The sequence below is a fragment of the Hyaena hyaena genome, unplaced genomic scaffold (assembly GCF_003009895.1).
Source record: "Hyaena hyaena isolate Hyena2069 unplaced genomic scaffold, ASM300989v1 scaffold_896, whole genome shotgun sequence".
NCBI classification, from domain to species: Eukaryota; Metazoa; Chordata; class Mammalia; order Carnivora; family Hyaenidae; genus Hyaena; species Hyaena hyaena.
The window spans coordinates 495,790-567,878 of record NW_024081528.1 but is presented as its reverse complement, the minus strand read 5'-3'; the positions used below and the strand labels follow the sequence as shown (position 1 = coordinate 567,878).

General features: G+C 38.1%; 3 protein-coding genes across 12 annotated transcripts in view; 2 read left to right on the top strand and 1 right to left on the bottom strand.

Annotated features, from left to right (window-relative positions):
• Positions 1–7,929, top strand: part of MASTL (microtubule associated serine/threonine kinase like) — a 29,447-nt gene extending 21,518 nt beyond the window's left edge. For all 4 annotated transcript variants that reach the window (XM_039220502.1, XM_039220501.1, XM_039220504.1 and 1 more), the window contains exons 10-12: positions 4,039–4,152; positions 4,235–4,336; positions 6,964–7,929. In XM_039220502.1, the coding sequence (XP_039076433.1) occupies positions 4,039–4,152; positions 4,235–4,336; positions 6,964–7,121 (374 nt within the window). In that variant the 3' untranslated portion in view covers positions 7,122–7,929. The remainder of the gene's footprint in view (positions 1–4,038; positions 4,153–4,234; positions 4,337–6,963) is intronic.
• A 16,029-nt stretch (positions 7,930–23,958) lies between these two features.
• Positions 23,959–70,426, bottom strand: ACBD5 (acyl-CoA binding domain containing 5). Of its 7 annotated transcripts, none has more exons than XM_039220528.1 (14): positions 70,409–70,426; positions 68,733–68,904; positions 64,885–65,005; positions 63,354–63,426; positions 54,745–54,859; positions 54,616–54,648; positions 50,746–50,880; positions 49,090–49,293; positions 48,002–48,108; positions 44,805–45,072; positions 39,166–39,365; positions 30,164–30,208; positions 29,725–29,834; positions 23,959–24,006 (listed from the first exon to the last, which is right to left on the bottom strand). In XM_039220528.1, exons 2-14 carry the CDS (start codon positions 68,806–68,808, stop codon positions 23,994–23,996), a joined length of 1,500 nt encoding a protein of 499 aa, XP_039076459.1. In that variant the 5' UTR covers positions 68,809–68,904; positions 70,409–70,426; the 3' UTR covers positions 23,959–23,993. The 7 variants fall into 7 exon arrangements, with proteins under 7 accessions (XP_039076459.1, XP_039076457.1, XP_039076454.1 ...); XM_039220526.1 differs by lacking the exon at positions 70,409–70,426 and adding an exon at positions 70,259–70,351; XM_039220523.1 differs by lacking the exon at positions 70,409–70,426 and adding an exon at positions 69,089–69,248 and having other exon boundaries at positions 49,090–49,290.
• LOC120222619 (spindle and kinetochore-associated protein 2-like) lies at positions 35,248–35,607 on the top strand. The gene has a single exon (XM_039220508.1). The coding sequence runs from the start codon at positions 35,248–35,250 to the stop codon at positions 35,605–35,607; it is 360 nt and encodes a 119-aa protein (XP_039076439.1).
• Positions 70,427–72,089: the final 1,663 nt, after the last annotated feature.

Here is a 72,089-nt window from a genome sequence, read left to right as displayed (position 1 = left end):
ATGTTGCCTTTTCTCCTTACCCTGAAAATAATTTCCATCCTTTTTTCCCCCTCACCATGTCCCTTCTCAAAGGTTGCCTCTTTTCTTTGCTTGATATTTTTTTTTTGCTCAAGCAATCTGACTGTTCTCCCTACCATTTAACTGACACTATTTCTTTTTTTTAAGATTTTTATTTTTAAGTAATCTGTGCACCCAACATGGGGCTTGGACTTACAACCACGAGGTCAGAAGTCACATACTCTACGGACTGATCCAGCCAGGCACCTGTCACTGACATTTTGTTATTAACAGGCCTCAGTGATGTCGTTCTTGTCAGATATACCGGCTCCTTCTCAGTCTCATTCCTCTGTTGCTACTCCTCCACTCTTCAGCTCTTCAAAACACGGAGATTCCTCTTCCCAATCCTGCCCTTTACTTTACCCTTTTTTCTCTACACCTACTTCCTGTTAACCTCATGTCTCCCGTGACTTCAGTTCTCACATCCTAGCCGATGCTTCCCAAATATCCAGCTCTAATCCTGGCTTTTTCTGGGCAGCAGACACATGGACAAGGTACCTGCTCAGCTTTCCACTTGCCATGCTGTGTCAAAATGGGATTTGTCCAGTTTGCTCGTCCTCCGTTCCCTCTCTCAATACTACCACCTTCGCGGTAGCACGGATCTTATCCCTACATTCAGGCATGTAGACCCAGTCAATACTGTTCCTGCAGAATTTCTTCTCACGTTTTCATCTCTGCCACTATCCTCTGTAAGAAACTCGTCTTTCCCTTTCATTCATTTACTAACTCTCTTCCTGGACCATCATCTTCCTTCTATTGTCTGTAATCACTGCCACCAGATTTTCCCTCGTAAGACATAAAGTGGTTAGCTCTCCTCCAGAAACCATGATGGCTCCTTCCCACCTGCAAAATAAAATCCAGATTATCAGTCATGGCATTGGAGGCTCTAAGCTCTGGTACTAGCCTCATCTAAAAGAATCTGTTTCTTTTTCTTCTGTAAACAACAAAAATGCATTCCTCACACACAGTTCCAGAATGTGGGAAGTCCAAGATCGAGGTGCCAGCAGATTCAAAGAATCTCATTATAAGCCTTATGTTCCCATTCTGCTTCTTAGACACATTTTTCTTCAGGTTTTCCCTACTTTTCGCAAGTATTTTCCCTTAGTTGAGAAAAGCCAGAACCCCGTCATCTTCCCATCAAATTTCATCTCATCACCTGTTCAAATGTTACCTCTTCCACAAAGCATCCTTGGTCAGTTACGGAGAAGTAGCTGTTTATTTTTATATCATTTTATTATAAACTGTTTAACATCAGCTTATGTCATTTTACCTATGTTATTATATTTGCCTCCACTGCAAAAGCTTATGAAGATTTCTTGAGACTTGGGTCTGTTTTCCTTCTCCATAGCATCCCAGAAGGATTCATTGGTTAGCACTCAGCTAACACTGTTAACAATCTCTATGATGTTGAAAAGAGACATAATCCGTATTCCCCATTACTAGCCAAAGCAACTAAGTTCCTCTGGGTGCTTACTTGACTTTTGTTTTGTACAGTGCCTGTATTGCTAAGTCACAGGTTTGCCAGCTCATTTCCTATAATCTACATTTTCTCTATTTAGGATACAGTATTACAGTAAGCTTCAAATTTAAAGATTTGGTTTTTAGGATCCTGCCATTATTTTAGTGGGACATGTAGTTACCTCAGCTATCTAGTGATAGGTTTTTAAGATTTTCATTTTCATAAAAGTAATTTGATACACAGTTTTTAAAATAACAAATAATACAAAGTAACTTAACAGTCTTTAAAAAATGACTACTTTGTATCTCTTTCCCCAAATCCCAGACCCCAAGGTCAGCCACTACAGCAATTCTGTTTCTTATATTGACCACTCTGTTTCTAAACATCATGTTGAGGACAGCCAAGACTTCTCTGACGCCCTTCATGGTCTTCCCCCTCCACCAAGGACTTTGGAACTCCTGCCTGAGTTTCCCATAGCTTCTGGTGCATGTTTTTGTTTAATCTCTCTTAACATTGTGTCAAATTCATCTATTTTTGTCTCTCCCAGAGTAGGTTGTTTTCTTCTTGGGAAAAGTGATCTTTCTTATTCATCTTGGTATCATTGTGTATGGCACAATATGTAGTATCTAGTCCAGTGAATGATGTGAAAATGAACTCAGTTTTCATACAGTATACCTAATTACTCTTTTCTTGTATGCAGGGTTTCTGACTTCTGGTGAGTGAACATCTCAGACTGTAAAGTAATATGGCAAAGCAAATTAAACTGAACAGTCAAAGTATAACTAGATCACATTGCATAGAAAATTTGTTTTCCTTCCTTTCACCTCACTTAGGAAATATAAAAATATACTGCATTCTGTTTTCAGAGCAGTAAGACATCCAGAGAGACTGATTTTCTCTTTGAAAGCAAATGTAAGCATGTAGCATTTTTAAAATAACTTTAAAAGGAGCAGAGAGTAAAGATATAGCCTTTCTTATTGCACCTAGGACATAGGCTTCATAAAAAATGTTAAAAATTAGCACCCACAAAAGGGCATGAATTTTCTTAACTATTTAATTCCATTATTATTAGAAAACATAAAGGTATAACCATATCAAATGTACAAATTACAGATGTGGGTTTCAAATTAGAAAATCAATTGTGTAAAAACAAGTTTGTTCTATTTCTCTGGCTAGCAGTATATAATTGCTACACTCTACCATAATATGTGATCTTATTAGACTTTGACTCAAATATATGGGTATGTGTGGCATATCCATGGAGAAATCATGTATGTTTTTGACATGAGTACATTTTGGCTGAGCTGGAGAAAGCGTTCTAATTTCTAACCTAAGTAAAATAATGAAATGTATGGTTTTTTTCCTGATTTCTCCCCTTCTTTTCTGTTATTTGGTTCTACTGTCTATCTGTTGGAATAATTCTTTTTCAGTGGTGCTTAAAAGAGCTACTAACTGAGGTGGTTTGTATTTTGTATAGTAATTATTATAGAAATGGAAGCCTATGGACTGTTCTCATCATTTTTTCCTTAGGGAAGAGGGGATTATGTGGCTCTCTAAATGCATGTGATTATTTTCCTAATGGCAGATTCCCCAGTGCTTTTCTTCTTGTTTGAAAATGGAATGGTGGCAGTTGCTTAACCATAATAATGAATTTTGTGAAATTGATTTTAAAGAGTAATTTCCAAGCAAATTTAGTACTAGATTAGAATTCCTATTTTAAATTTATATTAAAGTTAGTCATTTCTTGACTGAAATTAACCTTTGCTTAGGAAACACTTTTTCATAGACAAGACTAAATAAAAGTATAAATCATATTATAAAGTATTGTTTAAAATTATCATTTAAAACATCTTTTGTACATGAATGATGCTTCCAGTAAAGATCTCATTTAGAAATCAGTTTTACCTATTTATTAAACCTTATCTCCTAATTACCTCTGCAAGCCAAGCCATAGTTTAAGTGAACACTTTTTGTTAAACTACTTTGTCCCTCTGTGTTCTTGAAAGGAGTAAGGGGTACATTAAAACACTAAGGTTTTCCCTTGTTAACCAGTTTGTTTTCCAATTAGTATAAATGTTGCTACTTCATTTCATACCCATGTGAAGTAAATGGAATACAGAATTATCTAAATGTTATTGTTCTCTAATTTGAAATTGGCAAGTACTCTATTTTAGAGAGTAATCTTTAGATTAAACACATTCCTGGGTTATGCTTTAGGATTTAGAACATGTTTAGCATTCATAATATCAGAAGTTACTGGGAGTGACAAAAAATAGCTTAAACTCTTCTTTAATGAGCTAGGTTAATTGCTAATCTAAACTTCCTGGAAAACAGAGAAGTAAAGTCATTGCCATGTTACCGAAATGAAAGTAATTTGAGTTTTTGCACCTTATGAAGCTAGAAGAAAGCCTTAGGGAAATGAATACCTTGATTTTGCCCAAATATCCATGTATTGATGTTTTAGTTGATGAAACATTTGTACAAAATGCTTGCAAGTTCAACTAATCCCTCTTAAATTCCAGGTCCTGCAGTAGACTGGTGGGCACTTGGAGTTTGCTTGTTTGAGTTTCTAACAGGAATTCCTCCTTTCAATGATGAAACACCACAGCAAGTATTCCAGAATATTCTGAAAAGAGGTGATTCTTTTTCTATTAAGTTAGATGCATTTATCTCTCTGTATTATTTGAACAATGATCAATAAGCTCTTTGTATTTGTAGATATCCCTTGGCCTGAAGGTGAAGAAAAGTTATCTGATAATGCTCAAAATGCAGTAGAAATACTTTTAACTATTGATAATACAAAGAGAGCCGGAATGAAAGGTAAGGTTTTGTGTTAAACTCTTACCCTTGATTTGTTTCAGGTGAATGGTAATAATGATATCAAGTTCTAGTACAACACTACAAATAATCTGACTACTAAATGGGTTAAAAATTTCTTCAGGTTGTTTTTGCCTGATAGATATATATTGATATATTGATCCTTATTCTACATTAAAATTCAATGCATCAGGTTAGGATGTTCACTCACTGAATTTTATTAATCTCAAATAATAACCTTAAAATAATCTTGTCAATGTCTTAGGATTTTTTTAAAGCCTGATAAAGTTGATCATCAACAAATACAGCAAATATTTTTCTATCAAAATTATCTTATGTAATTTCTTACTGCTTCATTTCTGATATCATTATTGACTGGAAAACGTATTAGATGCCAGGTTGTCTACAATAAGAAAAATTGGTATATTTGTGACCCATTCAATGGTTTTTTCCAGTGCGGGAGTTATTAACTCCAATTTTGAAACCAAAAAAACCCATTAGCTTCCATTTAGATTGAAGTTAAATTTAATGTCACCTGCCTTAAAATCTTTCTTATAACGAAGTAGATATAAGCAACAAATAAGCAGTTACATCCCCAGATGCATTTCCATGTGATATAAGGTATTTAGAAAAACAAGCTTTGGTAATATGTCACTTGCAACAACTTCTAGGTGTTCCCTCAAGTAAGATCAACAGTTTATTTACTTATTTATCAAATCCTACAGAGTGACTTCTAGGTGCCACGCAATGCTACTGTGCGCACTGGAGGTATCCCAGGGATAAACAAGACTAAAACCCACGTGCTTCTAGAGCTTCTCTCTAGTGGAAGGACAAAAAGTAAACAGATACAGCCATGACATAATACCATCTAGCAGTGAGTCCTGGGAAGAAAAAATAAAGCAAGTGAGTGGATACAAAATGTTGACAAGAGATTTTCTAGAGTAGTCAGAAAGACCTCTGTGAAGAGTGAGCTTCACAGGAAGAGAAAAATCCTATGTAAACTGTGGGTGCAGACCTTTGAAAGCTCAGCTCTAAAAATTACTTTAGAACAGGAGTTCTCAACTGGGATAATTTTGTTTCCCAAAGTACAAAATAAATGAAAGTAACTGGAGACTGAAGAACAGCATCCTCACCAATGACCTCTGATTTTTTGTTCATTTGTTTAATGAACAATTTACATAGTGAAGCAGATGACAGGAATAGTCTTCAGTTAAAAACAGTTGTTTCAACAACTGTTTGTAGGGTTCATCTTAAACTGGCTTAGAATGCCATAGAGAGTTCAGTTTAAATAAATAGTTATGAGAGAGCCATAAAGTATCATATCATATCCAGATATCATAGTTTAAGATTTACTGCTAAGTAACTAAAGTAATCCATGCTCAAGCATTTATTTTGAACAATTAAGAGACAATTTCTCTAAATGTGAGTTATTACTTGTAGACATATCGATTTCCCAACTCCTCACTCCCAATATAGACACGTAATTCTTTCTTGTCTGTGTAGTCTTCTCCCATTATTTTCCTAAAACTGGTTGCTGGGTTTTTTGTTTTTTTTTTAAGTAATTAATCTCTTAATTGTCACTTAATTTTCAAAGAATTTTTTAATGTTTATACATTTTTGAGAGAGACAGACAGCACAGCTGGGGAGGGGCAGAGAGAGAGGGAGACACAGAATCCAAAGCAGGCGTCAGGCTCTGAGCTGTCAGCACAGATCCCAACACAGGGCTCAAACCCATGAAACGTGAGATCGTGACCTGAGCTAAAGTTGGACACTTAACCGACTGAGCCACTCAGGTGCCCTATCATGTAATTTTTTGCCAACATCTTTATTGTCTTACAAAGTGAAGGATTGAGGAGAGGGGAGGTTGTGTCTAGCAACTAAGTATCGTTAAGTGTGATCAAAAGAGCATATTTTCATTTTAGTAGGTAGAAGGAAATCGCAAAGAAGACAGGTACTGAAAATGTAGTTCAAGAGAGGAACAAAGTTGAGATCTTGTAAGTGAGGCAGTAAAGATTCCGGAGGTAGCCATACTGCTAAGTGCTGTGCAATGGAGATACAAGTCAATGAAATCAAAGTCAAAGGACTGTGAAGAGAATGTTTACAAGTGTCATCAATGTATGTGTTAAAATCACCATGAAGGATAAGGATGAAGCATATGGAAGAAAATAAAGTAGTGGAGGATGAGGTTCTTACCAAAGTTATATAGGGCAATAGGTGGTGCTAAGGATCGCAGAGATAGAAAACGGCAGCAAAGACTTGGAATGAGCAGTGGGCATTAATCATGAAGATCAGTGGTGTGGAAACTGTATCCTGGAATAGGAAGTAGGCCAAGCTCTTCTCTGATTAAGTCAGGGATTATGTAAGAAGTTGGAGACTTGAGTAAGACAGGCTTCTGTTAAGGCAAATCATTCACTCATTTGACAAATACAGGCCAAGCTCCTGTCATATGTCGGATGTTATACAAAAATGACACACTACACACAGTGAAGTATCTGGTTGCACAGAGATTAAACACATCTGTGAGTAGCAAAACAAGGACAAGATATATGTGAGACCTTCTCTTAATTCCTGTAAAACAGTACTTACTTAGGCAATGATGTAATACTGTTTTGTTTTATATTTTTCCTAAGAGCTAAAATGTCATCCTCTCTTCAGTGATGTGGACTGGGAAAATCTGCAGCATCAAACTATGCCTTTCATACCCCAACCAGATGATGAAACAGATACATCCTATTTTGAAGCCAGGAATAATGCTCAGCACCTGACTGTATCCGGATTTAGTCTATAGCATATAAATTTTCTCGTTAATCTAATCTTGTTTTATAGAATAAGCTAGCATAATTATATATTTCTCCACAGTAGACTGAACTAAGGGGGGAAAGAATCATTATTTTACTTGGACCAATGAACTTTTCATGTATATTTCAGCTTCCACAGAGTTAAAAGGTTATCAAGCACATAATCAGTAACGTATCTCAATCCCAGAGTTGTATATAGAGCTTCAGAACCTTCTTCACATTATTTATTTTGTTACCGCACTTTATGAAAACTAATGCATCAATAAAATTAGAATAACACTATTCCTTTAAAAGAGGAGCAAACCTCAAGCCTAGCTTTTCTTTCACGTGTTGATTTCAGTCCACCATTCAGTTTGTTAAAATAACAAAATCCTATGGTTTTATTGTAATGTAATTTAGCTGGACATGCCTGCCTGCAGAAACTGCAGTCTCAAGCACAGTCATTTAAGGTTGCACTTGTGGCCTCAAAACTCTAGCTGAGAGATTCCTTCACTTGGTCGTGTAACTCCTTCAGGGAACGAGGAATAAAAAAGGCAGAGATTTTAGTTTACCTTACTAGGAATACAGTCTTGCTTCCTCGACTGCTTCTGGTGCTTTCTCAACAATACATATTTGCTTACAGTTGTACTGGAGGGCTTAGGTGTGATATGCTGTAGCAGTTTTAACAGCAAAACGTGATGGTTTGCATCTTAAAAGAATTTGTGTAAATAAAACATATGCAACATTACGAGAAACAACCTATCCTTAAAAATAAATAATAATTTATTTTTCCTTAATAAATATAACATTTCAAGTATACTATCTGTCAACATCCTTCTGTTAAGTATATATACACGCTAAGATTCAATTTCACTATAATAATTTGTTACCCAGTGGTAAGTAAATGGGTGAGTAGTCAAGACAGAGAGGAAGATGGTGTCAGCAGACCCTGTGCTCATCTCGTCCCAACTAGACAACTATCAGATCATCCTGAATACCCCAGAAATAGACCTGAAGACTGACAGAACAAGCTCCACAACTAAAGAGAAGAGGCTACATTGAAGAAGGTAGGAAGTACGGTGACAAGCTTTAGGAGAAAAACGGATCCTGGTTGCTGCAGAAATGGTCACAGAGAAGGGCAAGTGAGAGAAGCACACAGGGGAACACACAAGGAGAAAGTTTCCCCATAGCCATTGGCTTGGGAAACAAGAAGGGCTGAATTTTGTGAATTCTTGCAACTAGGGAAGCTTACACCCTCAAGTTTTAAAGGTCAGTAGGGTTGACAGAGCCCAGAGGGCACTACACTGCTCCTAGAAAGAAAGCAGGCAAAAAACCCAGGGACAGACAACAGGGAAACAGCAACCTGAATTAGTGCCTGGGACACAGATTACTTGCTTTTCTCAGAGAGTGTCCCTGCCAGGCAGCATTCACAGAGACACCTCTCTGGGGATAAAGGAACTAGTTGGTGCTATTCCCTCCCCTCCCCCAATCATCAGCATAAAGACAGAACCACCTATAAGCAGTAGCACTGAGCCTATACTAGCTACTACCTCATACCAAGACCCATCCTCCTGTGTCCCAGTGGAGCTGCCATTTTCAGTCACATTTGCCTCAGTGTCAGTGCAGCAGGCCCTTCTCCAAGATGAGAACAAACACCACATGTCCTAATCAGAGTTTTACAGGGCCTTATTTCCAGTGGAGGTAGTGACAGGACTTGTTTCACAAGCAGATCAAAGCACACCTACTTAAAACTTGCCACATTCAGGCTAGGTACCAAACACTGCCCACAGTGGGCAAGGAGAGCCTCTGCAGATGACTGCCCTGAAGGATAGAGCAGCCAGAACACAACAGCAGAGTACATGCTACACACCAAAGGCACTCCCTGAAGTGCCAGCCCTGGACGCTACAGTACAGGACTTCTTTATAAGGCTATTACTGTCAAGAGCAAGAGACATAACTGGCTTTTCTAACACACACACACACACACACACGGCAGAGACTTAGACAAAATGAGAAGACAGGAATTTATCCCAAATGAAAGAACAAGATAAGGCCACAGCCAGAGATCTAAGTGAAATAGCTATAAGTAACATGCCTGATAGAATTTAAAGCAACAATCATAAGGATACTCCCTGGGCTTGAGAAAAGAATAGACGACATCAGTGAGATCCTTACCACAGAGATAAGAGTTAAAAAGAATCAGGGATGAAGAGTGCAATAAACAAGATTAGAAACACACTCCATGCAATGAACAGCAGGCTAGAAGAAGCAAAGGAATGAATTAATGACTTAGAAGACAAAGTAACAAAGCAATGAAGCTAAACAAAAAGAATTACACAAAATGAGAATACACCTAGGGAGCTCAGGGACTCCATCAAACATAATAACATTTGTATTATAGGAGCCCAGAAGAGAGAGAAAGGGGGCAGAAATTTTATTTGAAGAAATAATATCTGAAAAATCCCCTAATCTGGAGAAGGAAACAGACATACAGATCTAGGAGGCAGAGAGCTCCCATCAAAATCAACAAAAGCAGGCCTATACCAGGACATACTGTAATTAAATTTGCAAAATATAGTGATGAAAAATCTTAAAGCCAACAAGACAGAAGAAATAATTAACTTACAAGGGAAAACCCATAAGGCTAGCAGGAGATTTTTCAACAGAAACTTGGCACGTCAGAAGGGAGTGGCATGATATATTCAAAGTGCTGACTAGAAAAAATCTCCAACCAAGACTACTCTATTCAGCAAGGCTAACAAACAAAAACTAAGGGAGTATGTGACCACTAAAGTAGCCCCTGCAAGAAATAGTAAAGGGATTTTTTTGAGTGGAAAGGAGAGACCAAAAGTGACAGTATAAAGGTAGAAAACATAAAAGCAGTAAAAAAAAATATTTCTGTAAAAGAATATATGTCAAGAATTCATTTTAAAAAGGATATAAAATATAGCATATACTTAAAACATGGGGAGGAGAACAGAAAAGAATGGATTCAAATTTAAATGACCACCAACTTAATATAGACTACTGTTTGTAGAAGAAGTTATATACAAACCCAATGGTAATGATATATCAAACACCACTAATAAACATGCAAAGAATAAAGAGAAAGAAATCCAAATTTATCACTAAAGAATATCATAAAAACATCAAAGACAGATAAGAAAGGATCTGAGAAAATCTGAAACAACAACAAAACAAGTGACAAAATGACAATAAATACAAATCTATCAATACTTATTCTGAATATAAATGGACTAAATGGTCCAATAAAAAAAAATAAGGGTGTCAGAATGGGTCAAAAAACAACATTTGGGGCAACTCTGTTGGTTAAGCAGCCAACTTTGAATCAGGTCATGATTTCACGGTTCGTGGGTTCGAGCCACACATTGGGCTCTGTGCTGACAGCTCAGAGCCAGGAGTCTCCTTCAGATTCTGTGTCTTTCTCTCTCTCTGCCCCACCCCCTCTCATGCTCTGTCTCTCAAAAATAAATAAAAAACATTTAAAAAATATTCTGCCTACAAGGGACACATTTTTAGACCTCTGCAAATTGAAAGTGAGAGGAATGGAGAAACATTTATCATGCAAATAGATGTCAAAAGAAGGCCAAACTTTAAAGCAAAGACTGTATCAAGACAAAAAGGGCAGTATATCATAACAAAGGGGAGAATCCAACAAGAAGATATAACAATTGTAAATATTTATGCACCCAACATGGAAGCACCTGAATATAGGAAACAATAACAAAAAATAAACTGATAATAATACAATAATAGTAGGGTACTTTAACAGTACACTTACAATGGACAGATCATCTAAAGATAAAATCAGCAAGGAAACAATGGCTTTGAATGACAAACTGGACTGGATGGGATGAACTTGACATACTGGACTGGATGAAATGAACAGATATATTCAGAACATTCCATCCTAAAACAGCAGAATCCACATTCTTTTCAAGTGCACGTGGAACATTCTCCAGAATAGATCACACATTAGGCCACAAAACAGGCCTTAACAAACACAAGAAGATACAAGTTATCCTACACCTTTTTCTCTCCACAGTGCTATGAAACTAGAAGCCAACCACACACACACACACACACAAAAGAAAATTGGAAAGACCACATACATGGAAGTTAAATAACATGCTACTAAACAATCAATGGGCCAACTAGGAAATAAAAGAAGAAACTAAAAGGTACATGACAAGAAATGAAAATGAAAACACAACATCTAAAACCTTTGGGACGTAACATAAGCAGTCCTAAGAGGGAAATGTATAAGCAGTACAATCCTACTACAAGAAGCAAGAAAAATCTCAAACATGGGGCACCCGGGTGGCTCAGTCGGTTAAGTGGCCGACTTCTGCTCAGGTCATGATCTCATGGTTCATGGGTTCGAGCCCCGTGTCGGGCTCTGTGCTGACAGCTCAGAGCCTGGAACCTGCTTCAGATTCTGTGTCTCCCTCTCCCTCTGCCCCTTTCTCACTCGCACTCTCTCTCTCTCTCTCTCAAAAATAAACAAACATTAAAAAAATTAAAAATATGTACATGATAGTAGAAATGAAAATTAAGTAGAAAGGTTCAAAGTGGAAGAAATTTACAAAGTAAAACGACAAATATGAAAAATAGAGAAAAGATAAATTTCAAGGATATGTTTAGGTGGTTCAATGTCCAAATAATAGGAGCTCCAGACAGAATGAACAGAGAAATGGAAAAGAAATTATTGACCCAGTAATAGCACTGCTAGGAATTTACCCAAGGGATACAGAAATGCTGAGGCATAGGAGCACATGGACCCCAATGTTCATAGCAGCACTCTCCACAATAGCCAAACCATGGAAAGAGCCTAAGTGTCCATCCACGGACGAATGGATCAAGAAGATGTGGTTTATCTATACCATGGAATACTACATGGCAATGAGAAACAATGAAATCTGGCCACGTGTAGCAACATGGATGGACCTTGAGGGTGTTATGCTGAGCGAAATAAGTCAGGCAGAGAAGGACAAATATCATATGTTTGCACATATAGGAGGATTAGGAGGAACTTGACGGAGGAACAAGGGGGAGAAGAAGGGGGGAAATGGTGGGGGAAAGGGAGAGGGACAAACCATGAGAGACTCTTGAATGCTGACAAAAACTGAGGACTGATGGAGGGGGGGGATGGGCATGGAGGAGGACACTTGTGGGGATGAGCACTGGGTGTTATGTGGAAACTAATTTGACAATAAACTATTTGTAAAAAAAAAAATAAAAATAAAAAGATATGTCCTTACAATCAAAAAAAAATTAAGTGATACTAAAAAAAAAGAAATTATTAATAAAATCAATCAAGAACATGTTCAGCACCGATGGACATAAATTTGCAGATAGGAAGAGTCAAATGTTCAGCACGAAGAAAGAACAGTCCTGAAGTACACTGGATTATTGTTCCCAATCCACTTCACACCCTTTGTCATGTGCATTGTTCTCATTAGGGTGGTTAGAATAAATTTCCTCCAGATTTGGGCATGGTCATATGATTTGCCTTGGTCAATGGAAGGTTAGTAGACATTATGCATGCTGGCCCAAACAGGAAGAGAAGGTACAAGGAACAGAACTGAACTCTAACCAAAGCCCCACTCTGCCAACCTGACTGAACCCAGGGTAGGCACAGCCTATCCAGAGACCCACTAACAAGGGGACAATGCTTGTAGATTATTGAGCGTTGAGGTCATTTGTTATGTAGCATCATTGCAACACATATCTTCCTTATATATACCACCTTATAACAGTGAAATTTCAGACACTGGGGCAATAGAAATATCCTATACATATCCAAAGAGGAAGAAATTACTGGTGTGAGATAATAGAAAATATACACAATGACTTCTGTTCATGGTTCCTGGCACAGAGCTCCTAAAATCCCTATAGCTTCCTAACTGATAAGAGCGGCAGGAGCATCTTTGTTCTCACATTTGGTCTTTGACTCCAGTTTTTTGCTCCTAAATCCCTTGGAATTACCTGGGTGGCAGGAGTGTCTTTTGCTCTGATGAGAAGACTCCTGGATGGGGACTAGTCATCAGAAAGACCAAACCATAAATAGAAGCTTGAAATGTTCAGCCCTACCCCCACTTTCCAGAGGGGAAGAGGGGCTGGAAATGGAGTTAATAATCAATCATGGCTACGTGGTGAAGCCTCCATAAAAATCCCAAAAGTACAAGGTTCAGAGAGCTTCTGGGTTGAACATGTGGACACTGCTGGGAAAGCAGTGTGCCTAGAGACGATGTGGAATGTCTGTGCCCCTTCCCACACACCTTGCTCTATGCACCTCTTTCATCTCTATCATTTACCGTACCTTTCGTAATAAACTGGTAAACATAAGTAAACTGTTTTTCTGAGTTCTGTGAGCTAGGCAAGCGAATTAATAAAACCCGAGGAGGTGGCTACAGGAACCTCAGATTTATGGCCAAATGCTCAGAAGCACAGGTGACAATTTGGACTTGTGACTGGCATATGAAGTGAAGGGTAGGGGCAGTCTTTGCGGGGCTGAGCCCTCACCCTGTGGGATCTGACCCTGTCTCCAGGTAGATAAATGTCAGAATTGAGTTAAATTGTAGGACACCCAGCTTCCATCGCAGACTTGCTCCATGTGGGAAAAACCACACATCTGGTGTCAGAAGTGTTTTGAATGTTGGGGCGCCTGGGTGGCTTAGTCGGTTAAGCGTCCGACTTTCGCTTAGGTCATGATCTCGCGGTTCGTGGGTTCGGGCCCCGCGTCGGGCTCTGTGCTGACTGACAGCTCAGAGCCTGGAGCCTGTTTCAGTCTGTGACTCCCTCTCTCTCTGACCCTCCCCTGCTCACGCTGTCTCTCTCTCCTGGAAATAAATAAAACATTTAAAAAAAAAAAAAAAGAAGTGTTTTGAATGTCGTAATGGTATGAGAGTCAAGGAACAATGCAGGAGGAAAAGGGAGGTTTTTCTAAACAACTGGTTAAAAAAAGAAGCCTCTGGGGCACCTGGGTGGCTCAGGTGGTTAAGTGTGCGACTTTGGCTCAGGTCATGATGTCACCATTCGTTCAAGCCCCATATTGGACTCTATGCTGACAACTCAAAGATAAATAATAACATTTTAGAGGAGCCTGGGTGGTTCAGTCAGTTGAGCATCCGACTTCAGCTCAGTCTATGAATTCGAGCCCCACATTGGGCTGACAGCTCAGAGCCTGGAGCTGCTTTGGATTCTGTGTCTCCCTCTCTGCCCCTCCCCCATTCATGCTCTCTCTAGCTCTCAAAAACAAATAAGCTTTAAAAAATTTTTTAATTAAAAAATAAAATATAGGGGCGTCTGGGTGGCTCAGTCAGTTAACCGTCCAACTTCAGCTCAGGTCATGATCTCACGGTTCATAGGTTCCAGCCCCGTGTCGGGCCCTGTGCTGACAGCCAGCTCAGAGCCTGGAGCCTGTCTTCGGATTCTGTGTCTCCCTCTCTCTGACCCTCCCCTGTTCATGCTGTCTCAATCTCTCTCTCATAAATAAATCAAACATTTTTAAAAATTAAAATTAAAATAAATAACATTTAAAAAATAAATTAACACAAATTAATAAACATTAAAAATGTTTAAGCTTAAAATTTTTTTAATTTTTAAATTTCTGCACAGAGCCAGATGCAGAAATAAACAATATAGAATCCAAACAAAACAGTAAAACAGATCAATGAATCTAAGAGCTGGGTTTTTGAAAGCATAAACAAAACTGATAAACCCCTAACCAGATTTCTCCAAAAAGAAAAGAGAGAACCGAAATAGATAAAATCATAAATGAAAGAGGAGAGATCACAACCAACACCACAGAAATACAAGAAATTATTAGAGAATACTATGGAAAAATATATGCCAACAAACTGAAAAACCTGGATGAAATGGACAAATTCCTAGACACTCACACACTACCAAAACTCAAACGGGAAGAAATGAAAATTTGAACAGACACATATCCAGCAAAGAAAGCCAATCAGCTATCAAAAATCTCCCAACAAATAAAAGTCCTGGGCCAGATGGCCAGATAGGGAATCCTAGCAGACATTTAAAGCAGAGTTAATACCTATCCTTCTCAAGCTTTTTTAATAAATAGAAACAGAAGGAAAGCTCTGGACTCATTCTATGAAGCCAGCCAATCATTACCTTGATTCCCATACCAGACAGAGACTCCACTAAAAAGGAGAATTACAGGCCAATATCCCTGATGAATATGGATGCAAAGATTCTCAACAGGATACTAGCAAATGAAATTCAACAGTATATTAAAAGAACTATTGATCGTGATCAAGTAGAATTCATTCCTGGGCTGCAGGGCTGGTTCAATACTTGCAAATCAATCAATGTGATACATCACATTTATAGAAGAAAGAATAAGAACCATATGATCGTCAATAGATTTAGAAAAAGCATTTGACAAAATACAGCAAGAAAAACCCTTTCTTGATAAAAACCCTCAAGAAAGTCGAGATAGAAGGAACATACCATAACATCATATAAAACCATATATGAAAAGCCCACAATGAATATCATCCTTAATGGGGAAAACTGAGAGCTTTCCCCCTGATATCAGGAATATGACAGGGATGTCCACTCTCACCACAGTTGTTTAACATAGTGTTGGAAGTCCTAGCTTCAGCAATCACACAACAAAATGAAATAAAGGGCATCCAAATTGGCTAAGCGGAAGTCAAACTTTCACTTTTCGCAGATGAGATGATACTCTACATGGAAAACCTGAAAGATTTCACCAGAAAGGTGCTAGAACTGAAACATGAATTCAGCAAAGTCGCAGATTACAAAATCAATGTACAGAAATTGGTTGCATTTCTATACACCAATAATGAAGCAACAGAAAGATAAATTAAAAAATTGGTCCCATTTGCAATGCACCAAGAACCATAAAATACCTAGGATTAAACCTAACCAAAGATGTAAAAGATCTATATGCTGGAAACTCTAGAAAACCTATGAACGAAATTGAAGAAGACACAAAGAAATGGACAAATACTCCATGCTCACGGATTGGAAGAACAAATATTGTTAAAATGTCAATACTACCCAAAGCAATCTACACATTCAATGAAATCCCAATCAAAATTGCACCAGCATTCTTTTCAGAGCTAGGACAAACAACCCTTAAAATTTATATGGAACCACAATAGACCCCAAACAGCCAAAGTAACTTTGAAAAAGAAAGCCAAAGCTGGAGGCATCATAGTCCAGGACTTCAGCCTCTACTACAAAGCTGTAATCATGGAACTGGCACAAAAACAGACATAGACCAATGGAATAGAATAGAGAACCCATAAATGGACCTACAAATGTATGGTCAACTAATCTTTGACAAAGCAAGAAAGAGTATCTAATGGAAAAAAGTCTCTTCAGCAAATGGTGCTCAGAGAACTGGACAGCAACATGCAGAAAAATGAAACTGGAGCACTTTCTTACACCATACACAAAACTAAATTCAAAATGGATGAAAGACCTAAATGTGAGACAGGAAATCATCAAAACCCTAGAGGAGAACACAGGCAACAACCTTTTATCTCAGCCACAGTAACTTCTTACTTGACACATTTCCAAAGGCAAGGGAAATAAAAGCAAAAATGAACTATTGGGACCTCATCAAAGTAAAAAGCTTCTGCACTGCAAAGAAAACAATCAACAAAACTAAAAGGCAACTGATGGAATGGGAGAAGATATTTGCAAATGACATATCAGATAAAAGATTAGTATCTAAAATCTATAAAGAACTTAACAAACTCAACACCCAAAAAACATAAGCCAGTGAAGAAATGGGCAGAAGACATGAATAGACATTTTTCCAAAGAAGACATCCAAATGCCCAACAGACACATGAAAAGAGCCTCAATATTGCTCATCATCAGGGAAAATACAAATCAAAACCCCACTGAGACACCATCTGACACTGGTCAGAGTGGCTAAAATTAACAATTCAGGAAACAACAGATGTTGGCTAGAATATGAAGAAATGGGAATCCTCTTGCACTGTTTGTGGGAATGTAAACTGGTGCAGCTGCTCTGGAAAACAGTGTGGAGGTTCCTCAAAAAATTAAAAATAGAACTGCGCTAAGACCCAGCAATAGCACTACGAGGAATTTATCGAAAGGATACAGGAGTCCTGATTCATAGGGTTACAGGTACCCCAATGTTTATAGCAGTGCTTTCAACAATGGCCAAATCAAGGAAGGAGTCTGAATGTCCACCTGATGTCTGAATGTCAACTGATGAATAAAGATGTGGCTTATATATACAATGGAATACTACTTGGCAATGAAAAAGAGTGAAATCCTGCCATTTGCAACAACATGGTTGAACTGGAGGGTATTATGCTAAGTGAGATGTCAGTCAGAGACAGGTGATGGGCATTGAGGAAGATATTTGTTGGGATGAGCACTGGGTGTTGTACATGAGTGATGAATCACAAGAATATACCCCCAAAATGAAGAGCACACTCTATATACAATGTATGTTAGCTAGCTTGACAATAAATTATATTAAAAAAGAAAAAATAAGTAAAATCAAGGGATAACAGAAAAAAATTTAATGTTTTTTAATTTTCAAAAAAATTTTTAATGTTTATTTTCAAAAGAGAGAAAGAGAGAGGCTGCACACATGTGCATGAGTGGTGGAGGGGCAGAGACAGGGGGAGACACAGAATCTGAAGCAGGCTCCAGGCTCTGAGCTGTCAGCATAGAGCCTGATGCGGGGCTTGAACTCAAACCGTGAGATCATGACCTAAGCCAAAGTCAGATGCTTAGCCGATTGAGCCACCCAGGCCCCCCTTTATAAAATTTTTAATGTTTATTATTTTTTATGTTAATTTTTAAAATGTTTTTATTTATTTTTGAGAGAGAGAGACAGAGACAGAGCATGAGCAGGGGAGGGGCAGAGAGAGAGAGGGGGAAACAGAATCTGAAGCAGGCTTCAGCCTCTGAGCAGTCAGACCAAAGCCCGACACAGGGCTCAAAGCCATGAACTGTGAGATCATGACCTGAGCCAAAGTCAGATGCTTAACCAACTGAGCCACCCATGCAGCCCCATTAAAGTTTTTTTAATTAAAAAACTAAAAAACATAAAAACCTTGGCGGTAAGTACTAAAAAAATCAACCCAAAATGATGTTAAATAATTGCTTATGGAAAAGAAAAATATGAAAAAATCCTTGAGGAAAGGGATAATATCCAGAGGATAAGTGAAATATACTAGCTCTTGTTTAAAAAAAGAAAAAAAATATCTGTACCCTTGTACTGACATTTCCAATGTTCTTGTTTGTTTTTTGTTTTGTTTGGTTTTGAGAGAGAGAGAGAGGTGGGAGAGAGAAAATCCCAAGCAGGCTCTGTACTGTAGGAGGTGTCTCAGACTCACGAACCATGAGATCATGCATGATCTGAGCCAACATCAAGAGTCCGATGCTTAACTGACCGAGCCACCCAGGTCCCCCCAGTGTGTATCTTTTTTATAGCACTTTCAAAACCTGTGAAAGGGATTTGGATTTTATGTCTTCTTGTCCTACTTCTGTAAAAGGACGGATAATGAAATAACAGCTATCAGTTTACTAAGTATTTACTGTATTTACTAAGTATTTACTGTATCCTGAGCACTATTGTAATTAAACTAGCATGTACTAACCCTATGATATTATTATCATAATTTTATAGATGAGTTTTAAGTGACTTTCCGATAACTGCTCACAATTCCAACCCAGGCTGTCTGGCACTAGACTCGCCCTCTGCATCAGTCCTGAGAATCAAGAGGTACATAAACTAGTCAGGAGTGTGGCTGCAAATGTCAGAAACCGAACTTAAACTACCTTAAGTAACAAGGGAAATTTATTAATCCATGTAAACAAATTGTATAAACGGGGGGGGGGCGGTTAGAGTTTTCAGAGTTAACTTGAATTCAGTGTTTCTGACTTGGGTCTAAGTTCTTAGGGCTACATGTTGGCCTTATTATCTCAGCCTCCTCCAAGTCTCAGGATAGATGGCCCAGAATCTCTAGATTAATAACTTTACAGGCTACAATTCAAAGAAAAGGAGAATGCAACCACAATGAGATACCACCACACACCCATCAAATGTTGGCAAAGATGTGAAACAAGAAGAACTCTCATTCATTACTGGTGGAAATGCAAATTAGTGCAGCCACTCTGGAAAACACTTTGGCAGTTTCTTATAAAACAAAATGTACCTTTACCATGTGATTCAGTAATCATGCTCCTTGGTATTTACCCAAATGAGTTATGACCACATAAAACCTGTACGTAGATGTTTGTTATCAGTTTTAGTCATAACCGCTAAAATTTGGAAACAACCAAGGTATCATTTAATAGGTGGAGGGATAAATAAACTGTAGTATATCTATACAAATATGATCCAGTGCTAAAAAGAAATAAGCTATCTAAATCAGAAGTCCGCAAACTACATCCTACTGACCAAATCTGGCCTCCTGCTTGTTTTATAAAGCTTTATGGAAACCTAAAATTTACAAAATAGAAATTAGGTGTGAAGCTATAAAATTACACGAAAGAACCTCAAATGCATCTTGCTAAGTGAAAGAAGCCAATCGGAAAAGACTACATACCGCATGACTCCAACTATGTAACATTCTGGAAAAGGCAAAATGCTCTCTCCCCTGGTTTCCTGAAATAAATCCAGAGAATAACACCGCTTGCCCTACTTATGGTTATATGCTCATCCCTGAGACTGTCACTGTGGTCAGAAGAATGGTATATACACTGGCCAGGTTACAGGCCCACTCCTGTAGCTTGGAGAGGGGCAGAGTGACATGGCCAGGCGTGCCATGCAGTGGCCGCCCCAGAATCACGTGAGGTGAGTGGAGGAGGAGGGGCTCTCTGAAGGGTCGGGGCAGAGGAGAGCAGTGCTGTTATCAGGAGGAGGGAAGGATGGTAGGCAGAATAAGAAAACAATGGCTACCACCTGTATTATGGATGTATTTAAAAGTTTTTTTTTTAATGTTTTTATTATTTATTTTTGAGAGATGGGGAGGGGCAGAGAGAGAGGGAGACACAGAATCTGTCAGCACAGAGCCCGACCCCACAAACCGTGAGATCATGACCTGAGCCGAAGTCAGACGCCCAACCGACTGAGCCACCCAGGCACCCCTAAAAGTTCTCTTTTAAATGTTTTTTTTAGGGGCACCTAGGTGGCTCAGCCGGTTAAGCATCCAACTTCGGCTCAGGTCATGATCTTCACGGTTCGTGGGTTCGAGCCCCACGTAGGGCTCTGTGCTGACAGCCAGCTCAGAGCCTGGAGACTGTTTCGGATTCTGTGTCTCCGTCTCTCTCTGATCCTCCCCAGCTCACGCTGTATCCCTCTCTCTCTCTCTCAGAAATAAATAAAACATTAAAGAAAATTTAAAAATTTTTTTAAAAGGAAAAGGACATGTATCACTTTCCAGTTTATAAAATGTGGTACCATTTCAAAAGAGGATTAATGGAGGGGTGCCTGATTGGCTCAGTTAGAGGAACATGTGGCTTTTGATCTTGGGGTCATGAGTTCAAGCCCCAAGTAGAGATTAAATAAATAAAACTTTAAAAAAAAGAATTAATGGAGAGAAGATCAGTGAGAAGACAAGAGTTGAGAAGCAGAAAGGAAAAACATATAGAGAAGGAAAAGATCTTAAGAAGGGGGCATTTAAGCCCTGAAGACATTGTCTTTCCTACTATATGTGGGCAAAATTGAATTCGTAAAATTATATTTATATAAACTAGAATAATTATATCCTTTAGATAATAATACACATAATATACAATATACATAAGATGTAATAAAAAATATATATACACACACACATATTTTGTTGCAAAAAGGAGGTTTTATTAAAGTATGGGGACAAGACCCATGGGAAGAAAGAGCTGCCTCTTTAATCATATTTTTATAGACAAAGATGTAACTCTGGGAAACCAGTTCTAGCCAATAATATGGAGACAGAGTGTCCTGTGTGAGAGTTCCAAGAAAGTTACTGTTTCCTGATCAGGTAAGATCTTTGTAAAAGGGACATTTAGACCTAGACGTGCAGCAGCCCTCTGGCAAGCGTAACGACCAAAGCCACATATCAAAGAAGATGGAACAGAAAGACAGAAGGAATCTGTGTCCCAACTGCATTGTGGAAGCACCTCACCAGTCCCAGACTCCCTACCTCTGGACTTCTTGTGTATGAGAAAAAGACCCCAAAACTTATTTGGTCAAGCCACTGCAGTGAGCTTTCTATGACATGCAGCAGGACACTGATCTCTTAAATGATACAAAAAGCTATCATCACTTTTATCACTATCTCTACGAGTCACAAGTTATACAGTTGTATTAAAAATGTAAAATCTTCTCACCATATTCCACCAAAGACCAACTGTGTGTTTTTAAGATGGCTGTAAAGGGTGCACTGGGTGGGTGCGGGCATCTATCTGTTTTGTGTTTTTTTAATAATTTTTTAATGTTTATTTATTTATTTTGAAGGAGAGAGAGAGAGAGAAAGTAGGGGAGGGGCAGAGAGAGAGGGAGAGAGAGAGAATCCCAAGCAGGCTCTGCACTGCCTGCACAGAGCCTAACCTGAGGCTCGATCTCACAAACCGTGAGATCATGACCTAAGCTGAAACCAAGAGTCAGATGCTTAACCGACTGAGCCGCCCAGGCACTCCTTGGAAGCTATCTATTTGGTGCATGAATGGAAACTAAGATTCTGACTGGATCAATAACATTCTCAACCAAATGAGAGTTACACTTTATCCTAGATTCTTGCTTTTATAAAATTATATATCATAGCATGGCTTTATTCTGAAAGAGTCCTGATTACTTTCTATGAATTCCTCTATTTATGCTCATTTAATCCTTAATATATAATCAAGGCACTTCTATCAGTAACAAGTAATAAAAACCGTATCATTTCTCATTAACCTTTTATTTTTAACTTAGTTTTACAATAAAGAAACAGAAAAGAAGTAGATCATTAAAAAAATACCAGCTGTCCATTTAAAATTTTAAATGAGGTTCTTGTTAAACAAAGCAGTAACACTATATCCTATAATTACACCTTTACTTGTATATACAAGGACTGTGTGCAAAGTGCTTTTCAAACTATAAAATAAGACTTTGGAATAGGATATAAACGGTTATCCCTAGCAGTTAGTTACTTCCCACTGCCTGTAATAAATCACAATTGCTTACATTCTTAATTTGCATTTAATTTATTTATTTACTAAGAGAAAAGCCACCATTTTCTGGTACCAAATTGATATCTAATTTTTGAAAATAATCCCTGATCCACAGGTCTAAACCTTATTTTTACATATAATTCAGTTACTTGCTTCATTTTTCCCCTAAATAAATAGAGGACAGTTTTTAAAAAGCAAATATTAGACAGACACGTTTTAATCAGATATGATTAAAAAATAAAAAACACCAAGTTACATGAAAGAAAAAAATACGGAAAAAAGATTCTTGAGGAAAGCAAACTGTATTCTTACACTTTTTTCTTCAGGCAAACAAAAAACCATCCTCTATACGAGGGCTGGATTACTTTCTTACTGAAAACACTCAGAACACATGATGCTTAACCCAACATCACACATACCAAGAATGCTTAAAAAGTATTTGTTACTATGCCTTCGAATGAGAGAAATCTTTAAGGTACAAGGTACATCTAACGAGTGAAGTTCTGGAAGACACCCAGGAAGAATAATTCCAAACAAAGCCTTCAAGGATCTAAACTGCAGTCTTTTTTCTTTTTTTTAGTCTCAACGGGAGCTGGGCGGAGGACACTGAAGTTTACATTAGTTGGCTGTGCCTTTTTCATATGGAAGCATATGGCCCACTAGCTTGCAAATCCTTCCATTACCCCTGTGAAATAGGTGTATCTCAAATATTATACCCGAAGGAAAAATGGAGGCACTAGGAGGTTAAGAGTCCAGTCTGTATAGTTCACCAGTTACAGAAAAGTGATTTTCATGTGTTTCCTTTTTGACCTTTGTAAAAACAGTATAAATAAGTTTTCATTTTATATTTCAAAGCACCCTATGAAGCAGAAACAAGATATCCTCAGTTAAAGAAAAACAATTACAAAGGAATAAATGTATACGGTTGAATAAAATCTTATCAATGATCTACAGGCTCAGAGTATACTTTCAGACCTACTTGAAGCCCATGCATCATTCCCATCAACAGATTAGGTCTATTTTGTGTTCTTCTGTAAAAAGTAAGCCTGGTACACAGGGCTCTACTTTGTAGTAACATCGCCTGAACACTCAAGTCAGTGCTGTGAATGCCCAAGAGAGATCATGAGCAGCCCACAGAGTGGACATGGAGAAGAATCTTCTAGCAGTTTTCTACTCCTTGGCATGGCAATTCAGCGACTAGGATAGAAAGTTGATTTAATCTCATTTGAAGTTCACTCTTGGTTTGCACTCTTTCTCATATTTAATTCAGAAAATTAAAAAATCCAGTTATAAATCTGATCTCATTATCACAACTGTACCTTGGAAAAGCAGCTTATAGTTCTCTATGGGAGATAATCAGGTAAACGTGTTACCAAACAATCATTAATAATTTAATGTCCTTCAAGTTTAAGGGTAGGGTAAATCTATGTATGTATGCTATTTGTAACCTAGTTGAGATTAATTATTCAAGTATCAGCAATATTAGTCCTTAAAATGTTATATTTGTGTAGTGCAAAATATATATATGTATATATGTACACAAACCAAACTATTGGATGACAAAAAGAAGTGTAATCATCACAAACAACTAAGATTCTCTTGTGAGCTCCACAATGCATTTCATTCTGACGTCATCCAGGCCCAGTAGTCTTCTGGAGTAAAACACCAGTTTCTTCAGTTCAGTTTTCTTTAAAGAGAAAGTAAAAACCAATTTCCTATGAATATAAATGCAACCTGAATATGAAACACACCCGTACCAAAGAATCATCTGAATGAAGACACAACAATAATATTCACATTCAAGATCAAACCATAAAATCACCAACGGTCCTTAAGAAATGACTTTTCATCCTTTTCTAGTTGGCTTAACGCAATTTCGAATTTTGGGAATTATTTTCTAACAGGAAAATTGTGAAAGAAAAAACCTCAATAAAACTACAAACAGTTGGTAGATGTACAACCTAAGATTACTCATTTAATGAACAGATAGTCCATATCTGTTACTTGCCAGGCACTGGGGATTCAAACATAAATGAGGCAGGCTCTCAGCTGTCAAAAGAGCTTTCAGGTTAGTTTCGGGGGGGGGGGGGGAGGGCGTGGCGGGGTAGGTAACATGACAGTTTTAGTGATAAACAAGCGATCAGACAGGCGGCTTGTTAGCACAAGATACAACAATCACATATGACCTGAGGTCTGGGAAAGGTCCCACAGCTATAAAATCTCATCACCCTCCCCAGCACTCAAGATGCCAAAATGCCTGAAACCTTCTCATTACGGATACATTCCTCACCTCTGCAGAAATGCTCTTATGCAACCCCCTTGGCAGGAATGATATTTTAAGTAATCAGATCATCCCTTATCCTCTGTAAAATCCTCGTATGTATACTTCCCTGGTAGGAGTGACATTTTAAATAACATAAGGAGATCCCTCAAGGCATGATGGGGGGAAAAAGGCCCCTGGGACCAGAACAGGATTGTGGGTGGTTCTAAAAACTAACTGTCTGAGTGAGGTTTTAGCAGAAATGTTAGCTGGAAGGTGCCTGAACAGTGAGCAACACTTACTAAGAACCCATACAATGAAGATTCCTACACAAGATCCTCTCCAGGTTTATAAAAAAACACACAGCTCTCTGAACCCCCAATCTCCTGTTGTAATACAGAAATAGAGAGAAATGCCCAGCATTATCTTCAGAACTATTTAGAATGTTTTTCAGGCTCTTCGTGAGATCTTTCTGTCCTTCTTTTCTGTTTAAATTAACTTGCAAAATGTAGGGCGAGGTGTGGTAAGAGAAGAAAAGTTACAGAAACGACAGATAAGGGAAGAGGAAAATGCTCTGCCTTTTACCTTGCCCTCTGCACTATCTGCTCTGGCTGTACCGCTGAGGCTCTCTCCCCTCCTCAGAAGCCGGGACCGGACTTTTCCAGGCAGTACCATCTGTCCCAGGCCCCAGTGGAAGAGTGTTCCTACAGAGAGCCCTCCCACACCTGTCTGGTTTTTATTACCTCTCTCCTGAAAGTTCAGTGCCCGCCAGAAAATTACATTTTGTGTATTCATGAATCTGGGCAGAATGATATAGAAAAGTGGTTATGAACATCATTTCCTTCAAAGGAATAGCTTAAGAGTAGTCTCTTGGACTGAACAGGTCTGCTTTTAGTATTTTACTAATGGGTAATTTTATTAGAATGGTCAGGTGAGGTAATTGGAAAGAGGCAGACCCACAGGAGGCTTCCCAGGGCCCAATTTTGAACAAGAAAGTCTCCAATTGTTTCTGTTCATATCACATTCAGAAAAAAATGTTTTGTTTTGCTTTGTTTTTCTGATCTACTGCAAAGTGATAACGTGAGAAATTTACTTTTGAATTTTTATTCTTCTACACTGGGGAAAAAAACCCAAGCAGTGGACCTTATACATCGCTTTCAATGTTTAAAAACAAAACAAAACATCTTTTTAAAAAGCTTACCACAAGGGCGCCTGCGTGGCTCAACTGGTTAAGAGTCCGTCTTGATTTTGGCTCAGGTCGTGATCTCACAGTTGGTGAGACTGAGCCCCCCGCCCTCCCCATCATCAGGCTTCAAACTGACAGTGCGGAGACTGTTTGGGATTCTCTTTCTCTCTCCGCCCCTGCCATGTTACTTCTTTCTCTCTCTCAAAATAAATTAAAAAAATAAAAAATTTACCATATACAGCTACTTATTTTATATATATATATATATACATATATATATAAAACTATTTGTACCCAGATGCGTAGTTATTAAATAAAAATGAAAAGAAAAAAATTAAAAAGAAATAAATTTTAAAAAATGAAAGCTTTCTGTACCATATGGTACTTCAGTTTGCCATCCTGCAAATAGTGACCATTCAGCCAATCATTCGGCATTTACCGTAAGCCAGATACTGTTTAGGGGATGAGACACGGGATGGTCCCTAATATGAGTGAGGTACATCCACTCCTTTCCACGCTTTTTCCACCCTAACTAGATTTCTGGACCTTCATCTTTAACACAGAACTTGTCTACTCCAAACCACACACTGCTGTCTAGGTTTCATTCCTGTAGCTGTCAGATTCAAAATTGCTACACACTTCCAGATTTTTTTTTAAATGTTTTATTTGTTTTTGAGAGAGAGAGAGAGAGGCAGAGTGAGTAGGGGAGGGTCAGAGAGAGAGGGAGACACAGAATCTGAAACAGGCTACAGGCTCTGAGCCGGCTGTCAGCACGGAGCCCGACATGGGGCTCAAACCCACGAACCGTGAGATCATGACCTGAGCCGAAATCAGACGCTTAACCAACTGAGCCACCCAGGTGCTCCTACACACTTCCAGATTAAAAGATGTCTTAAACCCCTCAAGGCTGAAACTTATTTCCATATCAAATACAGCTCTATCTCCAAACTGTTAATCTGTTGTGTAGATAAGCAAGCAGTACCTAAAAACACTATCTCATCAAAATGCAGTTGCACAGTGCTAAATAACTGGTAACTGGATGACTAAACACTTAACATACTGAAAACTTGATAAAAATTCAACAAAGTAGAATGTTAAAAATCAGCAAGAGTTTCCCATTTGGAGACACCTGTAAATAACCGAAAGGGCAGTGGTGTAGACATTCACAAATAAGGAGTAATCTTAAAAAATATTCTAGAAAAAACTGCAATTTTTGGTGACTGCTGAAACAAAGTAGTTGTTTTTTCTTTCAGTCTTTACTAAGTGACAAGCAGTTTCAAACTTAAGCATAAAATAAATTATTAACCGAAGTAAGCTTTCGGGTTTTTGTCCTGTGCCAAATTTCTCTACTCTCCATTCCTCAACTTTCTACAAAGGAAACATGAAAAGGAACTTTGAAATGCATTGCAAAATATGTCAACACCTTCAGTGTCACTGTACCTGCTGCTTGAGTCTAGCATTCTTGCTACATTGTGAAAAAAAGGTTTGGTTCTGTTCTCCTCCAATTAGCAGGGAAATTAAAATTGAAGCACTGCGTAACACTAGACCTAACCATCATAGCAGAAATGTAAAATGTGTGAAAATTAGAAAGGATTTAAACTGGGGCGCCTGGGTGGCTCAGTCAGTTAAGTGTCTGACTTCAGCTCAGGTCATGATCTCATGGTTTGTGAGTTTGAGCCCCATCTTGGGCTCCGTGCTGACAGCTTAGAGCCTGAAGCTTGCTTCAGATTCTCTCTCTCCCTCTCTCTCACCCCACCTCCTCTCACACTCTGTCTCTCTTTCTCTCTCTCAGAAAAAAAAAGCATTAAAAATTTTAAAAAAATTTTTTTAAATTTTTTTTTCTGAGAGAGAGAGAGAGAGACAGCGTGAGCAGGGGAGGGTCAGAGAGAAGGAGAGACACAGAATCTGAAACAGGCTCTAGGCTCTGAGGTAGCTGTCAGCACAGAGCCTGACGTGGGGCTCAAACCCATGAACCGTGAGATCATGACCTGAGCCGAAGTCAGACACTTATCCAACTGAGTCACCCAGGTGCCCCTAAAATTTTTTTAAAAAATAGAAAGGATTTAAACTAAGGTCTGTTGAATCCTTACACAAACCTTACACACAGCTGAAATAACATCTATAACAAATACCTTAGAAAAGAGGTAAATAATGCTGTGAAAACAATCTGTGTTTCTGAAATCCTACTAAAGTTTTTTCAAGTGACTGGGTGTAATGGAAGAACATTAATGTGGCACAGAACTTATTCTTTTATGAACATAAATAAAGTTGTCTTTTTTTTTCTTTTTAAAATTTTTTAATGTTTTATTTATTTCTGAGAGAGACAGAGAGAGAGAGAGGGCATGAGCAGGGGAGGGTCAGAGAGACAGGGAGATACAGAATCTGAAACAGGCACCAAGCTCTAAGCTGTCAGCACAGAGCCCGACACGGGGCTCAAACCCATGAACTGTGAGATCATGACGTGAGCTGAAGTCAGATGCTTAACCGACTGAGCAACCCAGGCACCCCAAAATTGTCTTAAAAAAATTTTTTTTTAATGTTTATTTTTGAGAGAGACAGAATGTAAGTGGGGGAGGGGCAGAGACAGAGAGAGACACAGAATCTGAAGCAGGCTCCAGGCTCCAAGCTGCCAGCACTGAGCCCGATGCGGGACTCGAACTCATGAACAGTGAGATCATGACCTGAGCCAAAGTTCAACATTTAACTGACTGAGCCACCCCAAAACTGAGCCAGCCACCCCAAAATTGAGCCAGGCACCCCAAAATTGCCTTAACATAAGCTGGAATCAGGAAGACTGATACATCCAAATCCCCATGCATTTCAGTTTCTCTGGCATCAACTATGATCACTGGAGCACTTACACTAACTAGTACGCTGCTTATCCCTTTTAGAGAAGAGAATGGCAAATGTCTGGTTTCTGGTTTCGTTAGTTAGGGTAGTTAATTAGGAACTTGGGTTGTTTGCTACAAGAACAACATATCCTTAATCATTTAAACTCATAGATATTTAAAAATGTGTCTCTATTGCACATATTTAAGAGAGCACCTAAAATATTATGACTGAATACCCTATTTTTCCCCCCATCTGTTGTTACTTAATGGAAAATGGTGATGATATACAAAAACATAGTAAGTGAAGCCATCAGTGATAAACAATTGTCTCCATCCCCATCCAAGGAAAGTAATTCAGTTTACATAGTATCTTAAAAAAAAAAAAATGCCTTGGGGCGCCTGCGTGGCTCAGTCAGTTGAGCATCGACTTTGGCTCCGGTCATGATCTCACGGTTCATGGGTTCGAGCCCCGCTTGGGTTCTGTGCTGACAGCTATCTCAGAGTCTGGAGCCTGTTTTGGATTCTGTGTCTCCCTCTCTCTCTGACCCTCCCCTGCTCATGCTTTCTCTCTCTCTCTCTCAGAAATAAATAAAACATTAAGAAAAAAAAAAAGAAACTAGAAAAAAATGCCTTAAGGATTTTCTTTGACCCAAGAGATTCAGTCTCAGGTTCCTAACCTAGACAATCTCAGAGCCCTTTCAAGGATCCTAATCTATTATTCTCATGCCTATTTGAGGTATCTCCTGGCATCCCGAATTTTGGCCCTCAAATTAGAAATATCTCTATTTCTAGAGTTGTCAATCATCCATCTAAAGTTTTCTGAAATGTCAATGTCTATTCCAAAGGTACAGAGAGCAGGCAAGCATTATTTATTTATCCCTTGTCTACAGTTCTTTCATATTAGCAAAGAGCCCAAAATAAACATCAGACTTTAGTTTTTTAAAGTCTAACAAGTACCTAGAAATCCACTAGATATCATTTCCAAGGTAGTTTCAGTTTCAGGATCAGTACAGAATGTTCAGTATGACAATATATCTATAGAATGGAACTGTCCCCTTAACTGTTGAAAGCTCTACTATAGAATATAAGATTTTGCTACTATTTTGAATTAAAAAACTACAGTATTACCTTCTCCTTCTTTGATAATATAAATGCACCAACCACTGGGCAATAAAAGGCCATACGATAGCAAAAGTTAATGCACCAGGAGACATCTCAAAGGGCCACCAAGATGGTCTCTGAGAAAATAAAATAAGCTGGTCACCAATCTATTACATATTACATGCATGAACATAAAAACATACTTAACTCATAATTTTGAAAATATACAACTTAATAACAGATCTCAGTCCTGCTAAAGAGAAGGAAGATATTCAGTATCTCAGAGCGTAATTCAGTAAGTAGACTTTTAGGAGTACTTTAGACTTAAACAATAACAAATATATTTTAACTTCAAAGCTCTAAGGGGTAGCTTTCATCTGGAATACTTTAAGAACCTCATATAATCTAAATTTATTGTAGGTTATTTGAAATCCTGGGGCTTAGATTTAAGAAAAGAATTTCTTACCTGTGAGGGAGGCTGATGACTGGGCTGTAATGTTGATGATTTTGCCTATAAACACAAATAACAGTGATTCAGCTTTGACAAAATGGGAAAAAAAAAACGGTAATTTTTCTATTTCCTATCTTTTTTTTTTTAAGGCTAAAATATTAGTTTATTATGTTTTTCTGCTAACTATGCTGTGATTATCCTGAAACCCATACTGGCCAAATAACAAGGTCCCTAAAATTGCTAGTCAGGTAAATCTTTGATATTTTATATTTTACAGTTGAAATTATATAAAATTATCAAAATAAAACCGTGAATTACTTCTTTTATACTGTTATTAAATTACTGAATCAGGGGTATCTAGGTGGCTGTTGGTTAACCATCCAACTCCTGATTTCAGCTTATGTCGTGAACTTATTAGGCTCCTGAGGTCCAGGCCTGTTTCAGGCTCCATGCTGGGCATAGAGCCTGCTTAAGATTCTTCCTCTCCCTCCCCCTCAACCCCCACCCCACAAATGTGCTCTCTCTCAAAAAAACGGAATCAACTTTTCTTATTAATTCTTTAATTTCCATACAAATTACCATTTACAAACATATCTGAGAACTGCAGCCTTATTATTAAAATTATAAATCATATCCAAAGATCTGTTTTGCAAAATCATGATAAGTTATAACGCAAGAGGAATGGCAGATATGTGAAATAAACTGTTAGTATTGTAGGTTTGTTTTTTATTTTTCCTTGGCTTTACTGAAGTATAATTGACAAATAAAATTATACATATTTATGTGATGATTTGATGTGTATGCACTGTGAAATGATTATCATAATCAAATTAATGAACACATGCCTCACCTCACATAATTACCTTTTTTGTGGGGAGGAGTAGTGTAGGGTTTTCAATGAGATATCTAAACTAAGTCAAAAAATCTCAAATTAATTTAGGAAACTTATATTCCAATTTGGATCACAAAACAAATTTCCTTATGATAGTTGTTGGAAACTTATTAGTACCATTTTTCCATTTATTACAACTTTAGAGAAATGGTATGAAAATTAACGAGATCATTCATTTATTCATTAAACAAACATTTACTGAACTTGTACCAGTTACAACTCTGGGCATTAGACATAAAACGGGAAGTAAAATAACAAAAATCGCTATTCTAATGGAGTTTAAACTGTAATTGAGAGATACGAATAATAATGAATAAATCAGTAAAATATACAGTGTATCAGGTAGTGAGAAACACCATAAAGAAAAATAAAATGGGAGAGGAGATGAGACATGTTGGAGGAGGAGAATCTTGCAACTTTAAATAGAATGAACAGGGATGGCTTTCCTGACATTCGAGCAAAGACTTAAACAAGAAAACAGTGTGCTAAGTGGCTAATGGGGAACCATCTTCTGTACACAGGGACTCCAGGGTGGGAGGGAGCCTGTGGGCAGGTTCAAGTCACAGCACTATGGTCTGTATGCTCAAACAACAGAAGGAAGTGGTGGGAGGAGACAGGCTTTAAATTTCCTTGTTGTGGGTAATTGATCTCCAGGACCCCAGTATGGGTATACCCTAAGGTAAAAACCATTAGTTACCTCTAGATGTTACATTAGTCCTCACAGACCATTAAGGTGTTTTTATTTTTGTTTTGCTTTTTAAAATTTTTTAATATTCTATTTATTTTTGAGAGAGAGAGACAGCGTGAGCAGGAGAGGGACAGAAAGAGAGAGACAGAATCCGAAGACAGGCTCCTCCACACTCTGAGCCAGCTGTCAGTACAGAACCTGATGCGGGGCTCGAACCCACAAACCGTGAGATCATGACCTGAGCTGAAGCTGGACGCTTCAATGACTGAGCCACCCAGGCATCCCGACCATTAAGGTGCTAAAGAAGAGTATACTCAAATTGCCAAGTGCTGAAAGAATCTAGACAAGGTAATGATTTGTATGATATTAGTTGTAATTGTACCTTGTAGGCATAACTATATTTTACCTAGAGATTTGCCTTAAGGTGCTTCTTAAGACTAAATGGAATTAAGGGTAGATTTACAAAATTGAGCTCCAAGTATATGATGATTTATCCAAGGTCACATTAGTTAGCATAATCTTTTTTTTTTTTTATTTATTTATTTATTTCTAGGAGAGAGAGAGACAGCGTGAGCAGGGGAGGGTCAGAGAGAGAGGGAGTCACAGACTGAAACAGGCTCCAGGCTCTGTCTGAGCTGGCAGTCAGCACAGAGCCTGACGCGGGGCTCGAACCCACGAACCGCGAGATCATGACCCAAGCGAAAGTCGGACGCTTAACCGACTAAGCCACCCAGGCGCCCCTAGTTAGCATAATCTTGAATGGAACTCGGAGGATCAAATCCCAATGTGATGACACAGCTATTCTTTAAAGCAGCAACTACTAACAAACACTAAGCTAGAGTCAGAACTATGAAATGTTGACTGCCAGTGGTTTTTTTTCCAAATAATAAATAAAATGAAGATTCCCAAAGACCCTCGCTCATATCTAAGAAGCACTGACACTAGCTGTATAATTAGCAGTACGAGTTTTTGCTTTAATATTTACCCATACATGTTGTTAAAGAAAAATACAATCAATGACACTTGTGAAAGCACAGTAAGGAAGACTTTATACAAGGGAGAAGGGGCTGTCACTGTGGGTACAGGGACTTCTATAGTCAGGGGGAGACAGATTGGCCTCATCTCCCAATACAGCACGGGCAAGGGAGAATTAATTAATGTAAGGAGGAGGGCTGGGATCAGTGGATGGAAAATTCCTAAGAGGGAACATCATGGGTAAGGGAGATTCTGGTTAAACCAACCTAACAGGATTCTTGCTGAAGATGGGCCAAGGTGATCAGACAGCCTTACCTGGGGTAAGACGGAGCCTAAGAGCCTGTCTGGTTTAAACTGAGCAGGGTTCTTGATGAAACTGGATTTTACAAGGAAGAAGTGAAGAGATGGGCCTAAGAGAAGGTCCAAGAGTCTGACTAAAATTTAATTGAACAAAGAATCTTTGTTGGTATCAAGTGGCTTTTATGTAGCTTTGACATAGTTAGATTCTATTTACCATTCAATTGCTGGATTAAGCTAAATTACTGCATTTTTTGGAAAATACTTTTAAAAGGAAAAATCCCATATAACTGTAACCACTGCAAAGAAAATATGAAGACAGAGAATTATTTAAGTTAGGTCCTCTCTAAGGCTGTGAACATCATTGCTATTGTTACCATCAGCATCTCATGTGATACTATGTAAATGTCACATGGGTATCCCAGGCACTGTACTATGCATTTTACATTATCCTCTGAATAATCCTAGGATGTAGACATTATTAGTATTTCCATTTTATAGATAGGAAACTGAGACACAGAAAAGTAAAGTAACCTGATTGAAGATCAAACAATAAGTGGCAAAGGGCACCTGGGTGGCTTAGTCAGTTAAGCATCCAACTTTGGCTCAGGTCATGATCTCACGGTTCATGAGTTGGAGTCCCACATCGGGCTCTTTGCTGACAGCTCAGAGCCTGGAGCCTGCTTCGTATTCTGTGTCTCCCTCTCTCTCTGCCCCTCCCCCCCTCACACTCTTGTCTCTTTCTCTCTCTCAAAACTAAACATTAAAACAGTTTAAAAACATTTTTTAAATGTTTATTTTTGATACAGAGAGACACAGAACGCAAGTAGAGGAGGGGCAGAGAGAGAGAGACACACACACACACACACACAGAATCTGAAGCAGGCTCCAGGCTTTGAGCTGTCAGCACAGAGCCCGACGTGGGGCTCAAACCCACAAACTGCAAGATCATGACCTGAGCTGAAGTGGGACACTCAGCCAACTGAGCCACCCAGGCACCCCTAAAAAAAAGAAAAAGTGGTAGACCCAGGATTTGAACCCAGGTGCCAAGATCTACCACACAGTGCTGTTTCCCTTTTCATTTATGTTTCCACTGCCCAGAAAGTATCTGGTATGTGGCCATTCACCAAATATTTATTGAATGAATAAATCTCAGCTTGCTCTGATGGAAAGTGAATTGCATGAGAAATCTGGAAAGTTTATAGAACTGGCTTTGCCACTATTAAGGAATGTGTCCTCTCTGTATCTCTCCTTCATCTGCTGAACTAGAGGTACTGAACTAAATTTCCTTTAACTCTACAATCTACTACTACTCTGCCATCAATTTACCTCTTTTATTCATCCAAATGAATTATGTAAAAAAATTTTGTTTGAGGGGGTGCAAAAAGGTGATTTTATTAAAGCATGGGGACAGAACCCGCGGGCAAAAAGAGCTGCCATGATTAATGCAAATAAAGTCCTTAACATGTCAGAATCTTTTTTTGGTTTGTTTTATGTACAAGTGAAAAAGAGAACTTCTAAAGAAAAAAAAAAACCCAAAAAAACTTTTAACAGAATCTCAATACCACTGAAGACATTAAATGTATACAAAATACACTTTTTCTTTTTTAATTTTTTTTAATGTTTTATTTATTTCTAGGAGAGAGAGAGAGAGACAGCGTGAGCAGGGGAGGGTCAGAGAGGGAGGGAGTCACAGACTGAAACAGGCTCCAGGCTCTGAGCTGGTAGTCAGCACAGAGCCTGATGCGGGGCTCAAACCCACGAACCGCGAGATCATGACCTAAGCGAAAGTCAGATGCTTAACCGACCAAGCCACCCAGGCGCCCCTTTGATAGAATTTTTAGAATCTACTTTTAGATTTTTAGAATTTATTCCATTTTTAATACTTTAANACCACGAGATCATGACCCAAGCGAAAGTCGGACGCTTAACCGACTAAGCCACCCAGGCGCCCCCAAAATACACTTTTAAAAAGTCACAGAATGAGGGGTGCCTGGGTGGCTCAGTTGCCTGAGTCTCCGACTTGGGCTCAAGTCATGAATTTGCAGTTCGTGGGTTTGAGCCCTGTGTCGGGCTCTGTGCTGACAGCTCAGAGCCTGGAGCTTCCTTCAGATTCTGTGTCTCCTTTTCTCTCTATTCCTCTCCTGATCGCATTCTGTCTCTCTGTCTCTCTCTCAAAAATAAAGAATAAAAAAAAATTTTTTTTCCTTAAAAAAAAGTCACAGAATGAACTATGAACTATTCAACATGGAGGCAGAGATCAGTAAGCTGGAACTGGTGTTCCAGAAAGCTGGCTCTGACCTGGATTACTTTCAATACAGGCTGGAATATGAAATCAAGACTAACCCTGATACAGCAGTCAATAAAAATCCAGTTACACTCTTAAAGGGACTGTCAGCAATAAAGTCTCAATATCAAACTTTGTATGGATGCTTTAAATCAACTGCTGTAGAGCAGAAAGAGACTAAGAACTGCATTTGTGCTACTGTAGATAAGACTATGACCATGATACAAGAACTACAAAAGCAAACAGACGTGGAGCTGTCACCACTGACTAAAGAGAAAACTGTGGCAGAGCAATTAAAATCTTTCATATCACACTTCTGAAGAAGTGGACCTAGAAAAGGGAATTCTCATGGATAGGAGATCTACTTCAGACATATTTAAGACAATGTCTTGGGGCGCCTGGGTGGCTCAGTCAGCTAGCGTCCAACTTCGGCTCAGTTCATGATCTCGCAGTTTGTGGGTTCGAGCCCCACATCGGGTTCTGTGCTGGCAGCTGGGAGCCTGGAGCCTATTTCAGATTCTGTGTCTCCCTCTCTCTCTGCCCCTCCTCTGCTCATGCGCTGTCTCTGTCTCAAAAATAAATAAACTATAAAAAAAATAAAAAAGAAAAAGAAAGAAGAGGTCTTGTTAGCACCTGATGACTTGAAGCGGGGGATAGAGAAGGACATTTGGCTTGGGTGACTGGATGTGATGCCTTCCATGAGGGAAGGTCCCATAACAAGGGCAGATGTTATATGAATAAAGTTCAGCCAAAAAGATAGAATGGGAATAAAGGGATTTAAAAATATATAGGCACACACAGTCTTATAATTTGAGGCAAGGAAGTCATGTAACACTATTTTGCATTTGCTTTTGTGTAATTGGGATAAAACGGGTGTCCTGGCCTGTCATAAAAGGATATTTATGTACTATTGTTCAGTCAGATATGAATAAGCATGCCTTGGCAATTAAAGGATAGAAAATAAATAAATAAAAAGTCACAGACTAAGAAAAGGCAGACTACTGGAACAGTAATATTCGATAATACTAAATGAACGAATGAGGTTTCCCTCATGGTTAGCTCTTCTTTAAGATAGTTTTGTATTAACCTAGGGATAGCTTGATGAGTTCATGGGCCTTAAATACACATTATTTCTCAAGCTAATACAGAAAGTAGAATTTTCTTATTAATAAAAGATAGAAATAAAACGTTTCATATCAATAATCCATACTTACCCTTACAAATGAAGTAAAGCCATTCATTTAAGGCACGAATTATTAACACCTTTTTTTTTTTTTTTTTAAATCATAGACCTTGTTGAGAATTGGATGAAGGCAACAAATCCTCCCTTCAAAAGTGCAAAATCAAGCAAAACTTTGCATATTATTTTAGGGTCTTCACAGACTCATGAAAATCTACAGTTCATAGTCTGATGATAAAATGTAATAGACAATCACTGAGATACATACAAATGAGAAACCTTGTGATAATGAGTTACTCAAAGAATAAAAAGGGTAAAATATTCATAGGAGTTGTTTAAAAAGCTTACAGTATTAGTTTCTTGAAATGCATCTACATTTAATTTATCTTGCAATTGAAGCACATCTTTCATTAACTGCAAATTCTTTTTTTTTCAATTTTTTTAATGTTTTATTTATTTCTGTGAGAGAGACAGACAGAGAGACAGACAGCGTGAGCAGGGGAGGGTCAGAGAGAGAGGGAGACACAGAATCTGAAGTAGGCTCCAGGTTCCGAGCTGGCTGTCAGCACAGAGCCTGATGCGGGGCTCGAACCCACGAACCGCGAGATCATGACCTGAGCTGAAGTCGGCCACTTAACCGAATGAGCCACCCAGGCGCCCCTCATTAACTGCAAATTCTTAGTATCTCTTACAGCATGCTTCAATCCAAGGTTTTTGTTTTTGTTTTTTTTAATGTTTATTTTTGACAGAGAGAGTGTGCGTGCACTCAAGAGAGAGCAGGGAAGTGGCAGAGAGAGAAGGAGACACAGAATCCGAAGCAGGCTTCAGGCTCTGAGCTGTTAGCACAGAGCCCAATGTGGGGCTTTAACCCATGAACCACAAGACCATGACTTGAGCCAAAGTTGGACACATAATCACCTGATCCACCCAAATGCCCCCAATGCCATATAACATTTAAGTGGGGTCAGAGAGCCAGTTGAGTTGCCTCTTTCTTTTCTCCATCAACATTAGTCCAAGAGGAACAAGTCAGAGGACAAATGCGGCACAGTATTACTAGCCATCTGAAGGCTCTGCAGCCAAGTCCAGGGATTATTGCAGGCTAGCCCCCAACTGTGAACCAAGATGAACCAACCCTTCCTCTGAACCCATTTCCTTTCCTTTAGTACCTCCTGCAGACTTAGCTGTCCAGCTTTCTTCAGCACAGAATGGCAATCTACCACTGGAGAAAGAGCACTGACCTAGGATATAGGATGTCTGCATTCTGCTGGAATTTCTGCAACTGACTTGATATAGTGCCTTTTCAAAGGGTTAATAGTCTTACTCTTCCAGGGTTAAATAACTGTGAACATCAAACTCTAACTCTTCCTTCCTCTCTGGCTTTAAAGTTTTGATCCTACCACAAATTTATACTAAAGAATTGATAACTTAATATACTATCTACAGCATTTTAAAAAGAAGTCAAGATAGGGGCACCTGGGTGGCTTAGTCGGTTAAGCGTCCGACTTTTGCTTAGGTCATGATCTCGCCGTTCGTGGGTTCGAGCCCCGCGTCGGGCTCTGTGCTGACTGCCAGCTCAGAGCCTGGAGCCTGTTTCAGTCTGTGACTCCCTCTCTCTCTGACCCTCCCCTGCTCACGCTGTCTCTCTCTCTCTCCTAGAAATAAATAAAAAATAAAACATTTTAAATAAAAAAAAAAAAAAGAAGTCAAGATAGAGGACAACATTTAATATGAAAGAATGACTTTAATGATGAACTGGTTACGGTTTTTTACTTCCTCAAACTGCACTATTAAACAGCCCTTTTTTTCTTTCTCTTTTTGAGAGAGACAGACAGCACATAAGCTGGGGAGGGATAGAGAGAGGGAGGGAGACACAATCTGAAGCAAGCTTTAGGTTCTAAGCTGTCAACACAGAGCCCAATGTGGGACTCGAACCCACAAATTGTGAGATCACGACCTGAGCCAGAGTTGGATGCTCAATGGATCAGCCATCTAGGTGCCCCCAAGCTCTTTTTAAATTTATTTGAAAGAGAAAGAGAGAGAGAGAGAGAGAGAGATAGAGAATGAATCCCAAGCTGGCTCCATGTTGTCAGCACAGAGCCTGATGCAGGGCTCAATCTCATGAGCTGTGAGATAATGATCAGAGCCAAGATCAAGAGTCTAGACACTTAACCAACTGAGCAACCCGGGAGTCTTTTTTTTTTTTTTTTTTTTTTAAGATTTTCAAGTAATCTCTGCACCCAAAGTGGGGCCTGCTCCAGTGCTTCACTGACTGAGCCAGCCAGGTGCCCCTTAACAGCTCTTATTTGTCTAATACCAAGTATGCTGCTTCTACCTCCAACATGGTACTGGTATTTTTACACTTGAAACATTTTCTGTGAGGTGGTAGTTAGCTTTTGGATAAGTCTTTTCTTAAATAAACAATATTTTCAAAAGTAGATCCTTTTTATTTTTTATTATTTTTGAAAAACCATTTAATTTATTTTTTAAGTAATCTCTCCACCCAACATGGGGCTCAAACTCCCAACCCGAGATAAAGAGTCACATGCCCTATCCACTGAGCCGGCCAAACACCCCTAGATCCTTTTTATTAAAAAAAAAGAATTATTACACTGATTTATGTAAATCTGATCAACACAGATTACATTTACACGCTGTTGTACAGGATCAAGAGTGGAAGAAGACAAATTCGAAAGCTCACCTGCGAAGCTGTTAGTGTTTCCAGTTTATGAAGTCTCTGAAGGACGTTCTGCATATCTTCCTGCAGACGCATCAGGACAAGAGCGATCTGTTCATTGAGGCTGCCTCTTGACCCTCTGTCCGAGCCCCAGCGTTCCCCATCACCTCCACTTCCTACTTGCCGACCCTTGGATCCTTCACTCAAGTGCTGCATTCTATGCCCTATTTTAAGAGAGGAAAATCAGTTTTAAATAATTCTTATGAAAGTAGAAACAGTGTGTGTTATTCACTTTCCTGTGTTATTTCTTTGAGATCTAAATCTCCAAAGTGGACAGGAAGCAATCGGGAAGTACACAAAATACCGGGAGCAAAAAAGTAACGATAGAAGCTTCTATTTATATTGAGATACTCAAAGATTCTCTTTGCTAAGGTTTTACAATGTAGTTACAACACTAGTATATGACAAAATGCATATAATTCACACAAAATTTACATCTTTGGGGTGCATTCTCAAAAATTCTTTACTAATAAGGTAAGAAGATTGAAGAAATTCAAAGACTAATTTTTTTTAATGTTTATTTTTGAGAGTGAGAGTGCACGCAAGAGAGAGTACAGATACATGTGAGTGGTGGAGGGGCAGCGCGAGAGGGAGAGAGAGAATCCAAAGCAGGCTCCAAGCTGCTAGTGTAAGGCCCAATGTGGGGACTGACCCATGAACAGTAAGATTAAACTTGAGCCAAAGTAGGAAACTCCACCAACTAAGCCACTCAGACACCCCCAAAGACTGCTTCTTTAGAGTTTTTAAAGGCACACTATATAGATATATTTTCCTTTTTGGTCATTTTTTATTTCATCACATTATAAATCTCCCAAAAGGTTTTTTATTGTTTTTCTTTTTAAGTTTATTTATTTTGAGAGAGACAGAGACAGCACGAGTTGGGGAGAGTCAGAAAGAGGGGGAGAGAGAATCCCAAGAAGGCTCACAGAACCTGATGCGGGGCTTGAACTCATGAAACCTTGAGACCATGGTCTGAGCTGAAACCAAGAGTTGGAAGCTTAGCCATCTGAGATACCCAGTTGGTTAAAACCAACTAGTAAAGGGAAGCTAACAGTAAATAAGTAAATAATTCAGATTCTTTGCAAATGGTGATTAAGTGCTCTGAAGAAAAAAAGAATGAGCAATTAAAGTGACTGGAGATGGGGATTACCATAACATGGGAATAGTCTGATTAATCCTGTTTTTGTGAAGGCTCAAAAAAAAATTTTTTTTTAATGTTTGTTTATTTTTGAGGGAGGGAGAGAGAGAAAACACACCAGCAGGGGAGGGACAGAGAATCTGAAGTGGGTTCTGGGCTGACAGCAGACAGCTGGATGTGGGGCTCAAACTCATGAACAGCGAGTGAGATCATGATGTGAGCCAGTCAGATGCTTAACCAACTGAGTCACTCAGGCACCCTAAACCCAAAAGGTTTTTAAATGTATTTCTCTTTTTATAAATTCTATTACACTTACCACTGCTAATATTTTGTTATATATCCATTATTTTTTCTATGCATATATTTACAGAATTGGCATTACCCCAACACATAATCTTGTGTTCCTCTTTTAAAAAAATTATAAACATTTATCTGCATTTTTACATTTTACTCCAAAAACACTGAAATGGTTACATAAATTCCCCAGTATGACCATGAAAGAATTTACCCAATTGTTCTCCACTTTTGGATAATTCCAAATCTTTGCAATTACAAATAATGCTGCAGTGGGGCACCTGTGTGGCTCAGTTGGTTGAGCATCTTGTTCTTGACCTCCGCTCAGGTCATGGTCTCACAGTTCATGGGATGAAGCACCACGTCAGGTTCTGTGTTAGGAGTGCAGAGCCTGCTTGGGATTCTTTCTTCTCTGTCTTGGCCCCTCTCCTGCTTGAGCTCTCTCAAAATAATAAATAAACATTAAAAAAAATCCAGGGGCACCTGGGTGGCTCAGTCAGTTAAGCACCCAATTTCAGCTCAGGTCATGATTTTGCGGTTCATGAGTCTGAGCCCCACATCTGGCTCTGTGCTGACAGCTCAGAGCCTGAAGCCTGTTTCAGTTCTGTATCTCCTTTCTCTCTGCTCCTCCCCCACTTGCACTCTGTCTCTCAAAAATAAACATTAAAAAAAAAACAAAACCCTCCACAACTAAAAAACAAAGAACACTGCAATGAATGTCTTTGTACATAAATTCTTGCCCAAGTGTCTACTGATCTCCTTAGGAAATACAGAATCAAAAAAGAAGAATTACTGGGTCAAAGGATGACAACTTTGTAGAAGTTCTCAATGAGTGTTAACTAAGGTATTTTTCAGAAAGCCTACCATAGTTTTATATTGCAGCATATAGAAAGCACTACCATGAAGAAATGGAGTATTATGACTGCTTATATGTTTGCTAACACAATAGGTAAGTTTTGTTTTATTTTGTTTTAAATAATAAACAGGAATCTGTTTACCTCATTGCCCTTTGGCATTCTGGAGCCCTCCCGCAGCAAAAGGGTTCCCAAAGCTGAGATTGCATCAGGCCGTGTTTGTTCTTATAAGAGAAATGGAATTGGAGCTGTTTGCCAAGTTAAATTTCAAAGAGTACACTAAGGTGCTGTGCTTGATGCCAATTTCTTTTTTTTTTTTTTTTTGTTAGCATTTATTTATTTATCGTGTGAGAGAGAGAGAGCACGCACACAAAAGGGGCAGAGACAGAACCCCATGCAGGCTCCATCCCGTCAGTGCAGAGCCCAATGCGGGGCTTGATCTCATGAACCCTGACATCATGACCTGAGCTGAAATCAAGAGTCAGACGCTCAACTGAGTGATCCACCCAGGCCCTCCTGAAGCCATTTTCAAGAAGACTTCTACTCTTACATTGAAAGGAAGTAAATTTTGAAGTGGTTCTTCAAGAAAGGACCACTTCAGCTATCGGTATGGAATTTACAAGGGAAATAAAAAAGTAGGAAGTCTGGCCTGAGGCTTAGTTTTTTTTTTCTTCATCCTTAAGAGATTGAGATATTCTGTGATGGCCTGTCAGTGGGTACTGATGACGCTAGAGAATTATTCTCCTCTCTGTTCACTTTACTATATCCTATGTCACAGTCAGCTTTCAAACAAGCCTTCACAACGACAGAACTAATCACAACGACAGAAGTAATCAGACCATTCCCATGTTACGGTAATCCCCACCTCCAGTCACTATCTAATTACTCATTTTTTTTTCTTCAGAGCACTTATCACCATTTGCAAAGAATCTCCATTATTTACTTAATTACTGTCAGCTCCCTTTACTAGAACATGAGCTCCGTGGAAAGAGGAACTTTGTCCTGTTCTCTACAGCATCCCCAGGACCCAGAACAGGGCCCGACAAAGAAAAGCTCAATAATACGTGTTTAATGCTGAGGCAGATTTAGGTGAAGCTCACGAAGCTTCACTTCAGGGGCTGCCACTTGTATGGGCCTCTGTGACTGCTGGGAGTTGTAGTGTTTTATAGGCGGGGTGAAGTCAGGGTTGTCAATAGGAAGGCTTTCATACATACAATTTTGGTAAATTGCCTAAAGAAAGGCATCTGAATTCAAGACTCTAGTAAAATGTGATCTCTCTCTTCTTCATTAAATATACACAATTTGGTATATGTTCAAATGGCTATTTTTAAAAGTATAGTTTTCTTAATAACATTAATCCTCTCTTTTCATCCCCGTCTTCATTTGTTTTATTTTATGTAGATTTTTTTCAATCAGAAGCACAGCTAATCCTTTAACTTTTCCCTTTCTTAAGTGGATTTTCCCTTTTTTAAGTGTACAATATGATTCGATACTTGTATATACTGCAAAATGATCACTGCAATAACTCCAGTTAACATCTGTCATCATATAGTTATAGATTTTTCCCCCTTGATGATAATTTCTAAGACTTTTCTATCTTAGCAACTTTTTCTTTTTTTTCTTTTATTTTTTATTTAAAAAAAATTTTTTTTAATGTTTTATTTATTTCTAGGAGAGAGAGACAGCGCGAGCAGGGGAGGGTCAGAGAGAGAGGGAGACACAGAATCTGAAGCAGGCTCCAGGCTCTGAGCTAGCAGTCAGCACAGAGCCCGACGCGGGGCTCGAGCCCACGAACCACGAGATCATGACCTAAGCGAAAGTCGGACACTCAACCGACTAAGCCACCCAGGCGCCCCTAAAAATTGTTTTTTAATGTTTTTTTAATTTCTGAAGGAGAGAGAGAGAGAACATGAGCAGGGGAGGGTCAGAAAGAGAGGGAGACACAGAATCTGAAGCAGGCTCCAGGCTCTGAGTTGGCTGTCAGCACAGAGCCCGACCCGGGGCTCGAACCCACGAACGCTGAGGTCATGACCTGAGCTGAAGTCGGATGCTTAACCAACTGAGCTACCCAGGCACCCCTTTTTTTCTTTTAGAAAGATAGAGTGCAAGCCGGGGAGGGGGCAGAGGGACAGAGAGAGAGGAAGAATCCCAAGAAGGCTCCATGCTCAGCCCTGGAGCCCACCGTGGGGGCCTGATCCCATAATCCTGGAACCATGACCTGAGCCAAAATCAAGAGTCAGATGTTCAAATGACTGCACTACCCAGGCGCCCCAAACTGAGCAACTTTCAAATATGCAATACAGGTATGATTTACTACAGACACCATGCTGTATATTATATCCCCATGACTTACTTATTTAATAACTGAAAGTTTTTATCTTTTGATCCCTGTGACCTGTTTTGCATCCCCTTCACCCTGGCCTCTGGCATTCATCAACCTATCTATTCTCTGTATCTATAAGCTTGGTCTTTTGTTTTTGTTTTTTTTAGATTCCACATATAAGAAAGATCATATGGTATTTGTCTTTCTATTAATTCTCTTTTCTGACAGTCCCTATTCATTCCTAACTATAAACAATTATAAATTAATATATATTTACTTTGCTTCCCTCCTCAACTCTATTCTGTTACCTGATCACATTATTCTTCTTCTTAATGTTTACCTTTTTTTAATTTTTAAAAAATATTTATTTATTTTGAGAGATAGAGTGGGGCAGGGGCAGAGACAGAGGGAGAGAAAGAATCCCAAGCAGGCCCCACACTGGCCGTGCTGAGCCTGACCTAGGGCTCGACCCCTCAAACCATGAGATATGAGCTGAGCTGAAATCATGAATCAGACGCTTAAGCGACTACGCCACTCCTTAATGTTTACCTCTGTATTGTTAAATGTTCTTTTATCTCTATTACTTGATTTGTCAGTTTTAAACAATATCTTTTGACTTAAGTAGGGAAACATGCTAAAGACACAATTCAAATTTCTACCTATCGTAGGAAACAAAAGCAGAAGGGCATCTGGAGAACCAGTAAGTGACAGTTCAAGAAGGGTGACAGAACATGAATTTGGCTACTTCAAAAAACGGCATAAAAGATATAGAAATAGGAATGTTTTCCCCTGTACCTTCAGAGATCACACTACTATGCCTGGTAGGGTCTAAGGAGAGAACTCGGTGTAAAGAAAAGTGGTCAGACGTTATAAAAGGATAACTTTTAACATTTCCTTGGTAGACTGGGAGTTCTAATGTCTCTCCTTACCTAAAGTTTTCCCATTTTGCTAATTAGTTTGTAAAGAGTCAGTGAGAATGAAAAAGAATACACACCTCTCCCTCTTCTGACATTAGAGAATTCCTCATTTTCTCCACTCCGTCTCTCACGGTGCGGTGCTCCACTGTTACTTCGGCCATCTTCTCCTCCATGCTTTACTTCACCTTTTCCTTCAACTGCCACCACCTGCATGTCTCCAAAGTTGCCATGTCCCAGAGATCCTTGAACATCTTCAGGGAAACCAGGACCTTCCAAGGGCTGATTGGAATCACCACTCAAGTAATATCGAAATGGTCCGCCATTTGATGTAAAACTGTCTAAGGACTACAAATTTAAAACAACACTTAGTTAAAAGCTACAAGTTTTTGTGACAATAAAAGAATTACTGTTTTTATAAAACTTTTTTCATGTCATCTTTCTAAAAAATTTACTCATCTTCTGCCTCCTATATGTAGGGAAGAAATAGGATAAGAATGATTCATCCATGAGTAAAGTATTGAGAAGTTCTGGCAGTGAATTGTTTTCATGAGCCAGTCATTCACCCAAGAGACTTATAAAAATGTCTACTCTTATTCTAGTTACTATGCTCAACTCTAAAGATAATATGAAGAAAGAGATAAAAATCTTTGCCTGCAAGAAGGTTCTAATCTTGGTAAGGGAGTGAGAGAAGTAAGATCATTACAGCATAGTTTGGTTAAGTATTATGAAAAAGATGGACAAAGGGTACCCGCTATAGGAACTCATGGGAGGGATGCTTAACTCATACTGGGGCGGGGTGGAGGCTTCCTGGAAGAAATGATATGAACTAAGACTTCATAGAATGAGTATAAGCCAAGTCAAAGGTGTAGTAACGTTAGCCTGTACCAATAAAGTAGTAGTGGGACAGAGGGTGCTTTGAGAACTTGTGAGATTAGAGAATCAACAGGAGTTAAAACCTAATGTGGGAAGTAAGGGAAAGGAAAAGACCAGATGGTTTTGTGATACGCACCAAGATGAGAAATACAGAGTACAAGGGGGTTTCAGGGGAACAGAAACAATGTTATACTTATAGATAAATATAAATTGAGATTCCTAGGCAAGATGTTTAATGGGTCAGTTAGAATTCAGAAGAGAGATATATGTTGGAGATAACACTTTGAGAAACATCAGCCATGTGAGTGATGGTTGAAACCAAGGGAGTAGTCATATTCCTGAAGAATACCAAATTTAAGGAGTCAAAGAGGAAGGAAAAATTGAAATCAAGTTACTATGCTGAAGGGCATAACATATAAGAATGGTATATGGGGCACCTAGGTGGCTCAGTCAGTTAAGCAGCCAACATTTGGTTTTGGCTCAGGTCATGATCTTGAACATTTTGTGAGCTCAAGTCCCACACCGGGCTCCGCACTGACAGTGGGAGGGCTGCTTGGGATACTCTCTCCCCCCACCTCTCTGCCTCTTCCCTGCTCGCTGTCTCTCTCGAAATGAATAAAATTAAAAAAAAAAAAGAATAGTTTACACGGCAAATATTTCTAAGTTGTACATAGTTTATTGGAAATTTAATAAAACAACTTTAGTTATCATTAAAAGAATCTTAGAAATCTAGTCCACCTAAAAAATTCCAAGTACACCAGTCTGTACTGGTCTACTGGTTTGCATGATGTCACAAGTATATGTATATAGAAAACATATTTCCTATCTCTGAATCTCTTTTCAGTCTCAGAACAGTACTTCCAATCCATTATCTATTCCACTAAATGGTTTATTCTAGAACCATTTTCCATTTTTAGCTTCTACAAAGCAGTAACTGCTAATAATTCAATCTTTCAAAATTTCAACCTTTTACTTTTAGAAAGGATCTATAAGCTACACAATTTATTTAAACTGGACTGAAAACAAAAAATAAAATAAAAAAGTTGATTTTCTTTTAAACAATAATTTGTTAAGTGAGATGAGGCCCTTGAAAGCACGAGGTCTTCTAATATGTTCAAAATTAAGTAAAACCAATGAGATGCAATGGTTCCCCACCATAAACCCTATGGAAAGGACAGAAACCAAGGCAATATAAATAAAAGATAAAAACAGTATTATATGCAAAAACCACCACACCCTCACACCAAGCAGAATGGCTAGTATCAAAATGACAAGAAATAACAAGTATTGGTAAGGATATGAAATAAGAACACTTGTGCACTGTTGGTAGCAATGTAAAATGGTGTAGCCACTCTGGAAAACAGGAGGTTCTTCATGTAATTAAAAATAGAAATACCATACACTCCAGTAATTCCACTACTGGGTATGTACCCAAAGAAAATGAACACACTAACTTGAAAAGATACACGCACGTCTATGTTCATTGCAGCATTATTTACAATAGCTAAGATGCAGAAGCAGCCTAAGTGTCTACTGTAGACGAATGGAAAAGAAAATATGGTATATATATACATATATATATACATGAGACATCAACTTGACCATAAAAAAGAATAAAATCTGGCCATTCTTGACAACATAGATGGGCCCAGAGGGTATTAGGCTAAGTGAAAGAAGTCAAAGACAAATACCGTATTATTTCACTCACATGTGGAATCTAAAAAAAAAACAACAAACAAAACCTAAACAAACTCTTAAATACAGAAAATAAATGTGATTGCCAATGCAGATGTAGATTGGGGGGGGGGATGGGTGAAATAGATAAAGAGGATTAAGAGATACAAACTTCCATTCAAAAAATAAGTGGAACTTTCTACAAAGGTGGAAAGTAGGGCATAAGAAATATAGTCACTAATATTGCAATAGCATTGTATGGTGACTACACTTAAAATGGTGAGTACTGAGTAATGTACAGAATCACTGAGTCAACATGTGGTATGCCTAAAACTAATATATCATATGTCAATTATACTTCAAAACTTAAAAAAGAAGTCAGTCAGTGTGAAGAACAGATTTGAAAACTATTCTATCTTTTTGGATGTCAATCTTTCAAACACAGGGACTAGCATAAAGTTTACCTTCTGCCTCCCCATCCCACCTCCCTCAGGATATTTACAAATATAGATATAGTCCAAGTTATAATATTGAAATATTTTTAATATTCATTTTTTAAATTCACAAAAATAATTTTAAATACAAATGTTGAAATGTTTTTTAAAAATTTAGAAGTATCACTTCAAAGTAATGAATGTTGTATGTATACCTACTATTAACAGAAATTTTGCACTGAATTCTGACATATCACTTTGAAAATTTACCAATTAAAAAGTGTCATTGTTACCTCTTCTTGTCCAAACTGCTCCATGGAATCACAGTAAACTTCACTGTCTGAATCACTTGTCAAATGCTGAATTCCTGAGACATCTTCAACATGGTCATCATTTATCTCTGAAAATGAACAAGTGTGTCCAGGTGGAATTATTATTCTCTAATTCAAGAAACATGCATTTATTCCTGTCTCAAAATTTATCAGGTCTATATTATTTTCACACTATAGACAAATGTGATTTATCAAGCCACACTTTTTTTCTTGTAACTTTCCAAAACTTCAAATGTAGTTGATAATTTTTATTTGAAAAGATTATATTGTATCAAGTAATCATACAAAGACACTGTCCAGATCAAACCTTACAAAACATAACCTTGTAAGGGAAAACTGACTACCAACTAGGAGCCCTAAATTGGTATGCAAGTATGCGAGTTCAGCTGTTACGTTAAGTAATTATATTTCTTAGTTTCTTTCTTTCTTTTTCCTTCCTTCCTTCCTTCCTTCCTTCCTTCCTTCCTTCCTTCCTTCCTTCCTNTTCCTTCCTTCCTTCCTTCCTTCCTTCCTTCCTCTCTCTGTCTCTCTCTCTCTCTCCTTCCTTCCTTCCTTCCTTCCTTCCTTCCTTCCTTCCTTCCTTCCTTCCTTCCTTCCTTCCTTCCCTCCCTTCTTTCTTCCTTCCTTCGACAGAGTAAGAGAGAGCAAGCTGGGGAGGGTGAGAGAGAGCGGGAGAGAGGACTCCAAGCAGGTTCTTCACTGTCCTTGCAGAGCCTGACGTGCAGTTCAAACTTATAAACTGTGAGATCATGACTTGAGCTGAAACCAAGAGTCAGACACTTAACTGACTGAGCCTCCCAGGAGCCCCTCAAAATTTTATTTTAAAGAACCACACAAAAACACAATTAAAAGTGTCTCAAAATATAAAAGTCCTGCCCTTAATTCATTATCTTTCAAAGTTATACACCCTTATAATATTAATAAACCCTAAGATATTATTGAATAAGAAGTCTGTAGATTCCAAATTGCTACTAAACATCCTAAAACAATGAAAAGAACGTTGCATTCATAGGAAAGAGGTTGGACAGATAATTATCCTGGGACAATACCTTGGTGAATGCAGACAGCAGTTTTTCCAGTTTGCTCCAAGTTTTCATCTATAGCCTTTACTTCTTCATCACCTTTGCCTCTCAAGGAAGAGGTGGCATGAATATCATTTTGTATATCCTGAGCAGGGCTGTCTTTATCATAGCCATTAGTAACAATGATTTCCAAATTGTTACGGTCTGCAGATTTCTTCGTTTTCTCATCTTCTATAAAAAAGTAGGGAGATTCTTAAAAGTTCACAAGTCAACTTCTGTATATATATTCTAATATCAAGTAATCATTTCCCTAACCTACCTTAATCACTTTGGTTTCCTACTTGGATCAGAGAGATGGGGTACTCCTTGAAAAGGGGTTTATTATATGCTGAAAGCTCAATCAGAACTACTTCAGTTCCCTGTGAATCTTTTAAAACCTGTTTTATTTTTAAGTAGGCTCTACGTCCAATGTGGGGCTCAAACTCAAGACCCCAAGATCAAAAGTCACATGCCCTACTGACTGCGCCAGCTAGGCATGCCTAGAATCCCCTTTAAAAGACAACCTCTCAAGGTCTTTACACTCTCTCTCAAGCAAAGGCAAATGGTCTGATGAGACCCAGCCGTACAAAGGGGTCCACACAGTCAATGAAAAGATCCTTCAAAGACGGTATTATCTGTCATACATTATTGGAAAATAAAGGCACAAGTAAGCAGTGCAGTTTGTTTTTAGGGTCTGACTGCCTCCCCTTCCTAAAACAGTCTTCCCAGGAATCACTGGTACTCTTACCAACAATGCCCCTCTGCCCACCACCACCACAATGCAGTATCCTATGACTCCAATGTTCTTAATTCATCAAAACTTCCTATATCCAATTCTCTGGATTCTATCTATTCTTGACAAGGTATTGAGAGTTTAAACATGTCTCCTCTTCTTGGTAAACACATATGCATATTTATATTGGAAACAATATTTAAAATGAATATGTTTCTTTTTTTTGTTTAAGTAAACTATGCCAAACATGGGGCTCCAACTCACAACCCCAAGATCAACAGCTGCATGCTCTACTGACTGAGCCAGCCCAGCACTCCAAAAATGAATACATTCCTTTTTAAAAAATTTTTTAATGTTTTATTTTATTTTTGAGAGAGAGAGAGAATGAACAGGGGAGAGGCAGACAGAATCCAAAAGAGGATTCAGGCTCTGAGCTATCAGCATAGAGCCCAATGTGGGGCTCAAACCCATGAACGGTGAGATCATGACCTAAGCTGAAGTTGGACGCTTAACTGACTGAGCCACCCAGCCGCCTCATGAATAGATTTCTAATGCAGCATTTCAGGCATTATATTTAGAGAAGTAACCTTCTTGTTAGTGTTCAATTCCATCTATGCATAAGCCTGACTGTCCCTGTATTTTTGGTCCACGGAAATTCTGGTGATAAGGTCAATAGCCCACATCCCAGAATACACACTAGTCTCATACAACACCAAATCAGTCCCACTGTCTCCATATTCATTTATCTATTTTTTAAAGATTTTATTCTTAAATAACTTTTACATCCAACGTGGGGCTAAAACTCACAACCCTAACATCAAGAGTCACGTGCTCTACTGACTGAAACAGTTAGGTGCCCCTTCTTTTATCTAATTAAATGTAAAATTATTAGCTCATCATCCAAAGATTACCATTAGCACTTTGTTCTGCTCCTTTCACTTCTTCCTGGGCCTCTTCTTCCTCAGACTCAGCTCCACTATCACTGCTTTCGGCTTTACCATTAACATTTTTGGCATTTGGAGTAGAAGTTAGAACATTACCAAGATCTAAAATATGAAATGATCACTTAATCTCTAGTACTACAACACACAATAATGCTGTAATTTACATATAATACTGTCACTTACAATAACTAATAAAATAATTTTGAAGTAAAAGTTAGAATTATGACATATATCTATGAGTATTCTTTTCTTTAATTGTAACTATACATACATTACATAAAGAAACCCCTTCCGTTTACAACAAAACTGATAAAAGTGTCTTCAAACCTTCCTAAACAAGGCAGAGAATAAGTTATTTTTACGGTAATATCAATCAAAATAGAAAAGTTAGAAATGAATGATCCCCTTTATACACAGTAAATGAAGAGACAGTTGCTATATACTAGCATGCTGAAAACATAAACAACAATATCATGAATATCATCAATAAAACTACACTTAAAATTGTTTTATCCTTTTCTTACCTTTAAGGCTTTAGGTACATTACCTATATTATTCTGTCTTTATATTTATTTTTATTTTAAGGCATCTGTTAATGTGATCAATCATTTAAAAAGGCACATTATCCTAATGGCCAGTCATATCTTGAGAGGAAATCCAGAACTTTTCAAATGTTAATATGCATAGGAATCACCAGAGATCTAGTTAAAATGCAGATTCTGAATCAGGAAGCCTGAGGTGCTCTAAGATTCTGCATTACCATAAGGCTCCCACATGATGCCAATGCTTTTGGTTACTGGACCTCATTTTGAGATAGAGGGAATTACATTTCCATCACTCTCTAAGATAATAAAGGCTTTCTACGTGGCTACTGGTCAAAAACAGTGGTCTCTCTCCATAAATTTTTGCACTTCATTTTCACTTACACAAATGCCTTTTGAATGCTTCCTTGCATCCCAAACAACATATTAAATGTCAAAATCTCTATACGTTTTAAACAGGAACAAAAGAGTAAAAACTCAATTCTATCACTGCCATTATGTTTTATTCTCTTACAGAACCATGGCAGCATCACAGTTTATAAATCTCCTTGCTCTCTCCTTGACAACCAGTAAAAGAACAACAACAACAAAAAAAACAAGAAACAAAAACATCCACCACTCATGAACATCTTCAGCAAAACTAAGCAACAGGGAATTCCCCAAACCCCCACTAAGTAGCATTTCTGGGATGAGAGGTGTAGAAAGTATAGAGAATTACTCACTAGCCTTACTCAACATCCAAAAATCAGCTCATGTAATACACCATACTAACAGACTAAAGGACAGTAGCCACATGATTATGACAACAGACGCAAAGAATTTGACATGACAATAATGTTGAAGAAATTAAAAATGTAAGCGAATTTCCTTAATCTGATAAAGGGCATCTACAAAAATTTACAACTAACAGCATAATTAATGTTAAACAATTGAATTTTTTTTTTTTTGCTCCTAAAATAAGGAACAAGAAAGAATGGAGAAAAAAATAAAAAATAAAATAAAGAACAAGACAAGGATGCTTGCTTTTGCCATCTCTGTTTGATATCATACTAGAAGTTCTTGCCATGGCAATTAGGCAAGAAATATAAATAAAATGTATACAGATTGAAAAGGACGAAGTAAGCACATGACATGACATGCTCTGTATACAGGAAATCCTAAGGAATCCACACAAAAAACCCCCAAACTATTAGAAATAACAAATGGTTTGGCAAGATTGCAGGATACAAGATCAATAAACAAAATCAACTGAATTTCTACAAGCTAACAATGAACAATCCAAAAATGAAATTAGCAGCAGCAAGAAGAATAAAATGTTTAGCAGTACACTTGACAAAAGAAGTGTAAGGATTGTACACTACAAATGAAAAAACACTGTTGAAAGAAATTAAAGAACTAAATAGATGGATTGGAAGACAACATTGTTGAGATGACAAAACTTTAAATGGGCTACAACTCACAGCAATCCCCATAAGAATCCTAGATGGTCCTTTATGCAAAAACTGACAAGCTGATTCTAAAATTCATATGGAAATGCCAAGGATCTGGAACGGTTAAAACAATCTTGGAAAAGAACAAAGTTGGACAGTTCATTCTTCCTGATTTCAAAACTCACTATGTATGTATATTATGAAAAAGCCTAAGCAAAACAGATACATCTGTTCTCCTGGGCCTAACTGGCAACTCTTAACAGGATCCTTTGTTTTAAAAAAAAAAAAAAAATTCAAGATTGCAAACTATGAAACACCCATACATTTTGACCTTGACAGTTAGACTTCTAATATTATTTCTTACAGATATACTTTGACATATATTAAATGACATTTGTACAGGGTTGCTTTCAGCAGCATTTTTGAAGATCAGAAGAGGAAACTAATAACTATACTGCAATAAAAAATAAAAAACTTAATAAAAAAAAGTGGAAACAATCTAAATGTCCATTAGAATGGTACAGGTTAAATAAATTACAGTACAGGTCCACATCCCTTAGAACTCTTGGGTCCAAATATGATTTAAAATCCTGTTTTCTAATTTTGCAAAGGTCATATTACATTGTATGTCCTATATTTTATGTAATACCTTCAACAGAGTTTAAGGCAGCTCCCACTAAAAAATAATAACAAATAAAGTTTTTACAACAAAACCTATGAATAGTCACACTAAATAGAAGACTTAAAATAGCCCCTTGTCATTTCAGAGGTCTGCCCCTCAATTAGTTCAAATCAAGATAGTCTTATCAAACGAATTACAAAAGGATATTTGTTTTATCAAGCTTTTTGAATTTTCAAATTATAGCCTATGGACTACGGATCTGAGCCTTTATTATCATTATTCACTTTACCTTATCTTTATATATAATTAGTTGTTCAAACATTTGCCTCTGGCAGGAATGATACTACTAAAACAGGTCCAGATTTACTCCCCTCTGAATCCTAACAACATACTACACACAGAGGAAATATTTAACATTTTTTCTACACTAAATAGCATGAATTATAAGGAAAATTATTTGTTAAGATTTGACTCCTTTAGGCAAATCAGATATAGAGGATGCGGTTATATAAGCGTTATGCTCAGCAAGCAGTCTATCAGTCACAAGTGCAGATACAGACTGAAGGTCTTATGACATACAGGAAGGTAACTGTTCTGAAATACCTAATTTCCATCAATTAGGGAGAGATATCTTGTAATTAGGGATGTCAGGAAAATAAAACATATATAATTTTCATTTGAAATAAGTCTTACAGGCTCATTTCAGTCTGCTTTCTAAAAAAAAAATTAGAGAGCAAATGTTTACAGTTAATAACAGCAAATTTACTTATTATTCAACTCCTCCTCCTATGTTACAGATAAGCCTTTCAATTCTTTCCTGAGAACATGAAATGAGAATTCTAAAAAAAACAAAGACCAAGCTAAGTGAATTCACTGACATCTTGTGTCAGAGTGCCATACTATATTAAACTATACTATAGACATAGCCACATTAAAATTAGCTAGAAAATCATTTCAGCCGTGGCATTGTTAATATAATTCAAAAACAAATCAGAAAGTGGGATTTATCAAAATAAAATCATGAATTTTGTTATAATTTTGTATATACTCAGTGAACCACTTGTCATGTTTTAATAGCTGAAGGGTTAAAACTTAAGCGTTTATAATATTTTTGAACCTTATGCAATTTAATTGCTTAGAAGGAAAACTCATGTGACAAACTTGTAAATTTTATAAATTTGTGCAGAATTCTTTAGCATGTAAATTTCAAACAAAATTTGTACATGGATTTCATTATTCCTACCTTCTAAGTACTTAGAGATTTTCTCCAGTCGGACTGGCATGTGAAAGTAAAACAAAAATTAGACATATAAATATTAATGCATGCATAATGTGTCAGTTGCTGAACTAAAAACAAGGTAAACAGTCCAACCTGAGGTTAAATCAGAACTTTTGCCACTCTTTTTGTCTTCTACAATTTCATAAAATGGGCCTATGACATGTAGCAACTCTTCAACTTTCTCAGTCATCGGCATAGTTTCAAGAATCTGTATCAAAAGAAATACATCTTGTGAAATCACAATCTAGTAGGCTGACCTACGCTACTAAGAAATAATACTTACAATTTATTTAGTGATAGTTTTGAGTTTGGAGTTCATGTATAGATTCCCTAAAGTATCTATATTAACTACGTACATAATGTGTACATTCTCCTAGAAAAGTTTCACGAAATTAAAGAATTAAAAGTGTCTTCATTTTGAAGACTATTTTACATAAGCTTCTTTTAAAATTTTACATAATTATCTATAAACTGTGCGTTAAAAATTAAGGGCCCTAATGTTAAATAAAATAGGAAAAGCAATGCTTTAATTAAACACTAAAGTAGTGTGTCTTTTTTTATTTTATATTTTAAAAAAAGGTTTTTTTAAGTTTATTTTTGAGAGAGACCAAGACAGCATGAGTGTGGGAGGGGCAGAAAGAGAGGGAGACACAGAATCCCAGGCAGGATCTGTGCCACCAGCACAGAGATCCTGATGTGGGGCTCGAACACACGAAATGGTGAGATCATGACCTGAGCTGAAACCAAGAGTCAGATGCCTAACCGACTGAGCCACCCAGGTGCCCCTCTTTTTCTTATTTTTTGAGAGAAAGAATGTGCACCAATCTGTGCACACAAGCCGTGTAGAGGCAGGCGGAGAGGGAGAGATAGAATCTTAAATAGGTTCCATGCTGAGCACAGAGCCCAATACAGTGCTTGAACTCCCACACTTAACCAACTAAGCCGCCCTGGCACCCCTCCCTAAGGTAGTGTCTCTGAAAGGGCAGAAATGTAGACTAGGAAATGGTAATCACTTCCAGACACCTTCATACCTACAGGCCAATTTAGAATCATCAGATTTGAACAACAAGGTAAATTACCTGAAAAGGCATTCAAATAAATTATCAACTGGTAATTGATAAAAGAAAATAAATATATGAATTATTTTGCAGATACTTAAAAAAGTTTTTTTTACATTTATTTAGTTTTGAGAGACAGAGTGAGACAAAGTGCAAGCAAAGGAGGGGCAGAGAGAGGAGACACAGAATCTGAAGCAGGCTCCAGGCTCTGAGCAAACATCCAGCAAGATGCCGATGCAGGGCTTGAACTCACAAACCGCGAGATCACGACCTGAGCTGAAGTTGGACGCTTAACCGACTGAGCCACCCAGGCACCCCAATTTTGCAGGTACTGAAAAAGAGTAAGGTTAGCTTTGTGTGTGCTGATGGGGAAGATGACTGAATTTTTTTTTTATAGGCCAAAAGGTAGTTAGTGACAGTATGTTTAATATGATACCATTATTGTTTTTTTCTCTTTTTAAATAATAGGATACATACACAGATGTATCTGTATATACATATATGTGTTTTCTGAATCAATCTACAAAACAGAATTAAAAGTAATTACCACTTAAAGAGTTAAAATGGAGGGAATAGGGAAGATTTACTTCATTTTATACTTCTTTGATGTTTGATTTTTTTTCATTTACATATATTACTTTTATTATTTTTCTTCTATTACTTTTATTATTAAGTAACAAATTTATTAAGCAACGAAAATCAGTGTCATTTCTGCATATACAGCTCATATACAGTTTTAAAGTCACCACTTGGATCTTTAAAATTAGAACTGGGACGCCTGGGTGGCTCAGTCAGTTAAGCATCCGACTTCAGCTCAGGTCATGATCTCCCCGCTAGTGGCTTTGAGCCCCGCGTCGGGCTCTGTGCTGACAGCTCAGAGCCTGGAGCCTGCTTCAGATTCTGTGTCTCCCTCTCTCTATGACCCTCTCCCACTTGCAGTCTATCTCTCTCTCACAAATGAATAAATGTTAAAAAATTTTAAGTTAGTAACAACCTCAGACTTATCAGTCACTCTCCCTGCTTTATTGTTTGTTTACTGTGTATCTTTCTCAATACAACGTAAGCTCAATGAAAAAAGGGCCTTCATTTGTTTTTGATCACCCCTGTATTTCCAGTGTCTAGCACATACAAGGAATTTAATAAACAAGGTGGGGGTGTGTTGAGAGGTTATACAGAATGAACTATACTAAAAATAATGTTCTTAGTGATTATAATGTAATTTTAGAGGTCATAGTAAATATCTAATTGCTGTTCCTTTCAATGGATAGGAGTGAAAAAAATTGCTTTAACCATAAAATGTCTTTTTGTAAAAGGAAATGCTTGTTACTATAAGGCTGGGATCATTCAGGAGGGTATTTTTATAGCTCTTTATAGATAAGTGATCTGTAATACATATGCATTATAACAACAATTGTGAGAATTAGATTCAACTCAGAAATTGAAACCTCAGGTAATGTTTACTTTTTTTTGGTCATGTTTACTTTGACATGACCAAAGTCACAGCTAATAAATGGCAGAGATATAATTTTAACACCAGTCAGCACCCTTTACACTATTCTATCCTGGAACAGTGTATTTAAAGAGTCAACAGAATCTGGTAAGCCAAACACATATTTCATCTTGACCTGCCCCCACCACCCAATACTTCCTTTGATCCTCTTTCAAACCAGATCTTTTTTAGTTATCTCTCGATTAAAGATTACATTTTTTTAAAAAATATTTTTATTTATTTCTAGGAGAGAGAGAGAGAGACAGCGTGAGCAGGGGAGGGTCAGAGAGAGAGGGAGTCACAGACTGAAACAGAATCCAGGCTCCGAGCTGGCAGTCAGCACAGAGCCTGACGCGGGGCTTGAACCCACGAACCGCGAGATCATGACCTAAGTGAAAGTCGCCCCTAAAGATTACTTTAAAAAGTCTTTTCCTCAGGGGTCTCTGGGTGGCTCACTTGGTTAAGCTTCTGACTTTTGATTTTGGCTCAAGTCATGATCCCAGAGTCATGGGATTGAGACCTGTGTCAGGCTCCATGCTGTCAGCCTGGGATTTTCTCTTTTCCCCTCTCTCTGTTCCTCCTCACTTGTTTTCTCTCTCTCAAAAAGAAAGAAAGAAAGGAAGGAAGGAAGGAAGGAAGGAAGGAAGGAAGGAAGGAAGGAAGGGAGGGAGGGAGGGAGGGAGGAAGGAAGGGAGGGAGGGAGGAAGGAAGCTTTCTCAAATTTGTCCTTAAGCAGGGCTACTCAAATCTGTATTTTGGTTTCTCATACTCTATAGGTAACAGAGTGAATTATGGATTTCAAATGTCAGAACTAAATAAATATAGTATGTGCCAGTGCTAAGCAAACATAGGCAGCGTGATTTTTCTTTCAATAAGCTAGCATTTCAGTAGTAAATACAAATAGGGTACAAGTGGCCGTAACAAGATATACCCAGAATTTAAGCGGTTACTCTCTGAAGAAGAAACTTTAAAAATAAAAAACCCAAGAAAAATGATCTTAGTCTACTGCAAAATTCTCTCCTTCACCTCAGTGCTGGAATAAAAGAAATGGTGCACACATACAAATAAACACAAGAGATACTGGCAGAGATAGAGACACAGAAAGGCAAGCCGACACAGGCCAATTTCAGTCTAGGTAACTATCCCTTAACCTCAGAGAAGATCTTATTTACAGTGTAAGTGAATTAAGTTAAGTCAAATGGATTGTAACCTATCCAAATGAGAAATATTTGGTGAGCTGCATGAACTGCAGAAAAGCAGCATCCAGCTTTGGATCCTCTGTCCCCCTCTCTCTCTGCCCCTCCCCCACTTGCACACTCATGCACATGGCGTGCTCTTTCTCTCTCTCAAAAATAAACATTAAAAAAAAAAGAAAGAAAAGCAGCATTCAAATACAATAATTATTCTAGGTTTCTCTAGCACACTTCCTGGTAAGAAACATCATTTCTTTCTCTTTTTTCTTGAGAGGTGGGGAAGGCCAGAGAGAGAGGGGAAAAGATAGAATTTCAAGTGGGATCCATGCTGAGGCTCCGACTTGTGGCTTAATCCCATGACCTGGGAATTATGACCTGGGCCAAAATCAAGAGTCAGACCAACCAACTGAGCCAACCAGATGCCCCAGAAACATCATCTCTATATGATGAAAATATTCTGTTAAGGTACTGTACTGTAAAACGAAGATTAAATTCCTCAGGTTTTTAATGTTTTTTTTTGGGTCAGATGAACATATCTTTTAAAGCCATCCAAATCTCAGTGTTCTCTCTGTTCAATAATCTTAGTATCGCTAATCCAGTTTCCCAAGTGCCTCTGAAATTTTGAGGAGTGTCTTGTATCTCAATCTTGAGTGTGCTAGAAGAGTATATCACCCACTCTAATAAAGAAATTAGCAATCTGGAAGAAGGAAGAAAGGAAGGAAGGAAGGAAGGAAGGAAGGAAGGAAGGAAGGAAGGAAGGAAGGAAGGAAAGAAGGAAGAAATTAGCATTCTAGTTTTTCTCTAAATCTCCAAAAGATGGTTATCGTCAGTCAAGCCTTGAAGAGAGTAAGCTAATGTTTTGGGCTTATAGACCTTCGGACCAATCCCTCAACCATAGTAACTTTCAGGTTCCATCCTTTATGAGACTGTGTTATAATAATCCTCCCTCTAGTACACCAATTATCCCATCCTCTTAGAAATTCTTGAAATAATTAGCCTGTGGTTATGCTGGGGCTTTTTTTTTTAAAAAAAAAAAAAAAACAAGTCCCCCAGTGACTCCAACATGCAGCCAGTGTTGAGTACACTGATCTCTCCTTAAGTCCAACAAACATAATGCATATTATTCAAGTTCTGGCTGAATTATCCAGAAATCCTCATAAGATAGCCTGCAAAATTTGGGGGCAGCTGGCTGGCTTGGTAGGTAGAGCATGTGACTCTTGATCTTGGGGTTGTTAAGTTCAAGCCCTACATTGGGTATAGAGATTACTTAAAAATATAATTTCAAAAAAAAAATAAAGCCTGTAAAATTTGTACAGAAAATAGAATTTTACATTTCCTTTTGATTATGAAACAAAATAACCTTATTTAAAGAAATAAGCATTATTTCCCACAAACCACATTAGTTATTCTGATCCTTCAAAGCTAACATTCTATTAAATCATTTTATTAATTAAGAACAATTAAAAAAATTTTTTTAAATGTTTTATTTATTTCTGAGAGAGGGGGATACACACACAGTGTGAACAGGGGAGGATCAGAGAGAGAGGGAGATACAGAATCAGAAACAGGCTGAGCCTCCAGGCACTGACCTGTCAGCACAGAGCCCAACGCGGGCTTGAACCCAAGAACCATGAGATCATGAACTGAGCCAAAGTCAGATGCTTAACCGACTGAGCCACCTGGGCGCCCCTAAAAAAGAGCATAAGCAAGGGAAGGGCAATGAAAGAAGAAGAGAGAGATTCTTAAGCAAGTTCCAGGCTCAGCACAGCGACCAATGCAGGGCTCGATTTGAAGATCTTGAGATCATGACCTGACCCGAAATCAAGAGTAGGATGCTTAACTGACTGAGTTACCCAGGCATCCCCCTATTAAATTATTTTAAAATAATTTTTTATTCCAGGGGCACCCTAACACACAGTATCTCTCTCTCAAAAATAAATAAACATTTAAAAACTTTAAGAAAAAAGGGGCACCTGGATGGCTCATTCAGTTAAGCATTGTATATCGGCACAGGTCATGGCCTCACAGTCCATGAGTTTAAGCCCTGTGTCAGGCTCTGTGCTGACAGCTCAGAGCTTGGAGGCTGCTTCAGATTCTGTGTCTCCCTCTCTCTCTCTCCACTTCCCCTGCTCATGCTCTGTCTCCCTCTCTCAAAAATAAATAAATGTTACAAAATTTTTAAAAATTAAGAACAAAAAGAATTTTTGATTCTAGCAACCCTTTCAATATTTCACTGGACAGTTTTATAAATTATAAAAAACAAATTTCCATTAAATATTATCTATTATAAGATGTAAATTAAATTGATGAGGTACCTTAACACTTGAATGCAAGGGCATAGAATGAGATTTATACTAAAAGAATAATTCCAGGGGTGTCTAGGTGGCTCAGTAGGTTAAGTGTCTGACTCTTGATTTCGACTCAGGTTACAATCCCAGGGTTGTGGGATCAAGCCCCATGTCAGGCTCTGCACTGAGTGTAGAGCCTGCTTAAGATTCATTCTCTCGGGGCACCTGGGTGGCTCAGTCTGTTGAGCATCCTACTTCAGCTCAGGTCATGATCTCGCAGTTCCCAGTATCTCCTGAAGCAGGGAGACCACTTCGGACCCTGCTTTGGATTCCCTGTCTCCCTCTCTCTCTGCCCCTCACCTCCTCACTCTGTCTCTGTTGCTGTCTCTGTTTCTCTCAAAAATAAGTAAACATTAAAAAAAATTTTTTTAAGATTCATTCTTTCTCCCTCTATCCCACTTGCATGCTCTCTCTCTCAAAAAAAAAAGTTTCTTTAAAAAAATAAAAAATAAAAAAGTAATTCTGAAGAGCAGTAATACAGTGAACTGCATTTACAAATACAATTTAACAACTGCTTCAGTTAGTAAATTATTGCAATTAGAAAAAGTCCCAAATTCAGTAATCAAATTAATCAAAATTTGGGGATAATGTACTATCCCACACCACCTATTATATTTTAAGTAATCTCTACACCAAATATGAAGCTGGAATTCACAACCTCCAGATCAAGAGTTGGATGCTCTACCGATAGAGCCAGCCAGGCTCCCCCTCCTATGTCATTATTTAGAAGATGCAATTTGGGGTGCCTGGGTGGCTCAGTTGGTTAAGCCTCCGACTTCGGTTCATAGTTCTTGGGTTCGAGCCCCGCATCGGGCTCTGTACTGACTGCCAGCTCAGAGCCTGGAGCCTGTTTCAGATTCTGTATCTCCCTCTTTCTTTGACCCTCCCCGGCTCACACTGTCTCTCTCTCTCTCTCAGAAATAAATAAAACATTTTTAAAAAAATTTAGAAAATGCAATTTTACCTAATAATGTCCACAAAGCAAAACTCTGAAAAGACTTTAAAAGGCTAATCAAATTTTCAATCAATGGGTATCCTAACATTTTTAGATTTACCTCTAAAGGTTTACTATAAATTGTATTACATTCACCATATGAAAAATGAAATTTTAAAGGTCTGAAAGTATATAGTTGGCATATTCTTTTAATTAGAGAAGTAGTTACAGAAATCTACAGGCACAATGGGAGTATCCTAAGACAAGTAAAAGGCAGCAGTATAGTTTAAATCCATCTCCCTCCCACTTTAAACTGTGGCTACATCATTAATTAATCAAATTGGACAGGAAAAATGGGTAAATTTTACCTAATGTGTCAATTTAACTTTACATTATAAAACGTGTCCTTAAAATTATGATATTTAAAAGAAAAGGAATAATTACCACACCAAAAAGGCATTATATTTTCTTTCTCTTTCTGCTTTTGAAAGGCTCCTGTTGTATTACTGATAAGGTTAATGGCCAAAAGGACTAAACTCTGTCTTCTGTTATAGATAAACAAAGGCTACTAAATAAAAATTATGAAAATGTAACAAAGAGCACAGTTTTTAGTATGAAAGCTATTGAAACAAAATGAAACAGATGAGTCTGAATTGACCAAACAGGAACTACTAACAATGTCGAATCATCTGGCAAAAGAATATTCCTTTTTAAAGACTTTCTTTATGTTTAAAGATAGTTTATTTAAAATTACCAAACAAACCTAAATCTCACAACTTCTGATCTAGTTTCAATATAAAAATGGTCCTCTAAATGGGGCGCCTGAGTGGTTCAGTCGGTTGAGCGTCTGGCTTCGGCTCAGGTCGTGATCTCCCGGTTCGTGGGTTCAAGCCCTGCATTGGGCTCTGTGCTGACAGCTCGGAGCCTGGTGCCTGTCTTGGATCCTGTGTCTCCCTCTCTCTCTGACCCTCCCCTGCTCACGCCGTCCGTCTCTCTCTCAAAAATAAATAAAACATTACAAAAAACCAAAACATTTTTAAAAATGGTCCTTTAAAAGACATTAAGATTATCTTCTAAATCCATGATTTATTCATAAATTTGCTCAAAACAATCCCTTGAACAGACTTTAAAGTTAGCAACGGATACCCTCCTTACTAATTACCAGAGAAATTAAAACCATCCTTATCTTATTCTGCTTCCGAAGGACGTCTACATTCACAGAAATATGCATGTTACTAAGAAGTCCAGGGATGGGAATATCTCAACTTGTGAGTCAAAACTTGATGAGAACACTGATGGGCAGGGTTAACTATTTCTTCTAAATAAAAAGTTCCAAAGCAGAAATGCTTTCAAGACAGCCCAGGTACTTCCCAGATTCCCAAGGAAGGGACTTCAATATTTTAAAAGACTCCTATTTCTATACTTTCTGTAGAAGTTGACTGTGAAGAAACGTAGAGAACATGAAGAAAGAAAATCACATCGCCACAATGTGATCTTATGTAAAAATCATGTACCTTAAGATGAACTCTGATGAGACAGATAAAGCCTTAATAAATTCAATAACTTGGGTTTTATATTCTAACATATTATAATCTCCTTGTTCCTTAAAGCAACTAATTTGCCTGATAACAAAATTAAATTACACTTGCTCTGTATATTTTCTACTGCGATTTCCCCTACCTTTTTCATTTCTTCAACATATGCAATCATGGCTTCCTCTTTGGTCATATCACCCAGTGAACTCCAAGCATCCCTAAAAATGAAAATATCCAAATAACAAAAGACATCTTTTTTACAATTTCGCAAAATACAATTTATAGTAAATGCTATTGGACATTAAAACAGGCTCTCTACTTAAAGCCTATGCAAAGATATTAGGTTTCCAAAGGATCTCTTTAAATGTACCACAATATCAGAGTAAATAAACTGCCAAATTATGTAGTATTTAAAATTAGTAAACATATAGCCCATCTATAGATTATAGACTATATAAACAATATTATACACACTATAGAGCAGATACTATAGATTATTGATAAATATTTGCTATGAACTCTTCAGAAGTTTTCTATTATAAAGAGCAGTGACAGAAAGGAACATTTTAGAAGACTATATTAAATGAACTATCACAACCATGTTTCAAATGAACAGTTTGGGTTAAAAGTTTCCATTAATTTAAATAAGAGTCTAACATATTAACACATACACTCAAAAAACAGAAATGGTTTCCTACTTCTAAAAAAACAAAAATGTGAGGCACAGGCAACTTTTAAGTCCCTACACAATGAGAATACAGTAAAACCTTGGATTGTGAATAACTTGTTCAGTGGGTGTTCCACAAGATGAGCAATCATTTCTAATAAATTTTAATTTGATAAATGAATTATGTCTTGCAATATGAGTAGTACGTGACGCTGAACATCACATGATCACAACTGAGCCAATAGTTCTTGAAATTCGCTTCGATATACAAATGCTTTGGATTAGAAGCATGTTTCCAGGACAAATCATGCTCACAAACCATAGTTTTGCTGTAGTCCTTTGAAATTTTTGCCTAAAATTTTTGCCAATTCAGGGTAAAGAAATTTAGGCATCAAAATGTGTGGCTCTTAAGGCATGCCTCACCAATTAGCACACTCTGTTCATAATATACAGTTTGTGTTACAGAGATAGCTCTGGATATTTTATGATTTTCTTAAATACATTAAAAATCAAATTTCAGAAAAAAAAAAAATCAAACCAAATTTCTACTCAAGTACAGTGAGAAGGAGTAACAGCTTATATAAAAAGCCCAGTAGTATCTTAGTCATATTCCTAATTACTTATCATCTAAAGATTTAAAGCAAACAGTATCATTTGACAAGTAAAGTCATTACTTTTCCTGGCAGGTAAAAGAGTCAGGAGAGTTTGTTTGTTTAACTGAATTCAGGAGTTGCTCTTGGTATAATAAAATGAAAAGGAAAGACTAACTGAAAATGATTTTTGATCTTTGATGTACCTACCCTGTTGGGTTTTATTTTCTGTTTTCCTCTCTTCCCCAAGACTTTTCTATTTGTGTGAAATTGTGTTAAAAGCAGATGGGAGGATAAAACCTAGATCCAGTATGTTAGAACAGTTTATGCACAGAATAACACATAACCACATAAATAAGTCATATGATAATTATATCATTAAAATGAAATTTATTTCATAGGCCTCTATATAAAATTACCATTTATATCTTCCAATAGGATCCCAGAATCCAGGCCTTGACAGTTTACAGGGTCCTTCAGTTGCCTGCTTATAGAAGCTATAGAATTTGAGCATCATTTCATTTGTTGGCTGAAATGAACCTATTGGAGACATATTAAATACAGATCACATGGAGAACTCAATAGATAATAAGGGTATAAATCAGCTTAGCTATACTAATAGTGATTTTTGAAAATTTCATTAATAGTACAATCATTTACTTCTGTCTTATAGAAACAAACGTTATGGCTCCATCAGTTGCTTTACTCCTTTGACTTTAAAAAATGTATACTCTGCTTAACAAAACTTCAACATTAAGAAATTCAACTCCTCTTGGCCAAATTTCAATTTCTCGGTGGATAAGGAAGTCTGGCTAAAGTGAACCAGTGTCTGCTGTAGTAGAAAAAGATAAAAGAGCTTTCTCACTGCTTACCTCTGTAATTTTGGATATATCAATTTCTTTGATAATCACATCAATCTTCATATATGTCTATAGCATATCTGTAACCTTTTTTGTTAAAATTTCGAGTTGTATGAATGAGTGCTCTAAGCTGCAATACTTAATAACAGAGAAAAATTGGGATACAAATGTTTTATAATAAATAATTGACTAAATCGTATTGATACATATATACAGCATGATCATTTATAACTACAGCCCTTAAACATTATATGGTATGAAAATATAAACAACTGAGAAAAGTTTCACAATCTACTATAAAGTAAGAAAATAACAGTAATTTAAAAATAGCATATTCAGTACAATCCATTTTTGCAAAGTAAGTTTTTGGGCACATAAAAAGCAGAATAGAAGGAAACACATCAAAATGTTAAAGAAGATATCTCTGGATAGTAAGTACACAGATTATTTTCCTTCTTGCTTATTTGTGTTTTAAAATTTCTTACATTCAGAGTGTTTGTGTATTACTTTTATATCAAAATTATTATAAAATACAAATTAAAACTATAAAAAGATATTTTAAAAACTTTCTAGATTGCATAATAAACACATAACATGTAGTAATGAAAAACTAGTAGTTTATAAACATTGTGAAAATTACAAAACAGATAAGCTGAGAGCTGGTGTTTCAGGTTTGCCAGGAATGAATAATTAATTCCAAAATCACAGTAACTATTATCTATATAATATATGCTCCTTTAGGAGTATCTATCAGATGTATTATTTCAATAATATTGTCTTCCTTTACATAAGAGATTAAAAAAAGGAAAATTACAGTTAAAAGGGTTACGTACTTTTTTAAGCTTTGAAATAAAGTTTTAATTGAAAAAAAATTTATTTAAATGGTTGCCTATTTAAATAACACAAATCTAAATTTAAAACATCAACGGCCTCATATCAAAATATCTTTAGTGAGTCAAAATAAGATTAAAAATTTGTTTTTAATGTTCATTTATTTGGATAGAAAGAAAGAATCTAAAGCAGGCTCCAGCACTCTGAGTGCAGAGCCTGACACAGGGCTCAACCCAAGCCAAAATTAAGAGATGGCTGCCGAACCAATTGACCCACCCAGGCGTCCCAAGTCAAAATGAGATTTAAAGTTCATTTGTTGGGGTTCCTGGGTGGCTCAGTAGGTTGAGCATCTGCTCTTGATATCAGTCCAGGTCATGATCCCACGGTCCTGGGATTGAACCCTGAGTCAGGCTCTGTTCTAAGTGTGGAGCCTGCTTAAGATTCTCAAGATTCTCGCTCTCACTCTCCCTCTGTCCCTCTCCCCCACTTGCACTATCTCTCCTTAAAAAAATAAAATAAAAATCTTTAAAAATTTGGGGTGCCTGGGTGGCTCAGTTGGTTAAGCGTCCGACTTCAGCTCAGGTCATGATCTCATGGTTCATGGGTTTGAGCCCTGCGTCAGACTCTGTGCTGACTAGCTCAGAGCCTGGAGCCTATTTCAGATTGTGTCTCCTTCTCTCTCTGACCCTCCCCTGCTCACGCTGTCTCTCTCTCTCTCTCTCTAAAAATAAATAAAAACATTAAAAAAAATTAAATAAGAAAGTCTATTTGTTAAGGTAAGTGATATATACATTAGAATAGATTACAGCAAAAACTGATAACGTATTGAATATACTCTGTGTGTAAAACACTAGATAATGTATAATCTGTCCTCAAGGTTCTTGCTCATGCATAATATATTTGATATATGTATTTAAAATGTTATCTAAGAATTTAAATATGTAAAGGCCAAGGGCAAACCAAACATCAATGCTATAGGATTCATTATAACTTAGACCTTAAATAAAGATTAAGCAACAAGGAACAAAAAAAACTGTAAGATCTTACTCTTTGCAAAATAGTCCAGAGCAGATCACACCAATTAGAAACTACTATTATAAAAATAATTCATTATAATAAGACTTCTAGCTTTAATTAATATCAATTTAATATCAGGGGATAACAGTATGCTGAATATCATCCAACAAAGGAGCCATTTGCCAGGGTACCTTAACCTTGCAATAGCTTGAAGTGTTATGTAAATACAGTTTATGTTTACCTGGGTTTAATTCAAAATATCCATCATCAAAGATAGTAGACTAGAGACATAAGTTCTACCTTTGGCAACTCTCAAAAAATTATAAAAGTGTGTGGTTTAGGAAAAGGATAAAGATACAACTTATGTAAAACTCTTAGAGTGATGCCTTTCTATAAACTCTCTTAATCAGGCATTTAAAAATCAGTAGCTAAATAAGTTGCTATATTATTTCTTTAGATGTTGTTCATTTATTCTTATCTTTCATCCCCCTCCTATGACCTCCTCCAGTTCCATGTTTGAGATTACAGAAGGAATAATATTTTGTCTATTTGTTTTCAAAACCCTTTGAATCTGCACTTCATGAATTTTTATTAAGTGATGTCGAATAGTCATTACCAAGCCAACTGATGATTAATTAAAATCAATTCATTAGAACATATTAAATACTATAATAATATATTAATGAAGTATTCAGTGAGTTTTACACTTGGCACAGTCACAGTGCTTAAACGTATTATTTAAAAATACAAGTTTATTGCGGAAAATAATTCATATAATGCAGAAAGACATGAAGTAAAAGACAAAAGTCCTCCTGGCCAAACCTTTCCACAGGGGGGAAAAAAAAACCTTGTGTAACGGGTTTATACTTCCCAACATTGGTCCAACGCATAATTACAAATTCAAAAAACTTTGTAAATTCCAAACCCGGGGAAATTTGAAGAAAACCACACCTGGCCACATCACAGTCAAACTACTGAAAACCAAGGATAAAACGAAAAATCCTGAAGATAGCCTGAGAAATGACTTTTCTCCTAAACTGCAAGGAAGGCCCAATATAAGTATAAGAAAGAGAACACTACTGTAAAGAAAATAGCACACACACAAAAAAGTACCAAATATATATATTTATTAAATCCTTTTACAAATGAATATGGCTGTTCTTTCCTTTCTCTCCCTTCATATCAAAAGTTTCTGGAAGGTTTAAATAGTACAGTTTATGAGTATGCGCACAAGGCATACTACCCATCCCAGTTGTTGTTGTTGTTTTGTTTTTTTTAACGTACCCAAATCCGCAGTCATAAAGCGGCAGACTTTTGTTTTCAACAATAAAAACTACTCAAATCTGGATAACATATTTGTCTCTTGCTTGAAAAGATGAGCAGGTAATCAACTCATATTCTTTACCTCGCCTTCGACTACATTCCTTTAAAACGCAGAAACGAAGTAGGTTAAATCAGCAAGACTACAAACAGAAATAAGGTTAAAGGAGCTGAGGTTCCGAAACTGGGGCCGCGGGCCTCTGCAGGAGGCTTCTTTAGAGCGGCCCCAGCGCACTTACCATTTTTCGGCAAACTCTGGATCACCTTCACCGCCGCTTCAAACCTGGTTTCGTGCACGGATCTCGTGTCCGCCATCTCCAGCCGCCAGCGCCGGCCCCGGTCCCGGTCCCAAGATCTGTCGGCTGGAATCAGGCAGCAGCAGCACCAGCTTTCCCAGGAGCCTGCATGAAACTGGAACATGGAGCGCAGCCGCGGATCAACATGCCCAGAGGGAGGAGGCCCACGCAGCTGGTCAGTTCCCCGTGGCCCTGCCCTATCCAGGCCACACAGACTGAGGCGGCCCAGCTCCTTCCTCCTCCCCAGGGCGTGACCTAGGCCGAGAAGCCAGCCGCGCGCAGACAGAAAAACAACTCACCGAGAGGAAGAGCATCTCTAGCACAACACAGAGGGGCTCCGGCCACCAGCGGTCGCGGAGCCGCTCTCCCACCCGCAGGACCCTGGCGGAGCAGCCACACTCCCCATCCCGGCGGGGTCTGTGGGTCTGTCCGCGCCCTCCCCACAGCCCCGCCCCGGAGCTACTAAAGGACCCACGAGCTGCAGCCGCCGACGCCGCGCAGCCGACTCCACCCACCCGCCCAGCGTCCGAGGCGACGACGCGCGCTGCTGTCGGTCCCTTGCGTAGGGCCAGAGAAGAAGGCAAGGGAGAGAAGTGACACGGACCGGGTCCTTGGCGTTTGAAACAGGCCGCACCGCCGCGTCCGTGCCAGTGCAGCGGGGCAGCGGGAGCGCACAGGGAACGCAGGGTTATTAGATCCTGCGCCTGGGCCCAAAGCGTAGGTACTGCTTGGGCAAAAGACCCTGCGGTCCACAGCTCCTCCTGCCCTCTTAGGTTAAGGTTTGAGGAAGGTGATGGGACACAAAGGGCTTTATATCTGGAAAGGCTCCGTGCGAACCTTATGTTCTGCCCTTCGAGTTCTGTGACCTAGAGCAAGTTACTTAGCCTCTCTCCATTGGCAGTTTTAGAGCACCCTCAAGGGTAGATGAAAGAATTAGAGACTTCGGATGAAAGTGTTTAGCAGTACTTGATCCGCAATTCTTCGGCAATTCCTCGACAGCTTTAGCCGCCTGGAGTTAAGAACGTTCGAAAGTAACCTAACCAAAGGAGTGGGGGATGATTGTCTGCCACTAGACTGGGTCTGGGAAGGGAGGGCGCCTTCCCTAGCACCACCACTAACACCTCCTGGGAGCCGGGCACAGCTCAGCTTGAGCCTGATTTAACAGGCGGCAGGGTCGAGGGAGGGGGCATTGAGGAACCAATACGGAATGTCAACCCTAAAACGGGGTAACGTGGGCCTTCACCTGCTACCGTAAAGCCTCGCTACCTCAGGCACTTGGAATAACCCCCAGGCCCAGGGTGGGGGGACTAATATGGGTTTGGGGGATGGGGTCCTGGGGCGCGGAAATCCTCAAATCGCCAGGGCCTTTTTTTTTTGTCAGCTCGGTTTGAGTTAGGCGGATTACTAGCAGAAATCTAAGCGCAGAGGGTAAATGACTCTTCCCTCTGAGCCGCACTGCCGGGATTTACCTTGGCATTGCCCGGCAAGGCCTGTCCGGTAGTCCCCGACGCCCGCCCCTCGCCTAGGCCCGTGGACTTGTGGGAAATGTAGTCCCCCCGCCCCCCGCCTTCTCTGGAGCGCTTCCGGATACCTCCTGGGGAGGCTGGCGTTCTTCCCACCTGTTCCGGTTCGTTTTCTCCATCCCGCAGACTTTCGAGTCGTTGCGGCGGAAATCCCACCTTCGCACAGCGTCGCACTCAGCTATTTCAAGATGCTACATCCGCTTCCCGCGAGAGGGACCCTCAGTGTTCTATTCAGAGGTGACCAGTGTGATTTGGAGAACTGGAATGTAATTTTTTTGCTCCTGATTGGTTACTAACTTTGAAGCCTAGGATATGAAAACAAGTGTCGTTTAGGTAATAAAGACTACTGCTTTGCTGAGTGCCTGATATTTGCCAAGACAATAGCACATATTCCAAAAATGCTATTGGGTGTTTATGAATGAGGAAATCGAGGCTTACGGTAACTGATTTGCCCAAGGCCCCACAATTTAGTAAGTAAGTGGAGCCGGGAGTCAGTCCAAGCAACTCTTGCTTTAGATCTTGGACTTTTTCCGGGATACCCAAAATGTAAGAGACTAACAATTCTTGTAGTTTACTCAAACTATGAAGACTATATGTTTTAATAACCTGCTTCCCCTACTCTTTTTTTTTTTAAATTTATTATAGTCTTTTAAAATTCAATCTGTTTAGCCATGCATAAGCAGACTTGGGTGTCTATTTCGTATCTAGGACTGCATTTTGACAACTCTTCATGAAGTTTATGTAATAAGCAAATTTACAGCATGTTGGTCTTTAGTCAAGGATGAGTAAGACTTTTCTACCAATGATTTATGTCAGATTTCCATTTGCAGGTAGTAGGGATTTCCAATCAAGGAGAATAGCATAAGGAGAAAGAAAATTGAGGTTATTCGGATAAAGGTATTTAAAAGTAGCTGTGCTGGTTCAGATTTGGTACCTGCTACTGAAACACATGATGAATTTGATGAATTCAAGTGCTTAAGTGCCTTCCATTTATGAGAACAACCTATAATTCTACCTAAAATATATAGAAAGGTAAACATTAAAATATCAAACATAGGTAAAAAGACAAAATGAGAAAAAAATACCCTTGACAGTTATTTGGAAATACTATCTATTATGAATTGAATATGTCTCAAAAATTCATATGGTGAGGCCCTGACCCCCAATGTGACTCTATTTGGAGACCGGGCTGTGATAAAGGTTTAATGAGACCATAAGGGTGGAACCCTAATCTACTAGGGCTAGTGTCCTTACAAGAAGAGAAAGAAATACCAGAGCTCTTTCCCTCCACTATATGATGACATAGCAAAAGGTGGCCATTTGTAAGCCAGGAGGAGAGCTCTCACCAGGAACCAAATTGGCCAGCAACTTGATTTTGGACTCCCTAGCTCTAGAAGTATTAGAAATGAACTTCCATTGTTTAAGCGACCGAGTATATGGTGTTTTAGTGTGAAACCCCAAGCAGACAAAGGTTCCAGTCATACTTCTAAAAGTCATAGCCAATGCAATAGAACAGAAAAAAAAAGAGGCATAAATATAAGAAAGGAATTATTATTTTTAGATAGAATTGTCTATCTAGAAAAATAGCATTGAATAAACAAAAATACTATGAAATTAATGTAAGAGTTGAGAATGTGAATAAGATAAATATTCAAAATCTATAGTTTCCTATTAGAATATTGGAAGACAAAAATCAAGTCCAGACCATTTACAATAATGTGGATGAAACTAGAGGGTATTGTGCTAAGTGAATTAGACAAACAGGTGACTTTACTCA

Excerpts from the sequence above, each read along its gene's own strand:
- LOC120222619 (XM_039220508.1), top strand. The coding sequence starts at position 35,248 with ATGGAGGCAGAGATCAGTAAGCTGGAACTGGTGTTCCAGAAAGCTGGC.
- ACBD5 (XM_039220522.1), bottom strand. Across the intron at positions 63,427-64,884 it reads CCTATTGGAAGATATAAATG|GGATGCTTGGAGTTCACTGG; the intron begins GTAATTTTATAT and ends TTTCATTTTTAG. Across the intron at positions 49,294-50,745 it reads AGCAGAACAAAGTGCTAATG|AAGATGAGAAAACGAAGAAA; the intron begins GTAATCTTTGGA and ends ACTTTTTTATAG.